This window comes from Simochromis diagramma, unplaced genomic scaffold (genome assembly GCF_900408965.1).
Source record: "Simochromis diagramma unplaced genomic scaffold, fSimDia1.1 OVJJ01000302.1, whole genome shotgun sequence".
Lineage (NCBI taxonomy): Eukaryota > Metazoa > Chordata > Actinopteri > Cichliformes > Cichlidae > Simochromis > Simochromis diagramma.
The window spans coordinates 2759068-2830055 of record NW_024386792.1 but is presented as its reverse complement, the minus strand read 5'-3'; the positions used below and the strand labels follow the sequence as shown (position 1 = coordinate 2830055).

General features: G+C 41.1%; 4 protein-coding genes and 1 long non-coding RNA gene across 14 annotated transcripts in view; 1 reads left to right on the top strand and 4 right to left on the bottom strand.

The window, feature by feature from the left end:
* Positions 1-5709, bottom strand: part of march1 (membrane-associated ring finger (C3HC4) 1) — a 23155-nt gene extending 17446 nt beyond the window's left edge. Inside the window, exon 1 of the mRNA XM_040023815.1 lies at positions 4841-5709. The gene's annotated coding sequence lies outside the window, so the exon portion shown is untranslated. The remainder of the gene's footprint in view (positions 1-4840) is intronic.
* On the top strand, positions 2390-4842 carry LOC120728735. The gene is made up of 3 exons (XR_005694775.1): positions 2390-3256; positions 3336-3469; positions 4409-4842. It is a non-coding gene; the product is annotated as an uncharacterized LOC120728735 (long non-coding RNA).
* A 13432-nt stretch (positions 5710-19141) lies between the features above and the next one.
* tmem192 (transmembrane protein 192) lies at positions 19142-29710 on the bottom strand. 4 transcript variants are annotated; one of them, XM_040023818.1, is made up of 6 exons: positions 29563-29710; positions 28660-28815; positions 28306-28567; positions 28069-28191; positions 21066-21171; positions 19142-19849 (listed from the first exon to the last, which is right to left on the bottom strand). In XM_040023818.1, exons 1-6 carry the CDS (start codon positions 29590-29592, stop codon positions 19735-19737), a joined length of 792 nt encoding a protein of 263 aa, XP_039879752.1. In that variant the 5' UTR covers positions 29593-29710; the 3' UTR covers positions 19142-19734. The 4 variants fall into 4 exon arrangements, with proteins under 4 accessions (XP_039879752.1, XP_039879753.1, XP_039879755.1 ...); XM_040023819.1 differs by having other exon boundaries at positions 28660-28812; XM_040023821.1 differs by lacking the exon at positions 29563-29710 and adding an exon at positions 29378-29531 and having other exon boundaries at positions 28660-28812.
* Positions 29711-30441: 731 nt separating this feature from the next.
* LOC120728726 (LIM and calponin homology domains-containing protein 1-like) lies at positions 30442-62761 on the bottom strand. Of its 7 annotated transcripts, XM_040023808.1 has the most exons (32): positions 61178-62761; positions 51819-51889; positions 51638-51707; positions 51442-51548; positions 51322-51352; positions 51115-51225; positions 50520-50647; positions 49854-49924; positions 48200-48401; positions 47843-48043; positions 47076-47384; positions 46638-46907; positions 44361-44618; positions 42863-43225; positions 42419-42727; positions 40296-40664; positions 39993-40031; positions 38551-38680; positions 38317-38474; positions 37981-38203; positions 37507-37932; positions 35882-36205; positions 35337-35436; positions 35222-35247; positions 34916-35029; positions 34663-34755; positions 34350-34551; positions 34086-34185; positions 33709-33783; positions 33464-33572; positions 32080-32182; positions 30442-31752 (listed from the first exon to the last, which is right to left on the bottom strand). In XM_040023808.1, the coding sequence occupies exons 1-32, from the start codon at positions 61277-61279 to the stop codon at positions 31727-31729; spliced, it is 5220 nt and encodes a 1739-aa protein (XP_039879742.1). In that variant the 5' UTR covers positions 61280-62761; the 3' UTR covers positions 30442-31726. The 7 variants fall into 7 exon arrangements, with proteins under 7 accessions (XP_039879742.1, XP_039879740.1, XP_039879741.1 ...); XM_040023806.1 differs by having other exon boundaries at positions 37507-38203; positions 61178-61730; XM_040023807.1 differs by having other exon boundaries at positions 37507-38203; positions 40296-40661; positions 61178-61730.
* Positions 62762-63060: 299 nt separating this feature from the next.
* Positions 63061-68930, bottom strand: uchl1 (ubiquitin carboxyl-terminal esterase L1 (ubiquitin thiolesterase)). The gene is made up of 9 exons (XM_040023805.1): positions 68806-68930; positions 68697-68708; positions 68136-68264; positions 67570-67711; positions 67238-67323; positions 65832-65879; positions 65480-65549; positions 65331-65389; positions 63061-64040 (listed from the first exon to the last, which is right to left on the bottom strand). Exons 1-9 carry the CDS (start codon positions 68836-68838, stop codon positions 63957-63959), a joined length of 663 nt encoding a protein of 220 aa, XP_039879739.1. The 5' UTR covers positions 68839-68930; the 3' UTR covers positions 63061-63956.
* Positions 68931-70988: the final 2058 nt, after the last annotated feature.

Below are 70988 nucleotides of genomic sequence, written 5' to 3'. Positions count from 1 at the left end.
AAAGAACATGGCAGCATGGCTTAGCTTAGCTTATCCTAGCAAAGCTGCATCTGAAGAAAACTGCAAGACTTCTGGAACAATGTACTTTATTCAGATGAAACCAAACCAAACTGGCCTAAAAACCAAACTCAGCATTTCAGCACCAACAGCTCACACCAGCTGTCGAGTAAGGTGGTGGAGAGATGATCATTTGGGTTTGTTTTCCACCCACAAAAGCTGGGTACCGGGCAGTCATTGAGTTGACCATGAACTCTTCTGAACACCAAAGTATTGTAGAGTCAAATACGAGGTCATCTCTGTGACAGGAATAAAGAGTACAATGATGCCAAACACAGCAGCAAATCTACAACAAAATGTCTATAAACGGAAACTAGCGGTGTTGCAGTGGCCCACTGAAAGTCCTGACCGCAAACTGACAGCACATAAACAAATGTCCACAAACCTCAATGCACTGAATTTTAGAGAAGAGTAGGTCAAAATCTCTCCACAAATTCAAGTTATATCAGCTCAAGCTGGCTTTACAACCTACTGAATCATGGGGTGTGACAAAGTGGCTAGGACTGAATTCATTTACCATTTGTCACTTGCATATATTGTTATTTTGTGTTCTGTTATGTTTTAGTCAATCATAATGCTTTAATGTAAACACAGCACATGTAACCTTGGCTCTGCATATTATCCCGGCTCTGTTTGTGGTAGCATTGGTTACATTCAGTACATCTGTGTTCCTAAAGCTAAATGTCACTTAATCATTAGTCGATTTGAATCTTTCATTTATGTAGTTTGGTTATATTTACCACTGTGTGTTCCTTTGTGCAGGTCCTATATGTGAAACAGGTATATGGGAAGATGCTGTTTTCCTATCACTTTCCATGCTGCTTATGTTATGCTACCTTCAAAGGATTGCACAGAGCTGTATAAAAACATATTTTTACACATGGATGCATGTGCGTGAAGGTATTTTGAAATAGCTGTAAAATTACGAGACACTCGCTTTTATAAGGATTTTAGTTTAACACAATATAGCTGCAATCAAGTATAATGTTACGTGCGTGTGTTGGTGGGTTATTTGTTTCTTAATGTGTGTATGCAAATTCACCTGTGCAGGGGCTTGGCTGTGATTGGTGGACCAAAGGAACAGCCTGATGTAACTGGTTCCTGCTGTGGACATGGACTATAAAAGGGCGACCGAACAGCTGCGGTGCGGGGGGTGTGGCAGACTTCCCGTGCACTTGCCTCAGGTCCAGACGGAGCGGCCGTAGCTATTTGGTTAAAAGGTCGGGCATGTGTGTGAAGTGCGGAGCAAATAGGGGTGAGCTGCCGATTATTTTGGGAAGCCTTCTTTTCTCCTGTGTTTTTAGACCAGGGAGGTCAGACTGTGTTATTTCTTTCTTTTCTTTTCCTTGAACAGGTCAGAGGGGAACCGAAGCCTAGGTTGAGTTTTGTTTGTTGTGTTGGCCTTAGCTCACCCCGAAATTATACACTCCCACTACCATTGTTGTGAATAAACTATTGTTAAAAGTCCGATGCTGTGACTGTGTCTGTTTGGGCGTGGGAAGTCACGGGACACCCCGCACCTGTTACGGTCATTTCGAGCCGGGTCGTAACATATAAGATATAAAATAAGATTTATTTTTAAATACATTGTTTTTGCATTGTTTCTAACCAAATACAGGGTTTTTAAGACTTGCAGAATCACTGCATGCCACCATTTTTTCAACAGAGTTAGTGTGGAGTTCACAAACTGCCTACATGGACGATAAAATTCAGAAGATTACAAATAGCAGCATTCAAGCTGCACATCTCAAGAGACATAGAAATAGTTCTATGTTTGGCTTTTTACAGATGATCAGCAAGCATTTATTCTCAAAAGAAGGTGTTTTTGTGTTTTGTTTTTTTAATTAAAGCATTCAAAACTATATCCTGTACTGTACATCCAAACTACATTGGGATGTACAGTACTTTATTTATTATTATTATTATTATAGGTTATAAGTTAAGTGGTTTGAATCTTTTAAAATCCTTCTTTTTTTAATGAACATGCTCTTGTGCTTTGGTTGAATTGAACTTAAACTTTCTGTCTCCAGTTTATTAGTTTCTCACTTCTCCAGACTGCAAGATTTCCTGTGTGGAATGATTTTCATGAGCAGTGACCCATAGTTTGACAAGCAGCAAGTGTCAGCATTCAGAAGCTTCTCAAAACCACTCCAGACACTTATTTGTGGATTTATTTTAAAGCACCATCTAAATTAACTTTAATTTTAAGAGATTAAAACTGAATGCACAAAGTCAACAGTTACATTTGCTTTGATTTTGATGACTATGACCCTGGGATACAATCTTAAAACCTCTATTTTCATTCTCCTGTTCTGCTTCTACCACCATCTTTGCTGTTCCAAAAGTACCCTAAAAGCTTTAAATTCAAGATTATTGCTCCTATAATATCTCTGCTCAAACTATCTGTTCTTATGCTTTTATTTCCTGATTCTTTTGCAGAACGCACATGAGCTGTACCACAAGAACATCGACTGCATGCTAAGAGCAGTGACAGCCTTGGTTTTAAAGAAGTGGTGGTCAAAGAAATGCCCTAGATAAGCCCACCCACATCCTTTTTACTGACACATACATACTAAAATAAACATCACCACAAAAACATATAATGGCAATGGTAATCAGAATTAATACTTTTTTGTGGTTCCACATTTTCCAAACACTATTCCTTTATCAGTTACAGTCTGCAAAGCTTCAGTTTGTCAGTGTACATTTAAAAGAATACAAGCATGTGTTTACTGGATGCTCGCACTGAAGTTGGGCATGGTTTCAGCATACAATTTTACCACATCACAAGCCTTGAGAAAAAACATTTTCTTCCACAGAGAGGTTCAGTTACTGAGGAAACACAAAGCTCTTCATCTCACTGTTTAAGACCCAAACCCAGGAAAAGCAACATGCTTGAAAACAAAATGCATGCTTTTGGAGTTAGAACTTTCTGTGTAAAACACACAGAGACACAGACACACACATTCAGGGGAGGCTCAGGGCACCATTAATAATTACGGTTAATATGATCTCACTTAAACTTGAGAGGGGACGTGTAAGTCAGCTCTTCACAGCTCTTGCAAGTGCATGACACAGAGAGAGAGAAAGAGAGAGAGAGTGTGTGAGAGAGGACATAAAGTGTATGTGTGTGTGTGTGTGTTGTGTAATGCAGCTGCTGCGTGATGATCAACATCCACAAGCTTCTTTACTTCGCTAAGTAAGTGTTTCTCCCTCATTTTCAATTGCTGTGTCATATGATGTTGGATGATCTCACTGATGAAACTATCACTGTACAGCTGTGGGAGCAGGCGTAAATAGATGGCCTCTTCATTAGCTGAGCTGGAGATGCTGACCATCATGTTTTCTCTCCTGGTTTTTGCCCTCTTCACACTTGGAGGGATGCTCAATGAGGAATGTGGACAGTCAAATGGTACAACTAAGACACACACACACACACACACATACACAAATGTCTGGACTGTGACTTAGCGTCTGCACTCACACTTAGGTAAAATAGCAAAATATTAGAGCACCAAAGTACTTCAAAAATGATTACACATTTCAAATAATAATAATATATAAATACATATATACATTCATACATATAGGAAATTTTTGTCATCAACTTAGTGAAGTTTGTCAACTCTGCAAGCATTAAGCACGTGTGGCACACATGTTTAATGAGATTTGGATTTCCACATAACTGAGACAGTTATTTCCACATAACTGAACTTTCTGTATCTTCCTCCTGTTAGGAGAAACCCGTCTAATTATGAACCTCAGCTTTGAAGCGTTATCTTTAACCTTATTTTCACACAATAAGGTTCTCTTTGTATTTCATTTGTACTTCCTTTGACTGGAATTGCTGCTTTGTTTTATATATTTTATGTTTTAGTGATATTAAATTATTATTATATTAAATGTATTATATTTTTTTTCCATTGGTTCATTTATACTTCCACTTGGAGAATGCTTCAGATAAAAAAAACTACCACTAGATCACAAGGCAAACTGTCCAGGCAGGATATAAGATTCTTATATATCTATTTACGATCTACTATCATGAGTGAACCCCACACAATTTCTATCAAATGTATAAATCATATTTTATAGATTTATATACATATACATATACATACATTATTACATTTAATTCTAAGATTCGATTATGATAGGTCCATTTTTTTAAACATTTATATTTAATAGCCTACAACATGAAAGATGGTCAAATTATTTTGTTTGGCATCACATTAATTATTAAATGTTATTAATAAATCATTATTATTTTATGTGACCAGATCTGTGATAAAGTATTGCATTTTGAGGTGAAAAACCAAAGCAATTAACTTTCTGTTTCCATTTTCTGCAGCGACTAACACAAACCCACAAAACGATGTGCTGACTGTCTGACTTTGATGAGGGTTATGATTCAGATACAGAAGATTCACAGGGGAAAAGCAGCCCTCTGAGAATGTGACAGTCAAAGCCCCCTCCTGTGTGAACCTGTTGGTTACCAGACAAAAAGTTGAACTGATAACCTCTGAACATAAGTGCATGTGTACTTTGTTAAAGGATCTTGCATTAATAGCCTCCAGGATGAGCCATAGGGGAGTGGCCTACACTACACATTGTAAAAGAAAAAAAAAAGGACTGAACAAAGAAACGCCTGCTTTAACAAACAGTGTCAAGTCAGTATCTCGTGCCTGCTTTCTTTGTGAGAGTGTGAAGACAGAAGGATTTTATCTAACCTAGATCTGAAATCAGCTGCTTCTACCAGTAAGTTTTAAAAGCTTAACCATACCTGCTCTTCTTCTTATTCACTCTTTTCTTGTACCTCCTCTTTGAGTTGCTCAAGGATGTTTTCTTCTACCCACTGACGGTTACCTTTGATACTGGAAGGCAGTTGAAAAATCTAGGTCAAAAACAAAAGGTGTGTTTGGCAGGTTGTGAGCGAGCCATCTGATCACTCTATTGAAATGAGAAGTATGAATCACTTGTGCCAAGGCTCAAAGGCTATCGCTAGTGTGAATGCCTACATTTACAGAGAGAAAAATGTAGGAATCACAGGCCATCTGTGGTCGGCTACACTGATTCATTCAGCCTGTCTATGACAACATAAAAATGCTCTCTCTGTTATTCAGCACCAGCTCTTGTTTGACAGCCGTGTTTTCATAAACATGTAAATCTATAACTATTTTGCTTACCTGACACGTGATGGCTAAAGAGTTAAAACAAAAAGAATATAATAAAGGATGTTTGATTCTGAAACTCTGCTGAAGATTAAAAATGTATTCACTGATGTTAAGTTCACAGAAAGTCCCTGAAACTTCAGTGACTGTACTTTTTTCTTTGATTTTTCACACTGACTGTTTTATTCATGGGAGCCCGGCCTGGAGTTTCAGCCTGCCACTCATACTGCGATACCACTGTACATTTCTTAACTTTCTAAACCCAGCAGGTGATACTGCTGAGGTTGTGTGAATTCTCACATTTCAAGCTGAATATAAAGCAGAGAAGTCTCAAATGTAATGCCAATTCCAAGTTTATACAGCCCTCTGGTGGCAGTGCATGCAGAATATGGAGTGCCAGGACTGCCATAATGAATTAATTAAATACACCATTAAATAATTAATTAAATGTGGCAATAATTAATTAAAATTGGAATTAATTAATTAAATAAATAGTTATGACACATGTAATTAATTAATTATTGACACATCTAATTAATTATTTATGTATTTCACATTTTAATTAATTATTGACACATTTAATTAATTATTTAATGATATATTTATTTATTTCATTTTGGAAGTCCTGGCACCTGGCTCTCATCATGAAATAATTTTATCTGTCAGCCTCACCCATCAAACTCAGGGGGCGGGGTTAACACTGCCCATGCGGCTTCTCTAACATTTGATTGGTTGCCGTGCAAAGTAAGTCAAAACAGGTCGATCCTAGATAATCCAATGCTTGTGTAGACTTGGGGCAGCCAGGTATCCCAGAATGCAGATCAAATCACAGGCAGCAATGGTGGTGGTGTAGTTTTAAAATACCCCATTTTTCTGTCACCAGCTACACTTTTAAAAGTGTTTTAGCCGCGACGTATGTCTGGTCAGGTTGTCAACATAGAACATGTTTGCAAAAGTGCTCAGATGTTTTCAGAGATTTCACTAGCTCTGCTAACAGTCAGCATGCAGAGTGCACCCAGGGGGTTACGTTAACCGGTTTGTTTACATATTCCACTCTCCGTGTTCCACATGTTGCATTCGCAGATTCTCATTTTCACCGAACGATCGTCTCTTTCCGCCTGGTCTTGTGTCTCTGTGCTTCTGTAACATAAAGAACGAGCTGACATTTTTCTCACGAAACCAGCGATCAGCTCAACAGACCCTCAGTTTACCTGCATGCATCCTCCTCCTCATCTGTCAGCTGTTTAACACCTGCTGCTAATTCAAGAAACACGCCTACGTTACCTGGTGATAGTCACAGTTTAACCGGGCAGCCGGTGCTCGATATAAAGCAATGTCAGCGCATTTTTCTGCACAAGATAAGTAAATATAGTGTTTTCCCCGAGCGCAGAGCTGCTGGAGCTTGTTTCCTTACAGAGCACTTTATAGGCGAAGCAGCTTCATCAGCGGCTGATGTCCAATCACCGGCACACAGCTTTGAAACCTCAGCTGAGTTTTAGCTCTCAGTGGTTAAACGCTGGACTTCATTCACTCAGGTTCTGTCTGTCGGGTCACGTTTACTTCGCTGTTTTATTTACAACTGAGCAAATCGGTTTGGCTGAGGTTAAAGTTACGTTTCATAACTGCATAGTTTCACAGACGTTTAATGGTTCACTGGCACATGTGTTAGACTGAACTATCATCTAAATATCATCTGTTTTTTAATAGTTATTCAACTGTATTCTAAGCACCAGCTGTCTGTTAGAATGTGATTTTTTTTTCTCTCTCTGTTGGCAGAGGTATAAAAATGTGCAGGAAAATCTGATGTGCATGGCAAACTTCACCGACGATATTTAGGGAGGAATAAACACACATCAAACATAAATGAACCATTTGCCTGTCTCCATAATTGAGAGCATTTTCTCTTCTTATGTCAACACTCTCTCTCTCTCTTTTTTTTTTTTTTTTTTTTTTGCTTTTTCTGTCATGTTATGTTTACCTGTCAAAGGCTTGTTACAAACTATGAAACACATGGTGCAGACTTCTGGATGTTAGAAGAAAACTAATACTGCTCATGAAGGAGACTAAAGGCAGGAAGGTGTCCTTTAAAACTAAACATGTTAATAGGACCTCCCTATTTATATCATAGTTTATGATATAGCACATGTATTTCAGTAATAGCCTGCTGATTTCAGGTGAACAGTCGCAGCTCACGTAGGCGTTATCTGTGATACTCCTTAACTATAATTTATCCAAGTTAACTCAGTACCATTCAGACAGTTCTTTTGCAATGAAAAACATAAACACCCATGCTGGTGTAGGTTTCCTCAGTGCCAGCTGTTAACATTATAGCTGCTTATGCAGTAACCATGGTAACCACGGACTGAGCGGCTGGATCGACGGAGGTCAGACAACAATTTTACATGTATGATCTTAAAACAGGACACAGCCACTATACGTGCTGGCCTCATATCAAATGTGAAGGCAGACTGAGTCTATGTTTGACGTTTTTTATATCTAATCTTCCTTTTCAAACATTTAAACAGCAGCGAGTCTGCAGCTGAGGGAATACAAACTCAAATTGTCGGAACAGGTTTGCTCGTTTCTTGGATTCATTTGGTGATTTATTAAATGTATAACTGTTATTCTAATCTGATGCTGAGTCTCTTACACTTTTCTTTATGCTGTATATTTTCACGTCTCTGGAATAGTTGGCAGTTAGATAGTCAGCTGGGAAACTTTGTGTTAACTCATGGAGCTGAGGATATCGTGGATATCGTGGATATGCTGACCTCGCTGCGTGGTGTACAGGGCCGTTTACCCTCATGATTAATATTCGCAATAAAAATATTAGCCGAACATCATGAAGTCTGTATGTGTTTCATAGTGTCGAACAACCTTTGTACAGTTAAAGCCAGCAGTTACTACATGACAGAAACACCAACGTTATCTCTTTTATGCGTCTATACACAGGTCACACTGATTACTGAACAAAAACCCAAAGATCAGATGTTAAACAGATTTATTTGCTCTCTCTCCTCCTTAAACATGTTTTTAATGTTAGTTATAATTCAGAATTGGCGACTGAAACACGTAGGACACATAAGAACATCAGGAAATAAAACACTGATAAATATAACCTCAGTAAAAGAAGTCAGCGGGGGTCACTACAGCTGTGTACCGGGGCCTGCGCTTTGTCGGTGGGATTGCTTGCGAGGCGAGCGGGTCTATCCCACGCTTTGCCGTGAGACTGGGCAGACATCTCCGAAATCATCGAAGCACTTTTGCAAAGAGGCTGTATCTTGACAAACCGACCAGACACATGAAGATTAAACCACTACATTCTCGGCTAAAAAAATATTAAAACGGTATTTGGTGACACACAAACAGGGTTTTTCAAAGTTCAGTTCTGTTAGCTTCCACATGCCGGTTGTTGTGTGCTAGAAACAATGGCCACCAGGCCAAAGCAATGGTTTTGACTCGATCAGCGTTAACCCCGCCCCCTGAGTTTGATGGGTGAGGCTGACAGATAAAATTATTTCATGATGAGAGCCAGGCGCCATGACTGCCAAAATGAAATAAATAAATATATCATTAAATAATTAATTAAATGTGTCAATAATTAATTAAATGTGTCAATAATTAATTAAAATGTGAAATACATAAATAATTAATTAAATGTGTCAATAATTTATTAATTAAATGTGTCAATAATTAATTAAAATGTGAAATACATAAATAATTAATTAAATGTGTCAATAATTAATTAATTACATGTGTCATAACTATTTATTTAATTAATTAATTCCAATTTTAATTAATTATTTAATGGTGTATTTAATTAATGCATTATGGCAGTCCTGGCACTCCATACCTCATAAGGTACATGTTAGTATTCATTTTGCGGTACAGTGCCGCTTTAATTCAACCTGATATTGATTGATGATTTGTTCATACTGACACAATAGCATCACACAGCTGATAGTTGTCGGTTGCACATACTGATCTTCCGTTCAACCACATTCTATCGGATTCAGGTCTGGTGACTGTGGAGGCCACCTGAGTATAATGCACTCATTGTCATTTTCAAGAAAGCAGTTTGAGATGATTTGACCTTTGTGACATGGTGTGTTATCATGCTGAAAGCAGCCACCAGAAGATAGGTCCACTGTCATCATAAAAGAGTGGACATGGTCAGCAAAAATACTCAGGGAGACTGTGGCATTTAAAAACATGCTCAGTTGGTACTAATGGGGCTAAAGCATGCCAAATAAACATTTCCCACCACCAGCAGCCTAAACAGTTGATACAAGGCAAAATGGATCCATGTTTTCACACCACACCAAACTGTGACCCAAATGTTGCAGCTAAAATTGATATCCATCAGATCAGCAACATTTTTACAACGTTCTATTGTCACATTTTGGTGAGCCCGTGTGAAATATAGCCTCCTGTTCTTAGAGGACAGAAGTGGCAGAAGTCTGCTGCTGTAGCGCATCTCTTTCAAAGTTCTCACCATTCTCTGTGAACCGTAGAGATGGTTGTGTGGGAAAATCCTAGCATTTAAGCAGTTTCTGAAATACTCAGACCCCCATTTGACAACATAACACATTTGAAAAGATTAAAACCGCCTTTCTTTCTCATTCTGATGCTCACTTTGAACTTCAGCAGGTCATCTTTACCATTTCTACATTCCTAAATCCACTGAGTTGCTGCCATCTAACTGGCTGACTAGAAATTTTCTATAACAAGCAGTTGAACAGGTATACCCAGCATAGTGGTTGGTGACTGTATAATTAGAAGCAAGAAGTTTAGTGAGCTAGATTCAAGATTGTTTGTTTGTCACGTGCATGGTTATACAGGTATAACACGCACTGAAATGTGACCTGATACGCTCCTCGACTGTGCAAAGAAATAAAAAAAAGAGATCCTTTCTATGAGTAGTCTGCATGTTCCAGCTTTGCCAGTGTGGGTTTAGTAATTCCAGCTTTAGGCGTGGAAATGAGCCTGTGTGGTAGCTCTGTCTGTGCCTGAGCATAAAATTATACAGTGAAGCTACACTGTGGCAAAGAGTAATTTCTTCATTTCTCTGTATAAATGTGTCCTGTTTTGTGTTGTATAGTTGTGTAGATGGAACTGCCATTCACTGGCTTTGAGCTGACCTTCATCATCGTTGCCTTCATCATCTTCACTCTCTTCAGTTTGGCTTCAGTCTGTTTTCAACCACAGGCAGCCCGGCCAGGTACACATTTAGCCTCTGATATCACCACAGAAACCAACGTCAGCCTCTCTAACGCCGATTATCTATGCTCTATCTCAGAAAAAGATGTCTATGAAGTGAAGAAACTGCAGCCGTGTAACAGGAAGCAGAGAGTGATCATCAAAGAAGCTGGACAGAACACATAAAGCAAACATTATAAACCCCAGCTGAGTGAAAGCAAAACTGAAAACACCGCTTACTGTTCTTTTTTTTGTTTTTTGTATTAGTGTTGACGCAATGCCCATTACAGTAGGTTCCCACAATAAAGATAAGGTGGCAATAAACTTGTACCTTATTAATTATACAGCTTCGTGAGTTATGAGTATTGTTATAAGGCTGAAGGTAATCATTTAGAAGTGTAAAACAAATTGCTAACAGCATAACGTGATCTCAGCGTATTTGTTTAGGTATCTGGAGAGGACGATTAGCTAAACCTGTAGAGCAAAGATCCTGTTTGTACAGTTTATCCCTGTAACACCACATCTTTTCTTTCCTCTATGATAATTTGCTCTTTAGCTCCATCTACAGTTTTAAAAAAGCATCAGCTGAATTCTGAACTGAGGCCACAGAAAAATAGGTAGAGTTAAATGCCGTGGAGCTGAAGAACCAGACAGAGCCGAACACTGATGCACAGATCTCTGACAAGCCGTGATGTCTGAGTTAGGATTTAACAAACCAAGTGACTTTTGGCCCCTGCAGCCCTCGTGGGGTGACATCCCAGGGGGTTAGAGGCTGCTCCCTGTGGAGAATGCCCCTCGACCATTAAGCCCTCCGTCACTCCTCTGCAGTCAGCCGTCTAGCTGTTGACATGAAGCGGAGGAGGAGCTCCAGAATAAAGCAACTGAGGAAGATTTTTTTTTTTAAGCCAGCGTCTTTGGTGTGTAATGATGATCCTGTCTGTGTGTGTGTGTGTGTGTGTGTGTGTGCGCGTGTGTGTGTGTGTGTGTGTGTGTGTGTGTGTGTGTGTGTGTGTGTGTGTGTGTGTACTCCTGTTCATGTGTATATGCAGCCATTGAGGTTAGTATTGGGCTGTTGAAGAGATAAAGGGTCTTCAGGGTAATTAAGCTCTGGCTGGATGGCTACAGCCCTCATTAACACTGACGATATTGTGGCATGACAACAGACCCACTATCACTCTAATGATGATCAATGAACTCAACAGGCCACAATCCACACTGCTGAGTCCTTGCCCTTGTGCACACAGACACAAGGGCAAGGACACACCCCTACAAATTCAGACATCACGGCACATTTCAACTATGGCCACTCGTTTCATCACCTACACTCTGCTCCTGAATGAGAAACAGAACAACCCACACAAGCTCCGGCCATCACGTCAGCTCTTTGATTCATAAGATCTTAGACTATGGAAACATCTCACATGCAAACCATCCTATAAAGAGAGGGGTGATCATTCTTTAAAAGAAACAAACATAAACTCTTCCATATAAAGCACAAGGAGGTCATAATTATATGCAATCTTTGGACTATTTGTGAAATCGTGGTCTTATAATGCCAATATTTTTATTTTTTATTTTATTTTCAGCCCAACAGTATTTGCAACAAGGCTTATAACAACCTATATGCCTATATTAGCCTTCATTATTTTCTCATGTAATCCATTCTGTATCAAATCACCCAGAAATTTCCCAGAAATTCAGAACTCATTCACATTGTCTTTCTTGAACAACCAGCAGTGTGTACAATGGAAATGTGTTCAGCTTTCTATCATGACATGTAGCCCAACTGCTAAATATTTACATCTGAGAACCTACGATGAAAAATATTTATAATTAAATATTTCCGTTATACCAACTGGTTCTGGTATCTTTGTTTTTAGCAAAATAAATCCTTGATAAATCATAATACTGTGTTATATTGGTCATGAAATATTTCAATATCACCATTGAGCAGTCCCGCTGCTCATGATTTTTTAATATAACTGTGTTCTAATGTAAAAGGCAGTTGTGTATGAATAGTAATGTGAAATCTGGTAATAAAGATGGAAAGTGTATTGGGTTTATTTTGTTCTATCTCTAATGCAAATTAAAAACTGTGGCACAGAGAATCACCAGATCCTCAACCATCATCAAATCTACAGCTGTACTGCCACATCAGCTAAACATCAGTATCGACCTATGTGATTGATATCAAGTATAAAAAAGTGGGTGTTGATTTGCCACATTAACTGTGCGCTAGATAAATGTTTGAAAATAGTGTGTTAAGGAACTAAGAGGATGACCTGTCTTTTGTTTATGCCTCCAGCGAAGTTGAAAAGACTTTCAAGAACGGTGATCTGGAAGCTCAATGGGGAAAAAACCTCACTAAAAAGTTCTACTGGTCACCCATCTACAGCATGTACCTTATATTACCATTTCAGTGTTTTAATGATATGTGCTAATGATCACCCAAGTCTAAAAGTTACAGGGGCATTTTATGGAGCACTGTTCTTCCGAGCAAGTTTTGTCAGAGATAAAGAAAGCTCCTTATCTGCTGATCCCGGTCAGGAGATGATGACAGAGGAAAAGAAGAAAGTGAAACTTTAAGAGGAGGGGAGGAGACGCTGTAAAGTCAGTACAGCTGCTGGGAAAACCAGGACTGCTGTTAACACTCGTAATAACAGCAGCCCTGCAGTCAAACTGTTTTCTGAGCTGCACACTAATTCAGAGCACACTGCCTGCTGAGTTCAGGCACATATTGGACTAAAATGTGAGCACGCTAAGCAACGGGATTAATAACGGGGCTGGTACTTGGGAATGTTTCAAATAAATGGTCACACATAAGGCTGCAAATAATTTGCTACCAGCTATTTTTCCTCATTCAGTCACATCATGGTTCTGAAATGTCAAAAAAAAATCTTTTAATGTTTACTGCTATGCTGGACAAACTGCCCAAACTCAGACTTTTGAGTTTTACAATTTCAGTAGTCTGTCTAATTTAATTTTTTGAGACTTTTTGCTTGAAAAATACTGACAAAAAAGTATTTAATCAGCTAATAAAATTCTTGCTCTAATCCAAAAAGAGGCTGATGTTTTAGCGCAGATACAAATAGCAAGACTGCATTTTGGTTACTTTAAATCCACTTTCCAAATGGTTTCCATCACACACATGAACACATAAAGCACACATCCTGATGCTGTTTTAGCAAAGCAGAAAGAAACAATTTAGATAAATGCTCATCCTTCTCAGTCATTTCCACAGCAAAAGTGGATTTGCAGCTGTTCTGTTTTCTATCTATGTCAACTCATTATCTTCACATGTTATCTTGGGCTTTCTTGGGGATTTTGTTGTTTGTTAAACACTTTATACAATGCAAAAATGCATTGCACTGTTTAAGTAACCAAAGATGGCTCTCACGCCACAAAAGAACAAGCTTCACCTGCAGCCCTGCCAGGGTACTGCAGCAGTGTGAGAGCTCGCCCAGTCTGTGTGTGCCTCTCTCACGGGGGGGTGTTCAAGCAGGCTGGGTAATCCTCGTAAACACGAATAATCCCTTTTATAAGGGCAAATTATTACAACATGCTCTGCAGCGAAGACCTGGTGGGAGAATCTGGTATGAATCTTACTCTCTTACTCCAAAGGGCAGGTAGACAGAAAGTGAGGAACACAGAGAGGCAGAGGTCTGGCAGGAGTTAGCGGGCACTGGATACCAGGTGGCTGTGAATGACAATTGAGACCAACTAAGCATATTCAAATTGGGAAAATAAAAGTTTTTTAAATGACAAAGGCAGCTGATATGCAAAGTGCAGCTCACCACAGAAACAAACTACATACCTCAGCAGAGTGTTTGCAGCAGGATGAATGTGTGTGTGTATGTTTGTGTGTTGTTGGGGAAGAATCTCTGTCATTTCAAGGAGCATTTTTGCAAACATCATAAAGCAATAAAAGGCAACATTTCAAAATGCGACACCGACAAACAACACTAAAAAACACAAAGACCCTGGATTTATTCTTGAGAGCTGAAGGAGCTGACGGCCCAGGTGCTCGTTCAGAGACTCTCTGACTGTTTCAAGCCCTGCGGTCCATTAGTGTCCTGCTGCTCCTCTAATCCTCATTCACATGTAACGGCTGACATTTCATCTTAATGTGTTTATTCATTAGCTGGGTGCTGAATGGAGAGACTCAGTCCACAGAGACGGCCGTCAGCAGACACACTAATGAGTCCCCCCCCATGCGCAGCCAGTGACTGCAGAGCTAATGCCAAGTGAAGTGGGTTACCTGCTGCAGGAAACCCCAACGATGGGCTACCCGGATACCCACGCAGGGCTGGATATTTCTTGGAATGTGGCATAATAAAAACAGCGCTTATACAATACAGACTCTTTTTTACCAAAACCAAACAAAAGAAGCAAAGCCGAGAGAAATGCTGCTATTGTAAATGAAAAACCTGTCAGCACCACTCTTTGGGCTTTTAAATGTGCAAAGTTCTGCTTTATTTGATTTATGTATTCATTTTTAATTTCACCGTGGATCCATTGTAAAAAATATATTATTTAATGATTATTTAATCATTTTTGGCATAATAATAATAATGTATTTTATCAGTGGGAAAAGCTGTGATGCAGTTAAAAATCCAGACTTTATCCCTTCCCGCTCTAAAAATCCTTGCTGAGGTTCTGCTGCTCCCTCTCATCGGATGACGCCAGAAAAATAAGAATAACTAAACAATCTTTATATAAGTTAGCCACAGAATGCTTTGTTTACTTCTCTGGTTATCCTTGTGCTATAAGATATTTATCAAGTTCACCTGGATATTGTGGGGTTTTTTTTTAACTGTAATGGTTTATCCATGTGATGAGAGAAACAACCAACTAAAAGCCAACATTACAGAGGCAAGCCTTCATGCTGTCACTCAGAGACAGTACAAGATCTACACAGACAGTTAAGACGTCTTTGGCCATCATTAGTCTGCCGTCCCCTAGATTTCATTCAGAGGACCGCTGCCCCCCAAAATGCTGGATGCAAACTGCCCCCACCACCTCAACACCCAAAAGCTCCAGATGTATATATGTGTGTGTGTGTGTGTGTGTGTGTGTGTGTGTGTGTGTCTTCATCTGTTGGGGGGCAGGAGAGAGCCAGGCGGGATCTGGTTCTTGGAGGACCTGCTATTTCCAGTCACAGCTTCTTAAATCTTTGCTCTAATGTTACAGGTGATAAATCTTCCCTGCCTGCTCACTCCGCTCTCTTTGAAAATATCAGCCACTTGCGCACACAAAATACAGCATGCAGCATAAGAGTGTGTGTTCAAGGGGCAGTTCAGGGTGCACGGAGGGGGCTTCCTGTCATTTGAATTACCCCTCTACATGTGGGGTCAATATGTGCCGAAATGTGTGTTTGTGTGTGTGTGTTTGAGGGAAAGAGAGTTTGTGTGTGTATGGGGGGGGGGCTGTTGTGGGAACTACCCACCCAGTCCCCCTCCCTCTAAAAAAGGCTGTATAAAGGAGGAAGGGGGAGAAGCACCTTTGTCACTTCGCTCTCAGACACAGAGACAATCACTCTGGACACACACATTCCTTCAGGGACATAGCGATTATCCTCAGAAGAGATCTACTTGTTCGTACTGGATTCTCCCAGAGGAGGATTTCCTGACTGAAAAGAGAAGAGGGGCAAATCTGAAAGACACTCAGCATCTCCAGTCCAGTCCGGATTTGAGCTACAGGGACTCTCCGGAATTATTTGTGAAAATTATCATAAGTTTCAGCTCCTGAAACCAGCTGCCACCTAACTATGAGGATATTCAACCTGCTCTACCTTCTCATGCTGCTCGCAGTCATGGCAGCATCGGTCTCCTCTGCCAAGCCAGGTAAGCATCCTCAGACTTCACCACCCAGAGGTGTCCATTTAAAGGGGGACGCCTATAAATCTGAACGTTAACGTTAGTAATGTCTGCTAGGTACAATAAAACTTTTTTTTTTTTTTTTTTTAAAGAAAGAAAAAGAAAAATAAATACATAAATAAAGCTTTACAACCAGTTACATGGACCAAAACATAGTCCCGGTTAGCAGCGTTCTGAATCACTGCGCACTGACCCTTAAACTCGCATCCATAGCAACAAGCTTGGACTATGTTAGCTATAGTTAACTGTCACTAATAAAACAGATTAGCTTAACCCTATGAGTTAAACAGACTTAAAACTTTTAATAGAAAAGTTTAGTTTATTTTTCTGTTTTAACCTAAGCAATGTTAAAAGTGCGCGAGATAATTTGACGGCCAATTATTGACGGGATGTTGGACGTTACTTCTTTATAACAGTGGTGATGCATTCACTGCTTGTTGTGAAAATTGTTGTGAAAAAGTTAAATAGTCAATATTTACAGTTATTATCTCAAAGATTTTCACCCGGTAACTTGAAATTATTTTTCTCAGTTTTGAGTTATTAGGTCAAACTTTTTTTTTTTGACTATTTGGAAATAAATAAATGAAACTTTTAGTGGTGGAATCAAGCTTCCTCAGCTCAAAGGCTCCAGTCTCATAAACAAATTACAGCTGAGTGACACTGATAATTAAGTGTCGATTTTTATTGATTTCGCATAATGCAGGAAAAGCACTTTTTAAAGCCTCCTTTTAGCCTGACCACAAATAAGTACCCCCATCTGTAATAAGGAAAAAAACGTTTCAGTGGTCCTGCCTCGTAGCAGGTGCGCTTTCCCCCGCAAATTCTCGACTTCTTTTGCGGTTATCTTTGCGCAGATGCAAAAAAAAGAAAAGAAAAGAAAAGAAAAAACAGGGGGGGGGGGGCTGCTGTTAAAGGGGGAGGTTTTGTGCCTCGGGTCGTCATATAGGTTCATGTGCTGATGGTGAGGACACGATGATGAGAGGATAAAAGGAGGAGTGGAGGACAGCGGAGCGCCGCCGGGGTATCCGCAAAGCGGACCGGTGGGCCCTTTGTCCCGGCTGGAAGGCGCTCCGGAGCGCTTTTGTTAATTACAGTGTTAAAACTTCATGCAAATACCCGCGCTTTATTTACATGACATGGAGTAGCAGTGGCAAGTATAAAGCAGGCTACCTTCAGGGTGGGGTGGGGGGCAGCTTCTTTCAGAGGTACAGGCAGAGGGGGTGGGAGGGGAGTCATAAAGTCATCTGGCGGTTTATCTCTTCCTGGGCTTGGCTGGCAGTCTGGATTTATTAGGGACGTATAAAAATAATCACGTGTTAGGTGAGTGTGTCCCAGCTGTTTGTAAATGGGTTGCAATAAAGAAAAGAAACTCTTAAAGTGGTCAGGAGAGGTTATAGAGTTGCAGAAGGTTCAAAATTATATATGCCAGGCATCCACCTGCAGACCGCATGAATGAGCAGCTTTTTGCCTGATAGCAGTCTAATTTAATTAAATATCTGTTTACATCTACAATCAAACCATCTCTTTTACTTCAGATTTCTTGAACCTGAGGAAAAAATACCACAGACACCACTGCCCACACAGACGCTGCCTGCCTCTGCACTCCAGAGTACCCTTCCCTTGAGGTAAGAGACATTCACTCATGCATGTGTTCATATATAGCAGGAGGTTATGAGCCGAGCCTAACAAAAACAGGCTACGTGGCCGGCAGGTTGGCAGTCAGGAAAAGCGTGTGTGTGATTAGTATTTACGAAGAACAGAAGACATAAATCTCACAAACTGAACTGGGAGGAGGTGAAAGAGGGGACTCAAGGTGACTTTATGTCTAAATGCTGTTTTTATCCATTACAGGTCAGAAGAACTGCAATGGGGAAGACTCGAGGAGAGAAATGTGAATATGGACCGCAGTTTGTGGCAGAAACATCACGGCTGGAGCCCATGAAAGAAGGGGAGATATGGGACTCCACAAAGATGCCACCCACAGACTTTAATGTACATGTATCTGCTTCTGCAGCAAGAATCTGAATATTCATTAAACCATGAAAAGCTACAACAGCTGGGCGACCACAGAGCTGGGTGACCACAGAGCTGGGTGACCACAGAGCTGGGCTCGGCCAGTTTTGAGCTCCTTACAAATGATAAAACGGGGAAAATAGGATGAGAGCGTTTAATCAATATCATCAAGTATATTCAATAATCGATTTAAAAAGCTGCGGACCAAAGAGCTGTAAATACCCCTAGTATAGCTACAAATTGTTTATATTGTATGCACTTCAGATGTTTATTGAATGACTTTGTAATAAAAACAAAACAAAAAAGAAAACTGTTTTGTGTTTGTGGTAAAGATGCAATGCACTACATCCAGATTACACTAACTCTTGACAAAACAGGTTTTAGAAAAGAAAATTGTCCGATCTCTCTCTCTATATCTATCTATCTCAATGTTAAATGCCCCGGATCAAACGGGGGATCCTGCTACCTGAAGGCCTCCTATTAAATCTGCACTCTCATCTGAAGCCACACGGGAAAGCCCTTGTAAATATTGCGCTCCCTGTGGAGTTACGGATGCCGGAGCATAAAGGACACACAATGGGGAACAAACACCAAGGCTTCAAATGACAATCTCCACATTTCATTAGTGTGGAGTCCCATGACTGTTGGGAGTTTTAAGCGAAGAGGGAGAAGGCATTTACTCCAGCTGATGTTGACACTGCTGTGTTTCTATTGTTTCGTGCTCTTGCACCACATCACACAAGATAAACACTCGCCGACAAAAACAAAGCAGTTGCCACATACTTGGATACCGTCTCAACTCTCGCAGTGAAAAGGCTTTAAAAATCACAAGAATATTAAAGATTTATTGAAATCTGATCACAAACGATTCCAGTGACTGAACAAAGAAACACACTCCCCAAATAAACCACCGTCACACACATTTTTAGATACATAAAAAGCACTTACACGTTTTACAGCATGGTTTAACCGCTCTCGTTTAGTTTGATCCTGATAAGTGATAACTTCTCCCTGCTCGGTGAAGATGATCTTTAGAACAATTTCACCGCTCTGTTTCTTTCACAGCAACAAAAAGCAGCAGCACACGTGGGTCACCGGGGGTCGTGGCACAGTGATAACCCCCCCCGCCCACCTCTGATCTGTGACCCACGACTTCTCCCCTCTGCCTCTTTAACTGCCCTCCCGCTTTCAGTTCACCTCCTCCTCCATTATCTGTCCATTTCAGGTGAAGATGCCCCACAGAGGAGCCCTCTCTCTCAGTCTGTGTGTGCAGGTGCATTTGCCCACAGCTTCCCCCTTCTTTTAAAGCCTCCAATTGCTTTTTTAAAATTCCTTGTAGAGTTAAATGATCAGGCTCTTTTTCCCCAGAGTGTTGGAGGGTGTCCTCGTCTGGCATCGAGGAGGAGGCCAAACTGTGGTTAGTGCTGTGCGGTGAGGTTGAGCAGCCTCTTGCTCAGTATGGTGTTGTGCTGTTTCAGGTACTCGATCAGATCGGCCTGTTTCTCCACCACCTCCTCCAGATTAGAGCTTCCTCTGTAACAAAAATAAGAGTTTGTAAAAGATCCTCATACAAGAATACCAGCCTTGAGGGTTATCTCAAGTATTTCTCAAACTATGCAGCAATAAAAAAAAATGTCTACAAAATCTTCAAAAAGAGTGTGAGGGTCCAAAAATGCCGCCATCATCTCTGAGCCGAAGCTCATTTAAAATGGACTGAGGGAAAGTGGAAAGCTGTTCTGTAGTCAGACGAATTGAAATTTGAAATTCTTTCTGCAGACAACACCAAAGAGCAGAGGGAGCATCCAGCTTGCTTCGGCGCTCAGTTCAAAAGTAAGCATCTTTTGTGTACATTAGTGTCAATGTACATTTGGAAAGGCATCATCAATGCTGAAAGGTATACATGCAGCTTTTGGGGTGACACGCGTTCCCATCCAGGTGACGTCTTACTCGTGAAAGACGTTCCATATTTGAGCAAGACAATGCTAAACCACACACTGCATCTACTGCTACAGCATGTCTTTGTAGCAGAAGAGTCCAGGTGCTTAACTGGCCTACAGGTCAGATCTTACCCGAATAAAAAAAACATAATATAAAAAAAATTAAAATTGGCCAGTCATTAAATGGAAAATAAGAAGACCCAAGACAGAGCAGCTAGGTTCCTGTATTAGACGAGAATGAGACAACATTCCTCTCCAGCAGCTCCTCTCCTCAGTGCCCAGATGTTTACAGACTTGTTAAAAGAAGACTGGATGCTACACATGACCCTGTCTCACATGTTTTGGTATCTGATTGTATATACACAGGTTTGGAAGCAACATATGCTGCCAGCCAGGGCTTGCTTGTTTCAGTAAGAAATTAAAGTCTGCACATATTAGAGCACCTCACTGACTGAAAACATTTAATTCACTATGAAACAAAACAAACAAACAAAAAGATCACAAAGGAAGCCTGTAAAACATGCACCAAGTCTCATGTTGTGCCTCATCAGGCCCACATGACTGCATCTCCAAGCACTAACATCATAAAATTGTACTTTTTACCAAAGTTATTTTGTAATCTTTACCATCTGAATGTAAGGTAAATTGTAAACCGATCACGGGAGATGCTCTTAAACTGATCCCTTTTAAAATGGAAACTCATGCTGCTATGGCTTAAAAATCACATTCATTCAATTCACGTGTCTCCACAGAGGAAACTTAAATCTGAGCACAGCGACACTTCTGTGGGTGCCTGAGTGAAACTGCTGTACCTGAAGCCCGTCTCAGTCGGTGCGTTGGTGACGCTGTAGGTGTGTGAAAGCTCTTCCTGGCTCACATCTGGTGCAGCGCGCTCTCTGTTGAACCGCATCACTTTAACTGGAAAAGCAAACAAAAAGCTCTTAGCCTCGCAATAAAATCATCAAACCCGAGTTTTAATGCTGCCGACTGCTTGTAAAGGCACACAGACATTATTGAGCAGTGACAGGTTTCTACCCACGATAATCGCCTAGGTGAGAAACATGACACTTTTTAAAAAAAAATGTAAATTGTTTTTCATCCCTCTGACTCTCCTAAACACATAGAGACTGTTATATCCTGCAGTTAGTTCTTATGGGCTGTCATATCCTGCACTTAAACCTCTAATTCTCACACCCTAAACATGCACCTTTACTAAGGGGTGGTGCTAGCAGCAAGGTGTGTGTATGGTGGGTCCAATAGTTTACAGTAAGAGAAGCTGCAAACAAAATATGTGCTGGAGGAGTTTTTAGGGTCACAAGGCTACGGTTTGAGTACGTCTGTAAGCCTGTATGGGTGAGGCTGCGATGAAGGCCAAAGGGAGGAGCTGGCCGAGTATTGATAAGACTTGAGCGTCATTAGCCAGAGGAAACTGTCAGGGAGGTTCTAAAGAGCACTCTCTTTACTTTGCTACAGTGCAGCATCTCAACATCAACACTCACACACACAATCCAAAGAAATGCTACACATTCCTGCATAATGAGGCCCTAAATCTGTGTGTGTGTGCTCACAAGTAAATAAAGCAATAATAAGTAAGTATTTGTGGGAGAGAGACATTCCTACATTCCTCAGAAATGAGGTGGAGGAGAGAAAAGCAAAAGGTATAAAGGAAAGATGTCATGATGAGCCTTTGTTTGATGCAGAAAAATCACAAACTGCTCTGAAATATTTACAATACCAGGAGAGAGAAAAAAAATAAAAAAAACCAACCAACCAAAGTTTCATACACGAAAAATGCCTTTCAAAAATATATATTTTTTAAAAAGCAGATGTATGGACAAATGTCCCTGAAAACTTTGCAGATTTCATTTTACTTTAAATATATTTGAACATTTAGCCGTTTTAACTTACATTAATTAGAATATTTAACAACGCAAATAAATCTAAGGAAAGCATGCACTGCATGCGACAGGAAAAAAATCTTATTAACATCATAAAATGATGTATTTACATTTAGTTTTAGCAGACACACTGTCAGCGCTGCAGGCATCTGCTTCAGTAAAATTCCGACTTCAACAGACAGACACACCAGGATGGATGGATTGGGCAGTGTAAAGGAAGTGATACATTTCACATGTTCCTGTTACAGACTCTCACGGCTGGACAGACAGAGCTCAGGCCTGGTCTGCTCGCATCTGAGAAGCCTCAATGACCCATCCAGGAAGGCCCATTTCCAGGTGACAACAGCGAAGCTGCAGAAGTGCTAAGAGCGAATGCGCCCAGCATGGTAGTGCGCCGGAAGTGTCGGTGCGGCGCGGCTTTGCAGACCCACGTCTACATTGTTGTAGCTATGCACCATCAGCAGGGGGCAGTGTCAAAAATATGTCCCACAACCAGTTATGTGGGTTACTCTTCTTAAAGTTTGTGGTGTTACAACTTCTACCACGAAAAGACAAGCGTTACCACAAGAGTCTTTCTAGTGAAGCAAAGCAAAACAATGAAAACTACTGACTGAAGCCATACTTGATGCTTTTCAACAAAGCTTTGAGATTCTTAATGTTTTTGAAGGACCACATGCAAGTACATCTGCATAACAGCTTTGGTAAAGTTCCCACAATCCTCCTTCTCTTAGCCAAAGAGCATCAATGCAGCACCATGACCTAGCCACATAACAGAGAGGAACCAGCAAGAACACACTTTTGAACAGAAAGCATAAAGATAACAGAGAGAAGCAGCGGTGAAGCCTTCTAGGTGTAGTATATGCTATGAAAAAACATCAAAGTCGGGCACAGAGTAGCAAAAAGTGGTTGAGAACAGCAGAGCCGAGACCCTGTGGAACTTCAAGTTCCAGACACACGAGCAGCTGCTGACTAACCGGCCAGACACAGCGGTGGCTGACGAGAAGCAGAGGAGGCCAGCTGTGACAGATGTGGTAATCCCAGCTGACAATAACATCAGAAAGAAGGAGCACGAGAAGACGGAGAAGTAGCAGGGCCTGAAGGAACCAGTGGAACAGATGGTGGACAGAGTGGAGGAATTTGGTATATTAGGCTAGGAGAACACACAACAGGTTCAACATCTGAGATGATGAGCAGTGCAGTCCTGGGAACAGCTAAGATACTGCTCTGAATCCTAAAACTCCCAGGCTTCCGGTGTAGCAATCAGTGGGTAGAAAGAAGAACGCCAGTGCTCAGTTTCCAATAACTATAGATCTTTTGCAAGTAGGTCAGCCGAGAGCATGTTTTCCCTTATGAGTAATGTTGTCTAAGAGTCTTTTCTATCAGTAAATAGATAAAGTAAGCCACAGTATTGCAAACAATGAGCACAGGGTAATTTTTCATGCAAACCGACCCACATTTACTATATATAGCGAGGTGTGTTGAATGAGGCGCATTAAAAAGGCACATTAACATTTATCATTTACCTGCAGGGAAAAATATTCCAAGCATTAAACATCGATGATTATTTATCATTCATGGTGTGAGAGATTAAATATTCACTTTTAGTCTGCACTGACGGGCATCAAACAAATATATTCTAAAATAATAATAAAAATATTAATAATGATAAAATAATGGAGGACCTCCTGATCAAAAATGTGGTTTGAATCTTTTAAAAGTGATTCAGTCTTGTTTTACTTCTCCCCATCATGCAGTATATGGGGTTGGTGTGTGATCAGGTTATACTGCAGCTATCAGCATCAGTGTGTGTGTGTCTCTGTTGTGCCCTGCAGTGCTTACACTAAGTTCTTGGCCAGCCAGAAGAGAGAGATGTAAGGTAGGCCTTTGAAGGCCGGGGCATGGCTTTGATGTGCAAAAAGGTCTATAGAGGAGAGGGTATTCATGTTAAAATGAGAGAGGTCGAAACATACAGAAAACCTTCAAAGACACACACACACACACACACGAGCACAGACACATACCCACACACGCAATCACAATCAGGCACGCACTTCAAAGACAAGTTGAACGAGGCCTTCCTGCATGGACTTTATGGCTGCAGGCATTACATCTCTCTCTGAGAAAAAGAAGAAAAAGAGTTTGCTTTTTTCATTTTCTTTTTCACGACCTCACTGGTGCCACCTTGACTCTCTCCGATCTGTCAGGGTGCCTGTTTGTGCTCGGTTCGTGCTGTGAGGCATCGTTCTGATTGTGCTATGCCTGACTGCACTGATCTGAGCAGGAATGCAACCGGTGACCAGGGACACCCCCCACCACACACAAACACACTGAAAAACCAGCACTGTAAACACAGAGACAATGTGCCTGGGTCTCCCATGGGTGAAGAGGGTGAAGGGGGTGAGGGCTACCCTTTGGCTAGGTTAAATCCCAATGCCTCTAATCTTTTCTCTGTGGCTCTTCGGTATCTTCATCTCACATCTGTGCCCCTCAGCTGCCAAACACAACTTTAATATGGATTTCCTTTCATCACATGATTCTTCAATATCAGCATCCTCTGATTTAGCATCTTTAACAGTTTTCCTTTATGCACTCAGAGGGAGGCAGGACTTCAAGCACACAGACACACACACACACACACCATGGGCAAAATACTGTTAACTGCCGATTACGACAATATCGCATCGTGGTATTTTTGAAGGCAACAAATTGCAATTCACACAATTGATTAAAAAACAGATCTTTGTCATATGTTGCTGCAATCTTCACCCTCTGACACTTTGGATAAGCCTTAGTTCCTCTAAGCTGGATAAGCAGTTAAAAGAAACGGGTGGATGGATGTAGCGGTTGCGTTTGTTAGGGGTTAAGATGCCAACCATGAGCCACAACGTCTCCAGATCACTAGCACCTGGGGGGGCTTTAGTCACATCTCTCTCATTCATTTCCTGTGGTTCCTCCCAGTTCTTCAACAAAGGCAGAAAAACAAATCTGTATAACCCCGATAACTTGCCAAATGAAACCAGATACCTTTTTAGTGCCTTATTTACTAAAAACAAAACAAACAAAAAATTTCTTTCCTTCTTTAAAACTTCTATTCTTCTCAGACACATCATAAATGAGTGAACCACATAAGAAGATTTTAAATCAGTGAACTACTTCATAAAATCAAAAAATTAAGAATTGCTTTGGGTGCGTCTGCTTTTGATTCCTTTCCCCTGAACTAAAGTTTGACTTCCTGCTACCACACAGTTTAGTTTGATGTGCCTCAGATGGAAAACTGGGAAGAATTTCAAGAATTTCTAGAGATTTATATTAAAATAAGGCGTTGACTTAATTTACAGCTGTGCATAGCTTCATCTTATAAAATACTTACGTACAATTAAATGAAGTAAATCTGAGTCTCTGCCCTGTAAAACCATCTGAACACAGCAGTGTCTTCTACTATACCCGGTCCTCCTGTATGAAAACTGATTTGGTTTTAGGCATGCAGGGCATCACCTGCTTATTTCACTGCATGTGTGGAAAGCATGCATTTAATGCATTTCATGGCTAGATTATAGTTCTGTGCTTTTTATTTTTTGCCTTTTTAAAAATGCATCACACTGTTTGCAAGTCTGATTCTAAAGGCTGTTTCTACATAAAAAGCAAACTTTTAGCTAACCTGACATTAAAAAACAAACAAAAAAAACAGATGATAAAAAATGTTGTAGATTATAGTTTGGTTTCACCATCCTAATCAACAATTAGTTTTATACTACAAAAAGCAGCGTCACAGTGAGGGACCTTTCCGTTAATAGCCGCTGCTTCAAGCCAACAAGCTACCAAAGCTACTTAATCTGAAATGTGTATCACAGGGTTAAATAACAATAGCTAAATTTAACCAGTTTGTTCTTGAGGGTTAAGGCAAAGGAAACACACACAGTGGACACACAGACAGTGTTCAAAGTCTGCAAACACCGTGCTGAATCTGAAGCAAAGAATCAGCAGATCAGCAGAGAGAAGGAGGGTGGACAGAGAGTTGAATGGTTGATTGTCATGCTGTCGAGTCTGAAAAGGGCAGGGCAGGTATTGTAATGCAAACGCACTAAGACACAGTGTGGGGGTAGTGTGTGTGTAATGTAATCTACAGGGTGTGCCTCTCAATATAAAAAACAGCTGATGTTAGAGCTGCTATCTAATAAGTGATGCTGCAGCACAAAAAACACACTCTTATTATGAACTAGTGATTGAGAACCAACAGTAAAAAAATGTTATTACATTAAACTCTACAAGCTGTATGGAAGCCAGTGAATGTGGTAGAGATAAAGTCCCAAACGTCTCTGGAGGTCTTATATCAGCTGTTTTTTTTAAATCTGAGAAAAAACATGAAAAAAAACCAAAACAAAATAAACTGATATTCGGTATTTAGTCAAGAGTTGTTTTCACAATGAAACTCTGGAAAATATCTGGAAAAACCTGGTCTGTGCATTATCTTACATGTGGCAGACACAGGACACCCACTTGCTCGCTCGCTATGAACTCTCTGGACAATTACTTGCTCTATTCCCACAAGGATTCAGTCAAACATTACACAGACTTTACTAGAAAGCAGGCAGGTTAAAGACTGTTTAATGTCTGCCCCGACTGATTAGGGCAAAAAATGTCTTAAAAAAAATAAAATAAAAAAGGTTTAGGGGCTGTAGTGCATGAGTGAAAACAGCTTTTGTTCACTGCCAGGCAGCTTTTTAGGAAAGAGAAGAAAATGTCTTTAACAGTTAAAAAAAAAAAAATAAAATAAAACTAAAAAAAAAAAAAAAAAAGGAATGATTAAGCTAAGCATGGACTTCCTGTTTATTTTTCCATGTGCTGCCTTTTTGCAGCTAATATACAATACGGGATGCTGTGTAATAATAATAATAATAATAATAATAATAATAATAATAATAATGACGACGATGATGAATGTAATAACAGAATTCACTGGTATTGTATATCCGTTTTTAATGCAGTGCTGACTAAGGGCCTGAAGCTCACAGGCATCCAGTAGTGACCCTAAGTCTTGTTCCTTTCTACAGAGAGATTTCCCCAGATTCTTAATGTACTCCAGATGAGATATAGCCATTCAGGGAACATTATTTTTTAAATTTTTCCACAATTTATAGATGCTGTTTTTGTGCAGATCAGTGAAACTCTGCTTTTCCAGTATGCTCATTTTTATACTAAAGTCACTGACCTGTTGCCAGTTAACCTGATTAGTTGAAAATGTTTTTGCAGCTGTTTCATTTTAGCACCACTTACTTTTCCAACCTTTTGCTCTCCCCGTCCCAACTTTTTTGAGACGTGTTGCCGCTGAAGAAATTCAAAGTGAGCTGAGATTTTTTTAAGAATATTAAAACATCTCATTTTAAACATTTCATTCATCTTCAGTGTTCTATTGTGAATAAAATATTGGTGTATGAAGTTGAAAATGATTGCATTCTGTCTTTATTCACACACGTCCCAAACCACACCCAGACTTAAGTTTGACCACAACGAGTTTATCTGATCTGTACGTAAAGGAAATTATATTTCAGTTTCTTCTTCCTAAAGAATTTTAAAACTGTATATTTTGTCTATACCTACCCTTTTTCAAATGTATATTTGATTTTTAAAATGGTTTATTACTCTACAACTTCAAGGTTAAACTATTTAGATGTGACAGGGAAGGTAGGAAAAAACAAGTACATGTGCGGACTAATTGGTTAGCAACAAGGAGCTCGAGTTTCATATTTCAAAAAAATAATTGTCTTGGTGTTTCAGAATGTAAGCCTGAGTATTTGATGTTAAAGGTCTATATACATTATTTTAGAAACCTTAAATTTGTCTGCAGTCCTACAAAAGGGTCAATCTTAAATCCCCGATTGAGATTCTTTTACTCAACATTAAAATAAGATCACTTTACCTATGTAATACAGCAGGTATGGCAATGTCAACAAGACCTCAAATCCCAGAATACTGAGCAGCACGTAGACGTGTACAGTCTGTGGTAATCTCGCAGCCAGAAGAGTCATAAGCAGAGCGTTTCCTGTTCACACACACAGAAATATAAACACTTACTTGTGTTTTAGGATTACTGCCACCTTGTGGATAACACTGCCCATTACAGATTCATTCACTGTATCCTCATGAAAAGTTGTACCTGCAGAGTGTATGATGAACGGCACCTGTTTCAGCCTCTGCGTTTGTCTGTAAAACCGCAGGTATCCTCTGCTCCGAGCACGACTGTGGTGGTGATGCACGCAGCCCGTGAACATCAGCACCAGAATCCATAAACACGACTTTGCAAACACGATGACGCTGTCGCCTTGGACTCTCCCCAAAATACTCTTACACACTTCCTCTTGGCCGAATTTTAATACACACAGCACTGCCACGCAGACAGACAACACAACATAAACAACCTGAAAAGAACAAGAGAGTAGAGGATTTGAGACTTACTGGTATTTAATGACTTGGTGAACACTGCGTATGTGCAAATGTGTGCATATCATACATTCAGCAGAGTCAGCAGGATGGCATGGCAGTGTGTTGGCACAGTCTGAAACTCTCTCCTGATGGCAGAGTGGAGGGCATCAGCAGAGATCAGGGGCCCATCCACCAAAGGCTCTTCCTCTATGCTTCGTGTCATATCTGCGGAGGAGCCTGCCTGCTAAAACAAACACATACATGCTTTATTCAACTGCCGCCAGGTCGCTTAAAAGTACCTTAAATTCATTAAGTGTGATCAGATCCTTGAGTTTGAGTTGATTTAGCAGCTGTTTACAGGAAGAAGCAGCAAATTTAAACGGTTTTTATCTCAAATTCACTATGGGCTTTTGGGTCTGATAGAAGTAATAAGTGGTGACTGAAAACAATGACTTCCCAAACTTACCCAGAAGCAGGTCTGCAATTAATTTGAGAGCAGACCAAGCAGGTCTGGCTTTAAGGTTTGTGTGCACTTCGAAAATGTATGCAAAACTAACGAGTATTTAAGGCTAGTCAGTCAAGGTTTAGGCACTTAGAAGCGTAAAGACAACTTATGGTGTGCTTACTCCACACCACTTGTGCTGGCTACTAAAAGAAAAAAAGAAGCTAATATAGGGTTTCAGTTCTTAATCTCGGTTAAATATCGGCACTGAAAATAAGGGAAATGAGCACATATTCATGAGTTAAAGAACTCGGTAGAGATATATAGAGCAAACATTTACTAATTAATTATTTCCAAAACAAACCTGCTGCGGAACAAGAGAAGCAGAGTCGCAGCTAATTCACGTCCCATCGTGTTGTTTTTAGCCGACAGCTTCAACCAGCCAGCTAGCTCACAAGCTAACTTCCGCGTGCAGTTAAACATCAGTATAAGGAAACAAGCGCGCTGTTGACGTGGCAATCAATTTAATGTGCATTGAAAGGTACGTACTGCATAAAGCGAGGGTCCCTTTGGGTCCATCTGTCCGGACGTTCAGCGTTTTTAAAATAACAACAACAAACTACATTGGCTTACAATTTATTTGCCAGACAGGTCAGGTGAATATTAGTAAACTTCCGGTCCTTCCTTTTTTGGCGCCGTTTTCTGGCTACTTGCTCAATAGTTCCGTTTTTTTTTTTAAATTTTAAAACCGAAAAATAATTACATCAAAACGACTTCAGATTGCGGTAAAGCCAAAAACCGGACCGGACATGAAAAAAGTTTACTGATGTAAAAACCAGTTAGTTTTTTAAAGGCTCATTGAAAAGAGTTTTAAGCCTCAAACAAACTCATCCATCTACGAGGTGAACTATGAACAAAAAACTTGTGATCTGAATTAATAAAGTGGGAAATGAAAAAAGGCGAAGGTTTTAAGGGTGAAGAAATGACTCATCCTTCTCACACTACACTACTCATAATGTACTGCAAATCCCGGATTACAATGCCAAGAGCTTCCGTAGTGCTGTCTCAGAACATTTTATATATATTTTGTTATTTTTGTTTGTTTCTGTGTGTGTAATAAAATATAATACGACCTTCCTGAAACATTTGAACATTTCCATGGTAACAGCGAACAGCACCAATCAGAGACCTCGCTGGAATTTAGGCTTCTGGGTAAAGTAGTTTTCCCGCGATATCGAAAAACAAAACTGTTATTTGCTAAAACAACGCTGAGATCGCAGAGTTTCGAAGGGAGCACATACCGTCGCTTAACAGCGTCGAAGCTCGTAGTAAGCGTACTTGGCATGGCTATAACATTACAGCTCATAATCAAAATCGTTTATGTTGATGTCAGCATGAAAGTAAATCCAAATAAAGAAACAGATAGCATCCCATTTAAAACATTTTATTGATAAACATACAGTTACTATAAAAGACAATGAACTGTGCTCTATTCCTCTGAGAGATGAAGAAGCTGTCAGGTTTCCAGATTGAGGCGAGACAAGAGAGGATAGGACAGTTCAGATTATTCTCTGGGGAGGCAACGCTTGTGATACAGAGGCAAATGAGGAGAGATTTTAGGACACTGTGGATTACCTTAAGAAGATATTAAAACAGGGAAGCAGCAAGTAACATTATGTCATTGGTTTAGTTCACTGGAGGCGATGGAAGAGGACAGCAGGTGATTAGGAGAGGCTGATCCATTTAACATTTCTTTTTTGCTGGTATGGAACTGTGCATTAAGTCAAATCACACACTGCATTCATACACACACACACACACACACACACACTCACACACTATGTGCCAAGACCTTTAGGTCTGTATGAGTGTGAAATACTCCTGCACACTCCACTCGCCTTCGCATTCATTACATAAGGCACTGATTCAGGTGCAGTCTGTGAGAAGAAACAATGGCTAAAACATCCTAAAGGGAAATTATTTAAAATTCAAAGAACAAGTATTATTACTTAACAACATGCATTCTCATTCCTGTAAAATGACTTATAGAGGAAAATCAAAAACAAAATCATCAGAATGATGTACGACAAACACAAGGATAGGTAAGAAAATAACAACTCACTATCCATCTGAGCAATACTCACAAAAACTTATATATATATATGTTACTTTTATCCATGCAAAACTGTAAACACAAAACCCAAAAATAAAGGAGAAGGTATGAGTAAGGCATTATAATGGTCAAGCTACTTCAGGTTATCCAACCTGAACCCCTTTTGCATCACACTCAAGAGAGTGGAGTCACATGATCAATGCAGAAGCAGGAGTTAATGAGTCAAGATTTGGGAGGCCGATGTGTTACAGACAGTAGTGTTCAGCTCTTGGCGTAAGATCCCTATTGAATGTCTTGTATGGATGTGCAAACGCCTAAACAAACTGGTTTTTTGATTACATCCATGCTACACATACTAAAAACAAGTGTATACACGTGTACGGTTAAGAAGTATAGCGATAGTCCTGCAAGTCCATGTAGTTGAGACTTTTGACCCATGTGGATTCAGACTCCTCGTTGTGAACATCCACGTGAGCTGTTGTGCATTCAAGGAGGAAAAAAGATGATGACTTGTAGCGTCAAGACTGTTTCAGTGTGATTCAGGGTTTTAGAAGAGCTCTCCACCCAATCACAGAGGGTCCAGCTCCAAAACAGTGGTCATCATAGTGTGGTGGGCTGACCTCGGCCTGCAAACAGAAACAGACATTAACAGTCATATAATAAGTTTACACTGAAATGGTTTGTACTATCTAAAATGTTTGGTATGTGAGATAAAGACAGAAACGATGTCTGTATATACTCATACTATAGAAGTTACTCAGACACCACAGACATTACAAAAATCCGATAAACAAAAAAAAGATGTTAGCAGTCAAAAAGCTGAAGTCAAAATGGAGCCCACAAACCAACGGGTGACATCACACAGGCTAGGTATGTGTTTTGTATGCCATCTGTGTGGAGGACAGGATGCAGTCCCTCTGTGCTGGTTTGTGTGGGTGTGCGTGTCTTCTCACCCCGAGATGCAATGTAGCACTCGTGGCAGCTCAGCATTCCCTTACGAATCCGTACGTCAGTCCCTGCAGTGGCGTCACCAAGCTGTACACCACACAGTCCACACTGCGTTTGGAAATACGGCAATTAACATTATGTACACACAGGACTGTCTTCATGTTGAAAAATTTCATTTTTACTCCTGTTGTGCATCAATTTTTTATGTGTTCTCTTCCTTGGACATAATTGTGATATAAACTCACCCACTTTATTATGTATACCTAACAGATCGGACCCCCTTGCCCACCCCTTATTTTTCCTTTCAGAAATGCTTCTTAAGCCATCAGTTGTCATAGATTCAACAAGGTGCTGGAAACATTCATCAGAGTATCACACAGTTGCTGCAGATTTTTCAGCTGTACAAATTTTGCAAATGTTTCTCTCTTTGAAATTGTCCCACCACTTTGGCAAGGTGCTCTGTTGTATTGAGATCTGGTGGCTGTGGAGGCCACTTGAGTACAGTGAACTCACTGTCGTGTTAAATGACCAGTATGAGAGTATTTGAGCTTTGTGATTCGGTGTGTGATCCTGCTGGAAGTAGCCAACAGAAGATGGGTACACTGTGGCCATAAAAGAATGGAGATGGTCAGCAAAAATTGTCAGGTAGGCAGTGAAGATGAGATGATGCTCAGTTTGAGGTTATCTCAGCTTTGGGATATGGTGTGCTACTCTAGTCATTAAAGACTGGTACACTGTGGTCATAAAGAGATGGACATAGTCAGCAACAATACTGAGCAACAATATTTAGATAGTTTGTGATGTTGAAATGATACTCAGTTGGCACTAAGGGGCTCAAAGTGTGCCAAGAAAATATCCCCCGCATCACTACACAGCCCAGCAGGATAGATCCATGCTTTCATGTCTTAATGTTGCAGCAGATATCGAGACTCATAAAACCAGGAAATGTTTTTCCAGTTTTCTAATGTCCAATTATGACTAAAAGAGCAAATTGTGTCTAAGGTTTCTTAGCTGACAGCAGTGGCTCTGGAGTGGTCTTTTTCTTCCAATCAGACATGTTGTGCGTTCAGACATGCTCTTTTTCATACTTGGTTGTAACAAGTGGTTATTTGAGTTAGTGTTGGCTACCAGGCCACCTTCAAAGCCACTCAAACTACATTCTTCCACATTCTGATGCTCACTTTGAACATAAGCAGGCCATCTTGACCATGTCTACACTGAGCGGCTGCATGTGACTGGTTGAATAGGTATTCGTTTTTAGAAGCAGGTGAACAGGTGTACCTAATAAAGTGGCTGGTGGGTGTAGATGTGCTCAGGTGATCTCTGCGTATCTGCTTCGATATGGAGGAAAAATAAAATCATCTAATTATTCTGCATGAGCGTGCTAACCTTGAAACAGTGCATGTGGAAAAACAGTCCCAGCGTATCTATGATCATAGCAGCGCCTTTTCCCAGAGGCTGAGAACAACCAGTGCACAGTCTCTTTCCACTAACACACCTACACAAAAAAGAGAGCAGGGGAACAGTTAGTCAGATACAAACTCTGCTTTCCCCACATTAATGGATCTTCAATCTGCTGATCTGTGGTAATATTTCAGGTATTCATTGGTGCATATGTGTGCTAGCATCATCACCTGCTGGGTGAGGGAGGCTGAGGCTTTGGAGAGGAGGACTGTTGTTCACTTGTAACACCATCATGAGATCCAGATCTGAGGTTAAAAAAAGAAAAATATTCACATACACAGCTGAAAGATATGTGCCATGCTAGCACCCCCCCCCCCAAAAAACAACAACAACAAACAAACAAACAAACAAACAAAAGAAACAACTTAAATCTTCTGACAATTGAATATTAACACCAGACAGGAGAGGTTGCCATTTTATCACAGGGCTCTCCAGAGAGAGCGAAAGTGCGAACTGCTGCTGCCAGAATTCAATCCAATAAGTAAAACAACTGTAATTAAAATAACACAAGGGTGTAGATACAGGCATATACAGCCACCTGGTGTACCTTTTAACAACCTGTCCCTGGTTCAGCTGAGTATTGCGGTCCAGAGAGGCTGTTTTCCACAATTCCTGTTTCTTTGAAGGTTCAACATCAGCCCCAGAATCTATAAAAATGAATAACATAGTATGATAAACTCTAAAGAATGCTTTACTGTTCTCATTATAAACTTTGTTCTTTGGAGGCTAAAGCTTCTTTGATCCAACTTCTTCAGATGTTTGTTTTTTCCCTCGCTTTGTCGGTCCAGAAATGTAAGTACTTCATGCTCACCCTGGAAGAAATGCAGCTTTGATGCATGCTGATCTTCATTCCCTGTAGAGATTTTTTGGCCATTGTGCTGCAGAGGAACATTTTTTCCCTTTGTGTTGTCGTTTTCTGTACCAGGTGAGGTTGTCGCTGTCTGTCCTGACACCTGGTTTAACAGGCCGGTAGGATTGAGGGGTGTGACGGTCTCCTCTAGAATCCGTCTTTCCTGGAAGAAGCACAGAGAAAACGAAAAATCAAAGATGAAAAATAGGACGTGCAGAACCAGCACACATAGTTTTTTTTTTAGCTTAAAGTGAGTCTGTCTAGATGTTTGCACCTCTTCATTGTGCTTCCTCTCCTCCTCTTCGACCTCGAGCTGTGCTTTCTCCCATTCCTTCATCAGCTTCTCTTGTTCTCGCTGGTATTGCTCCTGAAGTGAAACACGTTCATGTTAATTTCTGAATGCTCAGAAAACACATGTGACACACACACACACACACACACAACATTTACACACGTGTCCATTACATCGCGTGCAGTCTGTTTTCTGCAAGGCATTCGTGCACATACACATCATTACACTGCAGTACCTTTAGGAGGCGCTCCTGCTCCTGTTGCCACCTTTCCAAGCGCTTACGCTCCTCATTGGGGTCCCAGACCCAGTGATTAACACGTTTAGCCAAGTTCAACATGGGGGTCTCAATCTACCCAGACCCGACCAACAACCCCAGACACACACATGTATACCCACCAAAAGGACAGAAAGAGAGGAAAGGTGAGAGGACAAGTCTACAGCGACTACAGTGACCACTGGAGACGAAGGGTCAGGACAGGATCATATTAAAGAATGAAGGAGAAACAGAAAGGAGGAGCTGGAGCTGCTCAGAGATACTCACGGTCACACTGCTCTCCTCAAGTCCTTCTGTGGAATGAGACAGACGCAAGCAGAATATTAGAGAAATGAAACAGGACGGCTACGCTATGAAGGATTTGTTTGAAATGCAGTTTTACCCGAGACGGTGGGAGAATATTCTTCCATGCTGCTGGGTGTGGAAGATGGTTGAGTATTTTTTTCATCCTCTGGTTTCTCAAACAAGCCAGTGGTCTCAACCTGTGGATATGTGGGGTGAATATTCAACTATATTTATAAAATATCCAGGGGTAATAAAAAGGCAGGAAAAATAATTAATGAAAACTTAATTAACCCTGCTTGAGTGGCTTTGCATGATTCATAGTTCTAAATACTTATTTCTCTCATACTGGGCCTTGTGCAACTTTCTATAATGGCCAATAAAAATTTTTTAAAAGACCTTCAGAAACCGTGGAGAACTATTGCTCAAGACTCTGATGAATTTTCTCTTTACACCCTATGCAGCTGCTGTTTTACGTTAATGTAATTGTTCAATAATGTGATCTTCTTTAAACTATACTTTTGCTTTACAAGGGAGATCCATCACTGGAAGAAATGACTGTAGCAGAATGAAAGATTTTGTGTGGTATTTTTGCTAAATAGGACAAATAGGAAGCATCTTTTAATATGTCACTTGTAGCATTACCTCTCCGTCGTTTTGGGTGTCTGTGTGAAGCGGCTCCACAACCTTCTGCATAAGCTCTGTCACAATAGTTGTTGTGATGATACAGTTTCGACCTTCGATCAGGGAGCTGATGGCAGAGCCTGAAGACGGCGTTGACTTCTCTGTCTCCGTAGGCTGCTGCTCTGCAGTCTCTGCACTTTTAACAGCCTCCACAGGTGGAGCATCTTTCTCCGCCTCTTTGGATAAAACATCTTTGGTCTCCTGTAGTGAGTGCTGAGGGGAGGTAGGTGGAGTGGAAACAGTTAGCTCCTCCGTCTCCTCTCCATTCACTCGTACCAACCCGTCCTTGTGAGAGGAAAGCAGAGAAAGGCGATGAATAACTATAGCCAACCTATTTGGCATTTACTAAAACTGTACAAACTTTAACCCTGTAAAGCCTAAACCATGTTCACCAACTGTCAGAAAGTTAAAATTTTTAACTGGAGTGCTTATTGAACCTTCTGACAAGTTTCAATTTGTATCATTTTTGCAACTTTTGATTTAGGGCTCAAAAACCCATGTATTAATAATAAAAAATTGCTGCTTATAATGATCTGTTTTTACACAAGACTCCAATTATTGTATGACAGGAAAAGTCATGCAGTTGTTGACATTGATGGGGCTTTTGTGTTGTTTCTCAGTTTTGGATTCTTGTTCAATATTATTGAGATTTGTTTCTGTTTTGTTATCAATGCTGTTCTGCTGCTTGTGAAGTTTTTGATTCTTGTGTTTATCGAGCTTTTGGTCCTTGTCTTGCTTCTGTTATTAACGTCTCCTCAGTGTTCTCCTGCCTTTGACTCCCTCAGCCATGTCTACGCGTGCAAACACTTTCATCTACTTGTTTTTTGTTATGTGTCTCTTGTGTTTACCTCCTGTTTTCACATGTTGTTTCTGCCTGCTTTCTGCACACACCTGTGTCCCATTCCCTCCTGTCATTTCCCTCTGTTCACCTGTTTGTCTCTGTAGTCTGACTGCCTGCTGCCTCCGTTCCCTTTCCTTACTTTTCAATTATTTTGGGGGGCTTGTACATTTTTCATTTCACCTTTTCTTTCTTAATAAAAAATGTATAAAGCTCAGCTTTAGTTTTCACATTTTGCTTCCCATGTCTGCTGCTGGGTCCACTTTTGTTTTCATTCTTACCGAAACTGATATTTGCTTACACTTGCATTGCAATGTCTAATCTAAGCATTAACCATTTAGCCATGTGAAGGCTTTAATTACTAATGGCAAAATTTAGTGTTATTTACATGTAAACAAACATCAGGACTACAGGGATATTTTACCTAGACTATATGGATGGGAAAATACATACAGTTTTACATTTTTATTAGTGTTTAAATCTTCATAATGAATACTTTAAAAAACAATACTAATAAAAAAGTCGCCCATGATATTTTCAGAAAATTAAGGTTAAAGATTAATTAATTAATGATTATTCTAAAAGTTCTTCTCCAGTGAGAAGCTGAGATGTTATAATTTTTTTCATGAAAAGTATTACAAAAGGTTTTGATGAGCAAGAGGAAAATAATAAAACTTTAAAAACATTAAAAGCTACAAACAACACAGGCACCAGCTATCAGACAATCCTGATGGATCTGAGTCATTACCTTAATAGGTTTGTGCCCAGGGAGGACGGCCCCAGGCTGGCAGTAGGGTTTGGCTGCCAGCAGGGGGATGGGCCTGGAGGACACAGATGGCGGGGAGGGGAGAGCGTTTGCCGACTGTGTGGGGTGAGGCTGCCCTTGCGCATTCTGAGGTGAAGTGTGTTTTGTCTGAGGCTGTGGATCTCCTGTGATCGCAGCCTGTTGCGCAGTCAGAGACTCCATTAGTTGGGTCTGGGGTTCATTAAACTCCAGAGACTGAGGTGACACACTCTGTGAGTCTGTGACTGTGGACAGAGGACTGGTTGGACTGTTTGGTGTTAGAGGGCTGGTGGCTAATTTTTCTTGCTGATCTGATGTGTCTGTCTCTATCTCTTCAGGTTTCATGTGCTCCTGATTTGTAACTACATGTGATTCTGGTTGGCGCAGAGCCTCTGACATCTCAGCGTTATTAACAGGTGATTCTGGTTGGCGCAGAGCCTCTGACATCTCAGCGTTATTAACAGGTGATTCTGGCTTCTGCTCTTTGTCCAGCTCATTTAGTTCGTTTTTGGGTGTGGAGGTGGATCTGGGTAGTTTTAGGCTGTCCAGTACTGCATCACTGATGGTGAAGCGGAGAGCATAGCGCTGCAAAACCAAGGCTGCCTCCTCTGGAGTCGCTGCGCTTCTGTAGGCTTCACACAGATCTGCTTCTCTGCGCTCCCTAAAAAGAGCAGCAACACAAAGCATTTGTCCAAAGGTAGAAATACTGTCACGACACTAAATAAAGTATGTTTGTAAGGAAAGCAAGAAAAATGGTCTCTGTATAATCCTTACTTCTCCTCCACGATCTCTTTATAAGTCTTAATGCTCTTCCTCTTATTGCCGTCACGTCCCTCCCCCTTCATCCTCTTTTCTATTCTCTTCCTCTCCTCCTCCTTTCTGATTAGATCCTGTGACGCGCTGCGGCGGCGATTCTTCCAGCGAGCCAGGTCCTGTCACAAGTTCACATCATTAATATGTGGTTCTTATTTTCCCAATGCACCCTAAATGCTTCCTCACATCACTCACATCTTGCCAGTGGTCCTCATCCTCCAGAAAGTTGTTGTACTGCTCGTGCATGTGTTCATGTCGCGATTGGCTCAGCGACGGTAAGTGTCCCACCTCCTCCTCGTTAAGCATGTCACCCATACTCACACTCCTAGAAAAACAAAGGCTATAGTGTTACTTGAGATAAATCCCTTAAACGCCACAGTTAATCATTTTGCCTGATTTGGCTCTGGAAAACCCCTCCAGCAAATTTAATCTATTATTTGCATTTAGTGACATCAACGTGTGTATAACACAGAGCCTAAAACGACACCCAAGCACTAGTCTAAAACAACACATAGTCCATGATAAAAAAAAAGCAGCAAAAACAGGAAAAAAAGTCTTGAAAATAAATGCAACTGCGATTTTTTTCTATAAATATACACAAACCCAGAGAAAGACATGCACAACCAACAACTGTCCACTAAGAATACAAACTGCCCTCCTTAACTTTCTTTGCTACTTTGACAGAAGTTAGAAATAAATGGGGTTTTTTTGGGGTTTTTTTTTAAATATTGTTCACAAGGTAACAACCTTTCTTTTTAAAGTCTGGATAATGTCCATATGTCCTATTCTGGATCTGGGTTCTTTTGGTTCAAGGATGAATATATTATTTATACATGAAAAAAAAAACAAATACAGCATGATAGAAAAAATGTAAGAAAATCAATCTTTCTCTATATTAGTTGTGTATGTGTTGCCCGTGTCTCAACACAGTAACACTAGCAAAGACATGTTACTGCTTCTGCAAACTAATCACGAACCAGCTAATAAACTGAGCAAAGACTGTATATAAAAGATGGTCATGGCTTCTAGGTTAAAAACCTGGACTCCTGTTAACACCAGCAGGGGGCGACTCCTGTGGATGGAAAAAGAGGCTTCCAGTTGTACGCGGTAAAATAGAAAACGGCTGTGCTTCGTTTCTTCGTGACCTTTCCTGATGAATTTATGGGCTCACTTCCTGGTTTCAAGTGTGTTATGGTCCTCGGTAGACTGAGAAGCTGGGTTTATACCAGATCCACTTCTTCCTCATTGAGTACAGTTTTGAAACATCAAGATAGTGTTTGACAAAAATGCTCATCTCCAAGCATATGGGACTTACTAACTAACCATACTAACCAGTGAGTGTGGCACAGTGGCTGTGTCCATCTTTTATATACAGTCTATGAACATAAGCTAAGAAACACAGTCATTCAACTTTGCAATGTGGTACAATCGGATGAAGGAGTCTATGTTGATGTGTAGTTTCATATGTAAAAGCAATCAATGGAAACCAAAAGCCTGACGCTATTGATGAATTAAAATGTATCAAAGCACATTATTGTGAGCATATTTTTGGATTCTACTCATGAATTGTGGCATGTGTAGTGTGTCCATATTGTTATCATGCAGGTGCTCATCCAGATTCACAGATAAACACTTACTCGGTGTCCTCAGACATAAAAGCAACACGTCGGCTCATCCTAAAACAGCAAGTAAATGAGAGGAAAGAGCAGGTGAGGGTATGGGTAAGAGAGGGGTTTGCAGGCGCCCTAAATGCACACAATATTTTTCAAAGCTAGCAATTTAACGTGTGAATCGCTAACAGAGGGAAATGTTTTGCTTTGCACATCTGAACAAAATCATAACAAATAAAACCTGCTAGAAAAGCAGAGCAACGATCCCATTCATCAAATCTGGGAGGGGGAGTGATAACACATGCACAAAAAGCTTAACAGTTATCTCACATCATTGGAGGAAGCTCGTCGTCCTCCAGCCAGAAGGGTTTCTTTCGAGGTTTCTCATTTACATCCTTCTTTCTCTCCTCCACCTCAGCTTTTTCCTCAACTCTCTCCTCCACTTTCTGCTTTTCCAGCCCTGACTTTACACTACAGACTTGTGCAGGACCAGGACTGGGTGCAGGCACAAGTGAAGGAGAAAAGAGGGGTTCAGCAGTAACTGTGGCAGAGGTATTAGGGACCATCGCACCTTCGCTTTCTTGCTTTTCCTCCTTTTCCTCCTTTTCCTCACGCCTTTCTCTCAGCACTGCAAACGTGGGACTGGTTGGAGCTTTGGAGGGCAGGGCCTGTGGCTCTGCTGCCACAGCAACAATACTGCTGGAACAGCAACCCAGTGACAAGGCCAATATTAACAGAAAATATGCTTATAGGGGAAATTAAAACTGCATCACTGAAGACTGAAAGCTGATCCACTCTGGGTCTGTTACAGTCTGCTATGAGATCACTGAGCGGGGATGGTTAGACAGTGCTTAAAGAGTCGGGTCACCCAAACGACATAATAATGCTTTTCTTGTCAACTTTTCATCTGATCTACTGTAAGTTCAACTTTGCTGTTGAACCAAGAAGGTGGAGTGTGAGTTTTTAGACTGTTTCATCAGGGGGCGATGAACTAACTAAAACAGCTCACGGATTCATTTTAAAGTCACACTGTATTACACTAGATGCTCTCTGTAGTAGCTACCAAGTCTCTTGCTGCTGAAGAGGTGTTCTTCCTTCATACGGTTGCCAAGTGCTTGCTTATAGAGGAGTGTTGCAGTTCTCTGCAGTTGAAAAACTGAACTGAGCAGATTATAGTGGCTCCATAATGATGTGGCTTAGTTTACATATTAACCTAAGAAGAAAAAGATCCCTGGTTTCATTCTGGAAGACACAAATCCCTTTGGGGTTGTGTTCAGAAAGGCATTACGCCATTGGTGTAAAAATCTGCCAGATCAAATATGCGGCGCTACCTGCTGTAGAGACCCCCTAAGGAACACCTGATAGCATCTTTCTTTATTGGAAATTGTACAATGATACAAATGTCATTATCAACAAAACAACCAGACTACCAGAACAATATATTTAGAGGGTGATTCAGACTATTTAGGTAATTATTTGTAATGATGGTAATTTAACTGGATATTGAACATGGCACACAGGTAAATCTTGCTACTACATGTTATATCATCTTGTAAAATGATACTTTTGCATCATTTCACTTTATTAAGATTCTATTTATGTTCACAAAACATGAACATGACATATTATGAGATATATGATATATTATAATGCCATCATGTTGCATGGCAACCACCTAACAATGGACTAGAAGGATCTGAGCATTACTGGGGACCCAAAAATGGACTAATTACTTTAAGTAATCACACTCTCTTAGAGTGATGAAGTATATTGGTTTGCCAACAGCATGAAAATACTACACAGCACTGCAGCATGGGTAAGTACTAGTTTACATAAATAGGCAAAGCTTTCTGTCAGTTTTATAGATTTGGAGAATTTTTATAATTTGCATAAATGTGTTTCTCATCCCTAAAGCCAGATCTCTGCCAAAGACAGATTAAGTATTTATAGACTTTTTCAAGTTTACCTTTTCACATAATTAGGGTGACCCAACCTTTAAGAGTTTAAACCTCTTCAGACTGAAACAGCAGCCATTTAAGTGATTCAGCCGTGATTCATATCAACAGTCCTTTACACAACAACGACAAAAGTCACGCCAAACAAAGCCTACGTTAGATGTCATGACAAAACATTCAACCACATTAGTTCAACCAAAGCACAAATGAGCCAAACCACGTGGGAAACAGAGCTTCGAGAATCCGACCACAGCAGCAAATCAAAGTCAACCAATCCTTTCATATGAATGAATGAACATCACACTCCGCGCTGCAGGCATTCAGAAACACTCACAGCAACAACGCAGGCAAGTCGGGACTGTAATTCACCCAGGACACATGCTAATGTTAGTACTTGAAGATGTAAAGTAAACATCATTAAACCTTAATCCTTGCCAATAAACACTCTTTGTTAGTTGCAGTAGTTCACAAGTGCCACGATTTCTTTTCATTAAATACCTTTCACCCTCCTTCTTTTCTGTCAGCTTAGGCCTGCTGTGGAGCTGCTTCATAGCAGACACTGGACTGATGTTATACTTCACTGATCCAGGTACAGGCAGGAACTGATTTCTTTTAGCTGTGCTCGCTTTTTGGAACGACCCCGTCCTTCGAGCCATCATATCATCTTTCTCCGGGTCAGGCGCAGGCACATTTTCACCACACTCATCCTCATTATCACCGTATTCCCACTCTCCCTGAGACGCTGATCGGATCACTGTTGTCTCGACCTGCTGTTGAGGTGCTTCCATGGGCTGCTGGTGCTCCACTCTGTGACAAAAAGTCTTTTAACTGAAAGAACTAAACACCAAGTTTTAGAACCTCTTTTATGATGCAAACAAAACCCGAGCTTGTTAGTTGCATCTGCACCCTGTTAGACACACGCCAGATCACAGCTCAGCCCACCTGACGTCCAGTTTCTTGCTCCTGTCTGCCTGCACTTTCTTCTTGTTCTGCGGAGCAGCGTCTGTGGTTACCGCTCCCTGTGTGCAGCGTTTGGAGGCAGGCAGAGGTAGGAAGCGGTTGTAAGTCACTGTAGAGGTGCTTTGTTTATGGAAAACTCCCGTCCTCCTTGCCATCATGTCGTCTTTCTGAAGATCTGGGACTCTCCCCTCTTCTTCTTCCTCCTCCTCCTCTTCCTCTGATCTCCCCTCATATTGAGCCAGGCGGGCATCGATCTCAGCGGGAGTGGGAGCGGCCTTGGTGGTCCAGGGTGGGAGGTCATCAGAGGGAGAGGTAGTTTGATTGGGGTCGGCTCCAACTACCTGGCTGTTGGAGTATTGCATAAAGGCTCAAACTACAGCAGCAAAAAACAGGTCACGTGCACCTGCAGATGACCCAGATATGGCCACAAAGCCCAGGCATCGACATGCAGAAAAGCACAGCAGCAAGAGTACAGACCAGAGAAGAAAATATCAACATTCAAGATTTAGGGGGGGAAAAAGCACAAACGTGACAAAGGTACAAAACTAAGATATTCAAGAAGAGTTTTAGTTATTATTATTATCATCATCTTGTACATTTGTATGTTCATGGCTGACGTATTGTGACAATCTCCCCCTCGGATATTAATGGCCAGAAAAGTACACAACATCAACAGATGTTCACTTGATGATGAAAAATGAAACACTTTGTTTCATATTTTCATTTTCTATTTTATTATACATCTGTATAATAATATAATTAATTGGGACAAAAATAGACTGAGCATCAAATTCTAGTCCTTGAATGTGAGCGAATGTTTGTTCCAGGTTCGAAGTGACCATCTCAACGTGTTCGAGAAACATGATGAGACATCGCTGAGTCAACACCCTGACAAAACTGCTCATTAAGTAAGTGAGGCCATGACTTTTCTTAATAACTAAATCATTTGGCTTTCATAAATCAGATTTAAGGATAAATCTGCAACAGGGTTTTTCCTGCATATAACAAATTCTGACAGCCTCTTAGAGAGAATGTAGTCAGAGCCAAAGGAAAATCGTTTTTGTGACTGCATTTAATTAAGCACATTTCTATTCATCACATACTCATAAGCAACAGGAACTTTACTACATGTATGTGATAGTGCTTGTGTACATGGTCTTCTATTAAAGGCTCATTCTGAACCAGGAAAAACCCCTACAGCTGACGTATGAGCTGCCCGGCAGATTTATCAAGCTCCGTTTGCTGCAGTATTTACTACATGCATGTGTGTGTGTCAGTGTGTAGGTTTTGCTTGCCCATTAAAACTACAAGCAAATCAGGACATTGCAGGAAAGACCATTCAAACTACCTATTATACAAATTCAAGTAGGAGCAATGCAACAAGTGATGCAGCACAAAAGCTTCCCTGGTGCGATCCATACTAATGCAAGCGACTTGGAATTCAAACCACTAAGCTGCCTCTGTTTGGCCGCGTCCATACCTGCGTTCCCGCTCTGAAAGCTGGGAGCCCAGGCCAATGGTAGGCATGGCTACGGTTGCCTTGGAAAGGAGTCGTCTAAGTAACTCCGTCTCCTCGCCTTCACTCGACATGACTGTGTCTATTGGCTGCTCGATCTCAGTCACGCCCCCAAAGGTCACAACTTTGCCTTGACCTCGTCCAGCCTTTGCTGATCCGCTGAAGGGACCTCCATAATTTTTCACCAGGCAGGCCTGACACACGGGGCCTGGGCTAGTATCACTGTACATACAGTCTCACAAATTAAGACCCACAGCCACAAACACACACACACACACACACAACACCAGCAACACCACAAGCAGGGGGAAAAGAAATAATGAGCAACTACAGACGGAGGATGAGACTGTGAAAACAAAAGAAGGATTACATGGAAATGTTGAGTCAGATAGTGAGGATGGATGCACAAAAGAGGACAAAGCATGGAATTTTATATCCAAATTACTCAAACACTCATGTTCGCACACAGACACACATACACACACAGTAAGGATTTGATCTATTCTAGGTGGTCACATTTTCTGCTCACTGCTGCTCCTCTGGGAACACAAAAAAGTCTTTATCCTATCTAATGACATCAGCACAGGCGGAGAAAAACAAAGCCAAGCAGTGCTCGCAGCCAACAGTCGCCTCTTTTTTGGTCTCACACACGGTCTCATACACACCGGCCAATTCCCTGCTCCCTTTCAAGTCCTGTCAAAGAAGACTGAAGAGGACTGAAGTGCACAATGATGAGGAGAACAAACAGCAGGCGAGAACACAGGGGGACAACAGAGACGAGGGAAGAAGGGAAAGTCCAGAGAGACGCAATTTAAAATTACTCTAAATATCTAACAGTAAGAGACTGTTGGGAGGGCTATAAACGTTATTTAATTTAAAGGCTTAACTAGTGACAGCTCACGTTGTTGATGATTATTTAATTGTTCGTAAATGTAATAAATGTGACTATGATACGCAAACGTCTGTCTGTTTGCTTGTTTGCCCGCAAACTCCTCCTAGACCATTAGGAGTTGAGCCACTAAACTTGGTACACAGATACATTTAGGCCCCTGAAGGTTTTTATCTATATCAGATACTATGATGTCATCGTGTTGTCTAGCAACCACCTAGCAAAAGGCTAAAGGGACCCTTTTTTTCCCCTTGCATAAACACTGAAAAACACTACTACGCCTAATGTTTTTAAACTTTTATTAATGTGATTAAATATGTCACTTTGCCAACAGCACGAATGAGCCAAATAGTGCCGTGGCACAGGTGTGTAGTAAAATTAGTGTTTGACATTTTGAGAACTATGCTCACTTGCCAGGAACAAGATCCAAAAACTGATACCACTGTATTGTAAGGTTATTGTTGTTGACCAAAACTTAAAACTTAGTGTGAATTTTTTAAAAACCTAAATCAAAATAAACAAAAACATGCTTTAAAAAATGAAAACAAACAGAAATGCTATTGTGCCAAAAAAATAATATTATAGAAATATGTCTTCAGAGGAGGCTTTGTTAGATATGTTTATTGAGACTATGACGTCTACAACACAAGGTTTGTACTACAATACCTGTTCTTATCCTTATCAACTAAAATAATCAAAGTGACACTGAAACTAATAAAAGATAAACTGTAACAAAACATTTTATACAATAAAAAGCTGAAGTGAAACAAAGCTACTCTGAAACTTTTTAAAACTCACACCTATCTCATTTATTATCATTTATTATCTCATTTAACAATCAAGTCTGAAAGAAAATCTCTGAATTTTCCTCTGGCTGTTTACGTGTTGGTTTTTTTTACAACAATTATTTATTCTAAAATTATAATTTCACTTATGTTTTTGTTATTTGGGTTTTAGATAGCTGAATATTCAATTTTCTGCCTTTTTAAATTCTATAGAAAGCATCTCATTTTCAGTTTCATTATCCTCCACCTTTTTGATAACATTTCCAATTAAAACACCAGACGTGATACTCTTCTGTGTCACACCCTGCTGGGGGGTTTAAAGTGGCTGACACAAACTGAATCTATATTGCTTCAGCTAAAAAATGAATCAAACACTTCTTTATGTGAGAACTGCTTACCAATAAATAGTTTGCTGATCTGATGAAGACTAAAATAAAACAAGAAACACACCCACCCACACCACCCATTCTCTTGTCACTTCTTAAAGATCACACACTTTGCATACAGCAGCATTTACATGCATTGTCTTGCGTGTTTGCTGAAACAGACTGTGTGTGTTTTGGGCACCTTGGTTCACTCATCCTGAGTCTCTCCCACTTCTGCATATCTGCCTGGCTCATGGAGGAAGACACAAAGCTGACCGGGCCATCCCTGTGAGGGAGGGGCCTACTCTGAGCCCGTCTACGAGCCAGGTCGTCCTTCTGCTTATTAGGCATCACTTTAACCTTCCCCTCGTGTCCCTCGTCCTCCTCATCCTCCTCTTCCTCGTGGCAAGAGGGAGAGTTTAGGAAGGGGTTGTCTTTGCGTGTAATGATGTCAGCAACCGCCTCCTTCTCACTGTCCAACCACAGAGCCAGTACAGCAGCATCACACGGCACACATCAAAGTGGAGCGCAACACATCAAACCACAAGTGACCGCAACAGGCAAAGAAACAAAGAGTGAGAAGAACGTTTAGAGGTGAGCGAGAGGAAATGGAGTCAAAACAACACCACGCTTTGCTAACCTGATCTCCTTCTCCTGAAGCATTTGCTGCGAGGCTCGTCTGATGCCCTCCCAGCGCTCTCTGTCTTTATCGGTACATAAAGGAGGAGGGATGAACTGGTGCACTTTGGGTGCGACTGTGCCACGATGAGCTCGCCTGGACGCCAAGTCATCCTTCCGGACATCTGGAACTTTCCGCACCGCTGCTTCCTCTTCCCCGTCAGAGGGGGAATCCCACGCAGACTTCTGGGAGCTCAAAAAGTCGTTATCACGGCGGAGGATGATGTTCGGAGATGGTGACCTCGGTTCCTTTTCCTCCGTTTCGGGAGGGCTGGGGTTAGAGACGGGGTAGTGCAGCGAGGCAGTTTCAGAGGATAGTAATGTGCGGGTTTTGATTGACATGCGCCCAAACGGTTGTTAGTCCAGGTCAGTAGTCAGATGTGTCTTTATGTGTTTTAGAAACACAATGACACAACCACACAGAATTCCCGTCAGCTGAAACCTCTATCACAACACAAAGTGACATGGCTTAACTGCTCCTATATGTCTCTTCTCCATAAAACCAGCAATGACAAATCAGTTAGTTCACAGTCACAACAGACATCAGTGGGCTATCACACAAACATTCTCCTTAAAGCAGCAAGACAGTTACAGGCAGACAGCATCACTAAGCCAAAGGTTCATCCAGAGCACCTGTTTCTACCATCAGAAGTTCATGTTAGTGCATGTAAACAAAACCGTTTCTCCACCACAGCAGAGGCAGGAGTTCTCATGCCCATCCTCCCTGACCTGCTGTAGCGAACGACAGCAGGAAGAACTTTAATTCCCGCCTTCTCCAGCTTCTGCATCCTCCTCTGCTCCAACACTTCCTGGGTGACCACTTCTTCTTCCCGTTTTTCCCCATTGTTCTCAGGTGCCCAAGTGACAGTCTTGGAGGTTTTGTGGAGGAGTGTAAATTTTTTGCATTGATCTGCAGTAGCTTGTGGCTGACTGAGGAATTGCAGGAAGATTAAAAAAAGCACATTTGTGTTTTTTGTGTTTTTACCTCTTTTTTCACCTCGGTTTTTGTTTTTCCACTGTGACACTTGTATTGCTTTGGAAATCATTTAAAGCCAAATAATTTATTTTTAATATGTTGCTCATTACCTCCGCTGCTCTCTCTCTTCCGTATGTGGTTTTCGCCGTGGAGTTGGGACGTAGGAGGTGGCGTTGGTTCGGTTAGGAAGAAACTGGTTAAAGGGGACAGAACTTCTTGCTTCTTTGCTGGAAGTCCTTCTGGCCAACATGTCGTCCTTCCGCACATCTGGCTTCCTGTTGGGGGCATCGGCCTCTGAGTCGCTGCCTCGCCCTGGGCAACAAAGAGCAACAGAGCATTACAGAGAAAATAATGCTGAAGGTCGTGCAGTTACTTCAAATTAGGCCTTCGATATAACACATAGAGACATACAGGACCCAGTTTTCACTGACACTGAGATGCAATCTGTAGTTGACTCTTATCAGGAGAAGAGAAACGACATTTAAATGCAGCCAATACATTTTAAAGGCCACTTCAGTTCCTCCTGGTAGCTTAAAAAAGACTCATCAGATTCTTACATAGCAGGAGTTTGCCTCCCAGACTGCAATCTAAGATGTGGTTAATGTTGTTAAAAGGGTGTATTTCAACGCAAACCATCTTTTCCTAAACTTGCCCGAGCAGAGCTATTTCTCAAATCTAACCAAACTGCAACTGAAAACTGAAAATAACATCAAAGAAAGGAATGCCTTCTGCCTCAAAGCCCTGACAGCAAATATCTCCCACTAGCCCAACCATCCTTCATTCACAAAAAGTGACTGAAGGCAGTGACAATCCCCTTTGGCATGAATCCTGTTTGTCAACAAGTTCGACAGGCTCCAGATAACTAATTTGCACATTAACAACCACAATAAGTGCAGGATCAAGATAATGAGATTAGTACCAATTATTTATACCAGGTGCGAACACCCACGGATGAGATGTCATTACCCAGCTGAAGCACTCAGACACAGATCACATGGTAATCTTTTGTGTAAATGTTCTTTCTAAATGTTGCCAAAGAAACAGTAACACCGTATTTTTTTATTACTTGTGACATGATGATTCTAGATACTTTTAAGCATTTTATCAATTTATAGCAACATCACAAAGTCCTTTCTACTCCTACCTCCGTGACCTAAAGGAAATGTAGGGAATAAGGCTATTTGTGGTTTGGGGGTAGTGTTTTTCTTGTAACCCTGCTGAGCATACGGTACATTATAGTGTCGACATAAAAGACACAAACAGGATGTCTGCGATACCCCCTCCCTCCATCACACACACACACACACACACATGGCGTGTGACAGGCAGGATGTTAACCTCAGTCTGTGTCTTTTCACAGGTCCAAACCTCTAGAGACTGCTACTGAGACCAACAGCTGCTGCATCTGGGATCCAAAACACACACATACATGCATGCACACACACACACACACACACACTGTGATATTCAGCTGTTGCCTTCAGCCAGTCTGACCAGTTGCACTATATGAAGGTTAAACAACCAACATGCTGTCGAACAGCAGTGAGTCTAATTCTGGACGAGCAGATTTGTATTTAAAGGAATGCTGTAGTTGAGTATTTGGGTATCTACACTTTTGCAGTTTTCCTTTGAGAGTCATTTGGGAGCTATGCAGGCCATCAGCTTAGCAACAAAGGCTTGACACAGTAGAAGTGGTGAGAAGCAAACAGCTCTCTGAAAATATAAAAACAGGATCCACTTCAGAGGCATTTCATCAGAACTGACCGTCGCCGTTTCCTCGATTCACGACGTCGGGAGAAGGGCTGTGCTGCGAGCGTGAGCCAAAGGAATCCAGACTGTCAAGAACAAAAGGACACATACCAGAATACATTAGACATGATGTAACTGAAGTCACTGATGGGACACTTGTTTGAACACAAATGGAGGTCAAAAGCTGTGCAATTCAGGGTAGACCAGGGGTGTCAAACATAAGGCTTGGGGCCCAGAGTTGGCCTGGCAAAGATAAAAGCAGAACAAAAACTGTGTGCCGGATGCTTCATGGCATGGGTTTCTGCGGGCTGAGCAGCTCTTGTAGGTGTGATGTGTAGATGGACCATTACTTTTGTCCATATTTAGATCCATGCCCCCCACCTCCATTTAAAAATAAGGTGTGAACACCTGGTGGGAAGGGAACCCGTTCTTTCTCTGTGACATCATACAGAACAAAACTCTGTATGAATGTCGACAGCAGTCTGAAACCTGAGCAACAGCCTCGCAGGGATTACTTATACATACACTGACCTTTGTATTATAAACTTTGGCCATGCCTAATATAAGCATCTGCCATCGTTAGGAAATTAGGAATAGCATAATAGGTCCATTTTAAATACCCTTGTGCCTGCAACAGCAAATTATACAGCATGTTCAGGAGTGTTGACAGATGTGTCTCACCTGTCTAGGGAGTTGTCTCGAGTGTGCCGTGGTGGAGAAAGGGACTCACTCCTCTCAGAGTCCCAGCAGTCATAACCACTGTCTCTAACACTGCGCTTCTGTGAACTGTCCCCTCCTTCCTCGCTCTCCTGCACACACATCAGGTTAAGTAAATTAAGTAAGTAAAATTGTATTTGTATTTGTAAAGCTAAAACATAAAAACAAAAATCAACCAAAAGCATGTTTAAAAAGATGAGTTTTTAGCTGTTTTTAAAAGACACCACTGAGTCCACAGATCTCAAGTTAATGGTATCTCAGGTTAATATGCAGTCGACTGTGTGAAGCAGGAGCAGTGCATGATGAAGCTCAGTTATGGGTCGTCAAGTCTAAGAAGCAAAAACTAGAAAAGGGTATTTTATTTAAACAGACTTGATTCAATGGAGTCCACAGATCCAGTCTGAACAATTTTTCATATCCTGTCTGCAGGTGTTGTTGTGTAACAAAAACAAACCCGTCTCCTGTTTCCCATCTCGGACACCCCAACAAAGACAGGAAACTAACAGGTCCATCCCCCACACCATCTGCCATTTCTGTACCTCGCTGTGATTTCACTCACCAACTTCATCTGAGCAAGAAGCCCCTCGAACTCCTTGAGGTTTAGAGTAGGCCCACTATAGGAAGCACAGCCACTGGCAGCTTTCCCCAACCAGTACACTGTGTTCAGCACCTGAGAGACACAGCCACGGGGGTTTAGTGTATATTTATAAATGCCAAACAGACTAATACTCAAGCTAATGAAAGAAAAAAAATGATAACAACTCACATTCTTTAGTTTGCGGTTGCAGTCTGAGTCCCTAACAAGAGAGAAGAATATTACTATTGCATGTTACTCTGCTACTGTAAAAAAAACACAAACCACACATTTGCACATTCACTCATTTACTTGAGGTTAGCTCGTATGGAAGTGTCCTGCAGGTCCCCTGGGTCAAACAGCTGGGCGCCCTTCAGGCCCAACTCCTCGCAGCCACGCAGAAAGACTGACAGGTTATCCTGGAGGAGACAGCAACAGCTGGTCAGTTCATCACTTGAACAGGGGTGATTTACAGAGATCAGTGTCACACTGGAGAGTGTCTCCTTACCAGCCCGGCGATGGGGGTGGGCAGCCTGTTGATCTTCTTGACGAGTCCTGGTTTGATCGCACTTAGGAGCCTGTGTAGAGGAGGAGGAGAGGCCGAGATTTATTGAGTCTTATGGGAGTTTGTGCATGTTGGTGATGCTTGAGACATCAAAAAGTGATATGAAGTGAGGTCACAGGCTTACTCGCATAACAGGATGCCGTTCTCCAACGCACTGCGGAAGTCCTTGTCTCCAAAGCTCTTCCCGGTTACAGCCTGTGGAAGAAGGACAGGAAAACACAGATGTAAAGGTGGTGGATGGGGACACAGAGAGTGCAGCTCTTTGCATAAAATGGGTGAATATTTCTTTAAAATATCACAGAATAAATAAAACACCTGTGGATTGCTCTGTATGATCAGTTAAAACAGGCCAAAACTCATCAACATGTTCTATTTACAACATTATATAACACAGAAAAAAGAGACTGGTATTCTATTACTGTTGGTAGAATTAATCAGCAAATATTTTTCAGCTCTTTAGTTAGAATAAACAAGCACTGATTAGTATTAAGATGCTAATGTGAATGATATCTCTGCTTTACCACCACTTGTCAGATCAGATCACAATCTGGTCTTTCTTCAGCCCACACATAAACCCTGTGTAATGGGGCGGCCTGTTACCACCCGCTCATTCAAGAAATTGTCTCTGGAGGCTAACGGGTGTCTTAGGGAGTGTTTCAAGTGCACAGACTGGAGTGTGCTGCTGGAGTCACAGGATAACAACATAGATGTGGACAATGACAGCAGGATGGACACCATCAGGGACTACATTAGCTTTTGTAGGCATGCTGTGGCTCCAGTTAGAAACATGTGGCTGCTTTCCCAATAAATAAATAAATCCTGGATCATGAAAAAGCTCCTTAACTAGAAAAAAAGCAGGCATTCGAAGAGGAGGACAAGGAGAAGCTCAGGTGTCTGGGGTGGGAACTGAAGAGAAGCCTGAAGCAGCCAAAGGAAAGTGGTCCTGTAATAGTGGAAAACATCCTCTCTCAAACCGGCGCTCAGAGTATATTGACCGGTTGAGAAAAATATATGACCTTAACCTACCAAATTATAAAGACCCTGGAGTGTCTGGCCCTCCCCCTCATGAGTCTAGGCTTCATGTCCAGGACCCCTCCAGTTTTTGTCACCAGGACCACATTGTATACAGTCCTTTACATGCTGCACAGGACCTACACACACCTAGAGAGCCAGGATGCATGTGAGAATCTAGTGTATTGATTTCTCTAGTGTTTTGGACAAACTCCAGCCTCTCATGTTGGAGGGGTTGGGTGTGGATCCCTTCCTGATGTCCTGGGGAACAAACTGTTAGTATGACCTCAGTTCGTCAGGCTGGTGAACTTTGTCTCTGGGACGGTGAGGTGTGATACAGCGGGCGCACAGTGGCCTGTTTTAGCACCATTCATGTTAACGCTATAAACAGCGGACTTTAAATAGATGCAAAAATACTGTGATGACACAGTTATTGTGACATGAATCAGTAGTGGACAAGAGCACTAATACAGGAACCTTGGTGAGGCCTTCAGGGACTGATGCAGTAGGAGCTGCCTCCCACTTAACACAACTAAAACCAAGGAGATGGTGATTGATTTCAGTAGAGCTAGAGCATCCCATCTGCCAGTCTCCATACAAGGCAAGGACAGGTCCTATTGGATGGCAAGTTGGACTGGTTGCTGAACACCAATGCTCTCTACAGGAAGAGACAGAGCCGCCTCTTCTTCCCACTGAGACGGCTGGATAAGCTGGTGGAAAAAGCCAACTCTCTGCTTGGCAGAAGGCTGGACTCACTTTTTTACAAGTGCTCTTTAAATGATCATAACTCTCATTCAAATGGTTTCATAAAGAAGAGAACACAAGCTTTACATGAATATTTGGTTTATCGTGGTAGCACAAGGCATTCATGAGATAACGCTATCTGAACACAGACAGAAAAAAATCAGCTCCACGTAGATTTTATCATGCACGAGTCACAATACCATGTCCTTCAACTGTTTTGGGCTAGAGAGAAAATTTAAATGGCTCCCGAATGATGAGAATTTTTTTGTAAATTTACAGCAAAAATCGATAAAATATGTCCATTAGGCCTGTATGAAACTGTGGTGAAGAAACTGAAACCTATAATGGACAACAGTGGACACTCTGGGAAGTGAAGCCACCTAAAACATCATCTCACACTTGTACACATTCTGCCTCCTGCATCAACCTGGATGGACTGCACCTCCTGTTTTTACCACAATTTCTTAAATTATTTTACACATCTAATCCTTTTATGGTTATGACTGGAAGGATGATTGTTTCTTTAAAATGAGCTCCTAGGTATTTGAATTTCCCCTTGGCGATAAATAACATAGTTCTCTGTCTGAGAAAGATGTCACCTGGCGGTTCTTCCATCATTATTTGCAGCCCATATGTGAAGCATTTACTCACAGGACACATGCTTACACAGGCCCTGGATTTATGCCTTTCTGTTTTCCTGACAGAGGAACCTGCTCCTTCCCTGCTCACCCTTCCCCCAGCATTTTTTCATCAGCTGAAACCAAATTAGAATGACGCCACGTCGCTGACACACTGCTCAGTGTCCTCTTTCAATTTTATCCAAAATGTTCCCATATGCCGCAGCGATAACCTCAATCCTCTAACCTAGGCTTTGATTTGGACTCTATCCTGTAGGAGAGGAGAGAATCAGGAAAACCAGAGGTGATTTACCGCCTTCACACCAATGCACCCGCACGCCATGCTTTCAGGAGCAGTTGTGTAACCAGAGGCCAAAGATGAATGAAAGAGAAGAGACCAATGCTGTTTAGACATTTAATCCAGATTAGCAGAGATTACAGTTAGCACCCAAACCATTAAATGCAGGCCCACACTCTCTGATTCTGCTTTTCACATATACAGACTGGTGGCAAATTACAGGATACATACCAGATTAAAGTTGATCACTGAGAATACATTTGAATTTATTGGCCGGCACCACTAATTAACCTAACCCCACAAAGTACATATACAAGTACGTTGGGTTGTGGGAGTATGCTAGAGTACCCACGCAGACATAGAGAGAACATACAAACTCCATTTACAATGTATTATATTAAAAAAGAGAGAAATTGAAATAAAATACAACATATTTTATTTCAATTTCTCTTTTTTAGTTCCACTGCACATATTGTTCTTGAAGAAGAGCACACACAAGCACAGTGCATCTGTAGCTATGAAAACAATATCACTTTTCTTTATTGTTACATAAGTGATGAACAGATGTTTCCCACTGGCATCCACTTCTTTTTCTTGTCTTTCATCACTCTGTGTGTCACTCTCTTACACTCACCCACCCACAGAGAAACACATACATAAAGCTTATATTTCTATCTTTGTGAGGCCCCTCATTCACACACAACATCTCCTAGCTAAGTCCTAAACTCTAATTCTAAACTGACCCTTGAAGAAAAAAGTGTTAACATGAAAGCAGCTCTTTGAAGATACATCAGGAAGAGAGGAGCAGTCTCTCCTCAGTACAGGGTTTTAAATGCAGGCTGGTATTCGTTAGGTGTTTTAAAGACTGTAAAACATTTAGAGCACAGCCATGTATAATTTACTCTCAGAGTAGAGTACTGTATTTAGGGGAGAGCAGGACTACTGTTTGTGTTTTGTATAGTTCATGTGTGCGTGTGTGTGTGTGTGTTTGTGGAGGAGACAGCAAACAGACAGTGGGTGGGAGGTGGAGGTGGTTAACGATTGGTTATGTGAGCTGAAACTGAAATAAATGCAGCGATTAAACACAGTGACTAATGTAAGTGTGCATGTTTTTGATAGAGAGCTCAAAAATATTGAAGCAGAAGAGAAAAGAGAAGATGCCAAAAGAAGAACTGGGGCTTTATGTATTGTATGAATTCATGTCAGCTACAAAAACCCAAGCCAAAGGCCTCGGAGGTATTTCAGCGCCAGTAACAGTAATTCGACCCTCGCTCATAGTGGATCGCTCTGCTCACCCTGCGTGAATGGCAGCAGCAGCTACCACTTAAACCCTGAGGTGTGTGTGTGTGTATGCGCAGATGGGTAGGGGAGATGCAGAAGTAGGCCAAAGTACCCTTTATTTTAACAACTGAAAAGATGGAAAGAATGAGAGAGCAGACACATAGGAAGCAGAGGAGGAGAAAAATATCATGTGCTGTAATCCATTTAGGTGGTAAAAGACAGGGTTTCACAGGTCAAGACTAAACATGATGATAATTTGGGGCCACTTTGCTAAAGATGCAATTGTCAGGAAACCTCCTGAGTTAAATCTACATATTATTTTCTTTCCAAATATAAATGTTCTGCAATCTTGTGAACCCCCCCCCCTCCCAATTTATGTTAAATACAAATTCAGAGGCACTTCATTATGTAATTCCAGCTCACTTGTTACACAAGTATTACTTAATAAATGATTAGGAAGTGTCAGACCAATATTACACCCAAGCTTCCGTGTTTAACGTCCATCCATCCAACCATCCATATTTTAATGAGGTGATGCTTTTCTTTGTGAAAATAGACCCAATACAAATTGAACATATCAACTTATAATGAAAGAATTTTCAATTTTCCCACAAGATCCAAACCATGTAGCCAGTAATGAGAAATCAGGGTCATAGAGGAGCTGGAGTCTATCCTAGCTGCCATAGGGCCCCTGGACAGATCCCCAGTCTGTCACAGGAACAGAGAGACAGCCAATTTAGAATCACCAATTAACCTACTAAACTCCACTCAGAAAGGCCAGATGGTGGATTTAAACCCAGGACCTTGTTGCTATGAGGCAACAGAGTTAACCATAGCACCACCATGCTGCCCCTCTTTGTTCTTTGGTTAATTATACTAAGTACTATACCAATGAAAAAAAGAAATCTATGTAGATTCCTTTGCCCTTCAGCCTCCTAGCAGATATACCTGTGGCATCAATTTCAAAATCCTACGTCACCTCATTCATGAGTTCACAAGATTTTCAGAAAATTTGACCTCTGACCTTGAGGTCAGCAGGATTAGAATACATCTGAGATTTCTAGAAGATATCCCTATGTTATCAATTTGAAACTCCAACACAACTCATTCTGAAGTTATCGTATTCACAAACTTAGGTGTCCATACTGGTTACCCACCCACCCAGCAGGGTAACAACAATAAAAAAACGTTATCCATCTGTTTTTTTAAGTATGCAAACCAAGAGATAAATCGGCCATTGACATTAGCAAATGTCATCTTATTTGCCGGCTGATCTCTGTCAACCACACTGGTGCCATCCAGTATTGAAGCTTCCAAAAATATATTTAGACATTTTTGATAACTTAATTTACATTTTACTGTACTTTGTAGATAAACAATAGCTGTGTTCACTACATAGACCCACATCTTAAAATTTAATCACATGCTCAACAAGAATAATACTTGTTTAAATATTTCACTAAAAATATGGCTGTGTATAGATTTCCATGTGCTTTGAATCTTAAACTGTAGTACTGTTTCATGCACAAGAGACTAATACCACATTACCACATCCAGTCGATCTATTGTCACAATTTGGTTTTTGTGCGTGTTGTGTAAAACATGAGAGTGACTTTCCACAAACCAAAGAAACCTCTGCTAACAACGAGCCTGTGCGAGTGTTTTGAAATTCTTTCATTCCCCATCTGATGCATGGAAAATCCATGAATCCATGCTCTCACACTCTCCCGTGCAGGCCCGGCTGGCTGTCTGAGACTATCAGCGTTAATCTGACTTGGACAGCTGTGACATCTGGCGCACACACGCGCACACACACTTATTCAGGCATACACATTCTTCAGTTTATTCCCCATGCATCTGACTCTATCTCTTGCTATGTGGTGTATGCTGATGAAAGCAGAGGCTCACGTTTGTCTCTGAGGTTCAAGTTGAGTTTAACCTGCTCAGCAGCTGAGACTGTGTGTATGAGCCCTGTGACACTCCTGCCTTGTCTTGTCTATAAACAGATAGAAAGGCCCTGTCGGCGCCAGCTGAATTTCCTGCTCGGGTCATTTGATGATATATAGCCTACTGCCCCCACTGGAAAGAGTGACACCTGAGAGCCTGCCCGTGTTATGTTCCCATAGTGACTGGTGTCACCCGACCGGGGCGTGTCCGAGGAGTGTGCAAGGCTGTCAGGAGTATCATGCATAGCTGATTGGCATGCGTGAGTGTGCATACACTTTGCATAGTTTACAGACATGGCAGACAGGCACTGAACAAGTTGCAGGGAGTGTTTGGTGGCATGGTCATCTCTGAATCCCCATCCCCACCTGTGACAGTGTAAAAATACCCCACCAGAAATAGGTTGAGCCCGAGCAGCCTGAAAATAACTGGAGTATTAGGAGGCAGGAAGACGACAAAGCGAGAGGAACATGGAGCAAAGACGCAGGAGAGATTAAGATTAAGAGGTGGGCATTAACCTAGACTAGACTGTGCCTGCTGCTGAGGGAAAAGCTAACACAGTCCACAGTGGAGGGTCAAAAACTATCAGGTGCTGAAGCTGTATATGTAGTTATGAAAGTGACAGATGGTCCCAAAAAAACCAAGAGGACTCAGCCAACTGCAGAAGGGCTTAAAAATGACTGTTATTTCCAAGATTTAGAGTGTTAGATAAATCTGAAAGTTGAAGACCTATTTTCTTGAATGAAGACACAGTACTGTGTTTTAAATTCTCATCTCAGTACTTTGAATATACTGCTGTCTTTACAAGTTTGGAGGCAACACAACAATGCATATGTAAAGTTATTTATCTAATGCTTATTAAATGATGATACAAGTCACAATAAATGGGGTGCATATAAATAAAGCACACACAGCCTGAAATACAATGATGAATACTCCAAGTTATGGATAAAGCTTTCAAACTTTATAAACATGAACAAGTAACAAATCTGCAACTCAACAAATCTGAGCTCATCTATGAATTATCTTTAAAACAAATCCATTATTCTCATGTTGACAACAACCAGAAGTACCCCAGTATCACTAATGCAGCTAACGGACCGTCAGTCCTTTTACTCTTCTATCCTGTTAATCATTATGCAACCCAGTGGGGTCCTGACCTCCAGATTAGGAGCCACTGTTACACTGAGTGCACTGGCTGGTTGTTTAATCTCTGATTGGATTTCAGTCTTATCTGTATGCACTCATTAAAGGCCTGTTCACTTAACTGTTTGGCTATGAAGCTTTCCTGAATCCAGCTTCTCCTCGACAAAAACACGAGTATTATTCAGTATTAGGTGTGCTTTCTTGTATAGATGTAACCCTTTGTAGCCTCGACGTCAGGACTGTCATTAAAAGAGGACAAGTACTACTGAGGACAAAATAGATGTAGAGCTTGCTGTGCTTCAAATTTGGTCGAGCTTCAGCTTTTCTGCAGTTTTTCACATCTCATTGATGACAGGACACTGAGACTTACTCTATATTAAAATTCAACCAAGTGTGAGCTCCAGTGCTGTGAAAAAGTAATTGCTGCTGTCCAACTGCAAAAGGGTGACTCGAGTAAATACAAAATGCAGTTTTTAAATGATGATTGAGGGAAAACAGCTATCCTAATTGCCCCCTCAGCCTAATAACTGGTTCTGTCACCCTTGGATGCAAGAACTGCAATCAAGCACTTGTGATAACTGGCTGCGAGTCTTTCACACCACCGTGGAGGAATTTTGGCTCACTGTTCTTTGCAGAATTGTTTTAATTCACCTACACTGGATGGTTTTCAAGCATACCTAAGTCCTGACTTTGATGAAGCTTCCTCCAAAAACCTTCATTTAATTTATTTTTTTATTTTTTTGAAGCCACTCAGAGAAGGACTTGCTGGTGCATTTGGTTATTACCTATCATGTTCTTTTCATGAAATACTGTTAGTTTAATGCAGATGTAACAGGACTTAAAGCTTCCCAAAACTTTTGTGTTAGACTACAGAATATTTTTTGTCTCTGGGTTCATCAACATGTTTTGTTTTGGGGTTTTTTTAAATAAATGGGAGCCTTTGTGTTCTTTATGGTCAGTAGTGGGTTTCTCCTTTTTTTTCTCCATTTTTGTCCTGACTCTTTCTTATTGTTGAATCGTGAACTCTGACCTTAACTGAGGCAAGTGAGGCCAGCAGTTCTTTAGATGTTGTTGAGGGTTCTTTGTGACCTCCTGAATGAATCATCAATACGCTCTTGGAGTAATGTTGTGAGCCTGGTCACTCCTGGGAGGGGTTCACCACTGTTCCAAGTTTTCTCCATTTGTGAATAATGGATCTCACTGTGCTTCACCGGAGTCCCAAAGCCTAAATGGCTTTGTAACTCTTTCCAGACTGATATATGTCAATGACTTTGTTTCACAGCTGTTCTTGGGTTTCTTTAAATCGTGAGTTTGTTGAGATCCTTCAGTTCCTTTAGTTTGCTACCTGTCTTTATTAGACAGGTTCTATCTAAGTGATTCAACAGGTGTGACAGTAATCAGGCCTGGCAGTGACTAGTGAAATTGTACTCAGCTTTCAAAAAAATGTGATTAATTACAGTTAATTCTTGATTTAACAAGAGGGACAGTTATGATTTCATATAGAGGTATCTCATAGATTTTTCTTTTCCCCTAAAAAATTAAATCATAATTTTAAAGATGCATTTTGTATTTACATCTCTTCTAAGTAGGACCAGATAGGAAACAAAGTTAAACATTTTAAGGGGCTTTATCCATAACAGCATCCTGTTCTCTCTCTACCAGAGCCTGTGGCAAACTGGCTAATGTACAGGACAGCCAGCACAGTCTGTGGGAGTCTTGTGAAAACACAGCATGGTGTGAGGCTAAAGCCAAAACTTAACATTAAAAAAATAAAAATAGTCATTTTGAAGCAGCTCCAGTCCTTTATCTCCTCTATCTGAAATGCTGGCTGGCAGGTAGCTGAGCCGCTCTGGAGGTATAAAATAGGTCATAAGGCAGCAGCTCCGCGGGCAAGCCGTGATTCACCGCTCAGGCTGATGGAAGGAGGCACTATATCCGAGCAGATGATGGTGGAAGCGATGCAGCAAATGATAATCTCATCCGATGCGATCAACCGTGGGTACAGTGAAGCATCTCGTGCGTGAACACTGGCCCGGTTTCATAACCATGGCAACCGGAATCCCCTCGCGCCTCAAAAAGGGGGGCGTTTCTCCTCCTAGCAAGTAGAAATCAGGCTCTCCATCGTCCCTACACAAACAGACACTCTGCGAGCTTTTACTTCATGATGACGGTTTATTTTCGAGCCCGAGCGGCGTTTAAAGTCCCTACAGAGCAGGTGTTGGCGTTCAGTGTCATTAAGACGATGGCACAGGTGAAAACTTTTCACACGCACAGTGGCTGTTGTCCCGCACGGACACCGCATCGTCCCCCTCCTCCCAAACAGGTGACGATGCGCCTGGGGTGATTATTTATATCCCCGCTCACAGCGTGTGGCTATATGACCCGTTTATGTCCCCGGTGTGCAATAGAAGCAGGCCTCTGAGCCCCCCTCTCCTCACTTACCTCTATCCATTTCTGAGCCTCCCGACAGGCTGGTTCGGGATGGTGCTGCTCCTGCTCCCGCGGGGCATTCGGTGAATCTCCAGAGGCAGCGGGGCTAGCCATCTCCGGACAGGCCGAGACCAAAGCCGGACGATACGGTGATACGTGATATGCCTCCCTTCAGATGGTCTGTGTCCGGAGCCCGTTATGTTCGTCCTCGCGCGCTTCCCCCGCAACTCCGCGCTCTGTCACGGCGGGTCCTCTCGTGCTCCGCGCGAGCTCTGCGCAGACTGTGGCGCAGAGACAGAGAAGCGGCTCCTCGCGAAACGCGAACCAGGCGCTAAAAATAATGACTCTTTTTCCGCCGAACTGCGCGAGGCTTCTGTCCTCGGCCCCCGCCGCGCGTTTCGAGAAACGTGAACGCGCAGGCAGGAATCTCTGCGGGGGAGGTCGAGATAGATAGGAGAGATGCAGAGAGAGAGAGTGATGAGGGAGGTGGGGGCTGTTCGAAGGTGACCCATAATGTGTTTGAAGGGGACTGGTCATACCTGAGCACAGGTAGGCTGTAGGCTTTAAAATGTGAAGCAAAGAGCACCATAGAAATGTATTTAAATGCAGTATTTAAATCACAGGCAGCTAAAGTCAGCGTGTTTTTTATTCACAAAATCAGATTTGTTTGGTATGAATCTCCAAAGCATGGTATAATCAAGATACAATACCTATATCACAGCTGATAACAGTCTTTAGTTTAATAATGTGACAATACTGAAGTCTCTCCCATAATTAATGACATGACATCATGTATACATTTTTAAAAAAACAAAACAAAAAAACAAACAAACACTAAAACGATTGGGGGGGGGGGGGGGGGGGGGGTAACAGGCTCCTGCCCCCCACATCAGGTTGATCAGGTCCTGCTTCAGACTAAAAAAAAAAAGTCAAGAACCTGTGAGCTCCAGTCCCAGCACCACCAGGTTAGTCAATTTAAGTTATAGCTCAATTTAAGTTGCATGTGTTGGAGTTTAACACACACAGACTAAAAAGAATGGATTGGTCATGTGTAACTATCAGCACTGGTGATAACAGCGGTTTCAGATCACTGAGCTTAAAGGTGGCTTTTTCAGCTGGCAGGTCAAACCAGTTATGTTGGATCCAGTGACCTGTTCAGAAAGACATTCTCGGAGTAAGAAATAAATGCAATATTTCCGCTCTAACTGCCTGAGTGTACTATCATGCTCCTTTGTTTCTTATCAAAACATGAAGTGTTGCTCGTGCCAGTATGCTGCCTGCTCACCTGAAGCACAGACTGTCTTATGTAAGCACAATGATGAGGTGCTATAGACTGCTCTTTCCTCCTGTAGTTTCACCCTTTTAAAGTTGGACAGCCGCCAAGTGCAGTCCAGGATGAGCCTGAGGTCGTTTAACCACATCACAAGACAAAAGTTTCACTTTGTGTGTCAGCTAAAAGCCTGTAATGTTAGAGTAATGGCAGGGATAGAAAAGTTCTCAGCAGTAAAATGGTAAATGGCCTGTATTTGTATAGCGCTTTTCTAGTCCCCAAGGACCCCAAAGTGCTTTACACAACCAGTCATCCACCCATTCACACACTGGTGATGGCAAGCTACATTGTAGCCACAGCCACAGCCACCCTGGGGCGCACTGACAAAGGTGAGGCTGCCGGACACTGGCGCCACCGGGCCCTCTGACCACCACCAGTAGGCAATGGGTGAAGTGTCTTGCCCAAGGACACAACGACCGAGACTGTCTGAGCCGGGGCTCGAACCGGCAACCTTCCGATTACGAGGCGAACTCCCAACTCTTGAGCCACAATCGCCCAGTAGTTGATTTCCCTGTACTGTTTACTTAAATATACCCAATGGATATTAGGAGACAGGACAACAGGACAAGGAGACAACAGTTGCTTTATTATATTCCCACAGCTGTATTAACAGTATAACGACAGCAACATAGGATTTGAAAGTGCAGAAAGGTAAACAATTCAAACACAGCCAGACACCCAGCACTGCACAACAACCAACATACAGTAGCACTTCAGATGTTCCCTACTTTACTTTGGAAGTTGTATTATCTGTTAAACTGGCAGTAAGGGTATATGCGTTTGATCATTTGTGGATCCTTAGGTTTTTAAATAAGGTGCCTGTTCATTTTTTGAACACTGCAATGAACTGAACTGATTTGCGATCACACTAAACATAAGCTTATCAGAAAAAAACTCAGTTTTCCAGAGACGTTTCAAAACAGTGAGTAGGTTACTTCCTTGCTCTAAACAATGGTTGATTATTCCTACAGATACATTTGGGCTATTCAGCAGAACATCAGATTAAGAACTCAACCACACAGAAACTAAAGGGCTTCAGAAACAGAACTTCCCTCAACATCTTTTGTCTCATCTGTCACACTTGTTGGCACAAAAGGTATTTTAACATCAGTCTTCTGAGTTTTACACAGATGCAGTGGAAAAAACTTGCAGACATGTGCACACAAGCAGTGGTAATGACCACATGCTGTACAGATTCACAGCTAAACCACATTAAACTGTATGGACAGGCTTGTACTGTTGGTGTCTGCAGAACAAAGGGCTCTGATTGTGTTTGTGTACATGTGTTAATGCTAAACAAGACTTTGTTCATGAAATAAGAGAAATGTGGAAACAATGTGCTTTAGTGCATAGTGTCTGCAGATGTATGCGCACACAGGTTGCCTGTTGATTGTTTGTCATGTGAACGCTCTAGGACATATTTGTTTACAATTTGCTCAATTTTGTATCCTACTGAACATCTTAATTCTGACAGAGAGCCACTGCAGAGAAGCGCACTTCACCTTTCTCCCTCTCCATAAATCCACGGCACATTTTGGCTGCATCCTAGATATGATCAAAAGATGACATGTCAACTAATTATTCAAAACTATCCACTATATTTAAACAATACATCAACTAATTTTAAAATGGGAGTGCACTATTCAGAATATGAGGAGAGACTGTCCTAAAGTGCATTTGTATTAACGCTTATTTTACTGCTGATATTTTCATATTTTAGTAGGTCTGGGCAATATCACTGATGTAAATGCCCTGATAATGAGGTCTAGTGCTGCCAGTTAACACAGATCCATGTTAAGTTAAATTGAAACAGTTTAGGGAAATTCATCCTCTAAATCAGCGGTCCCCAACCCCCGGGCCTCGGACCGTGAGTCGTTTAGTACCGGGCCGCGAGAGTTGAGGTTCAGGTTTGAAATGTATGGTTTTCAGGGTTTTTATCGGTTTTCAGCGTTATTTTGTTATCGTTTTTATCATTTACTCTGTTTGCCTTGGTCTTTTCACGCGTGTTATGAATAAATTTTTTTTGGTACCGGTACTAGTTTTATTTTGTTGTATTTATCCGCGACACCTTAAAGGCTGGTCCATGAAAATATTGTCGGGCATAAACCGGTCCGTGGCGCAAAAAAGGTTGGGGACCGCTGCTCTAAATGTTTCAACAGCATTACATGCTGTGCACATAGGTAGCTCTGAAAGCAGCAGTCTAGCAAGTTCCACTTCAGTGCAAGTCTATCATAGTGGAATGAAGGTATTCAACTTCCTAGTAGCTGGGTGATTTTAAAACAATACTGTGGTATTAACTGGGAACTTGTTGAGCATTCGACACCATTGCCAGGTGCAATACTGCCATCCTCTGGTAGTAGTAATGCATTACAAGCAGATGTTCATAAAAACAAACCAGCTTGTTGCACTTCAATTAAATTGAATACTAATTCTTACTTTAGAGGCAAGTCTTTTACCATCACTAGTTCTCAATAAATTACCACATTTAATGATGCGGTTTTATCTCACATACACGTGGGTTTGCCTTGTGATCATTTGCTGCAATCATAAATAGTCCAATTAAAATTTAAGAAGCAAATGAATAATTGCAAAACTCTCACACATTTTTGCATTTCCTTGCCAGGTTATGTAATAATTTAACCTCATTTTAAATGACTGCAATTATATATCAGATATACAAATTGACTAAGCCCAGTTTGGCAGACTCTCATTCACACTCCCTCTCCAGTTTAATACGACTAGTTGATATGCAAAGAACAATGACTGTTATTTTCAGTTTGTAAATGTTCAAAAACTGAAAATAAACTGAAAAGTTCAATAACTGGATATACATACCATTACAAAGGACTCCTCTTTGGTAGGACCGTGGTTCACTGGTCCATTTATTTTCCCATCTTAAGATATAAATAAGATATTAGAATCCACAATGTAAAACAAATACAGGGACAGTAACTACAGGATTGTGCATGGGGCCAAATTCTTACCAAATTCATACAGCTGTCCATTTACATTGACGAAGGCAATAAAGTGGAAGTTGACTTTATCGGCTTCTGGCTGTGAAGGTTGAGACAAAATGAATAACTTTGGAAAAAAAAAGCAAAGATACCATAACAACTACTTCTGTTTAAATATATAGTCTAATCTCTTTAATAACCCGCACCCCATCTCACATGTGGTCCATAACAATGTAACTGCCTGGAGGCTAATGAAATAAAACTCTGCTCATAACAGCAATCTCATATGAAGTTGTCCTACACAGGTCTAACATTGACCTGCATCACATGTGTTTGGTCTGAATGTGGTACAGTGTGTTGATGTTGTGGTAAAATGCCTTACCCGACACTGGCCCTGTGCAGCAATCTCATTGTGAGCATCAAAGATTGCCTAAAAGGGGGAAAGATGTAACTAATGAAACATAATACTTCCATTAAAAAAAAAAGAAAAAAAAAAGAAAAGGGAATGAAAAGCAGCAGGGCAGTCAAACAAGTTTGAAAGGTTTTTATAGTGTTTTGTATACAAGTGAACCCACCTACTACATCTAAAGAAAATTTGGCAGTATGTGGCGCCCCCAAGTGGCCTTAAAAACTAATTCCATTATGCAACATTCTAGAAATTCTAGGCCATTATATTCACTCATTTTCACTTTACTACAACTTTGCTAGCAGACACTAGTCTCAGATATGACACTGAAATATAAAGACACATACACCTATGTGACATTAAAAATGTTTGCACAATATAGCATTTTTTTATATACACAAAGGAGGACAAGTCTTTTCAAACTGAAGTTTAAAGCATCCATTTTAAAATCGATTGTTGCAAGTTTCCCTGTACAATTGATCTGATTTCAGGTCAGATGAGCCCCTTATACACTAATACTTTGCCATTACATTTATTTGGTTGGTCGACACAAGTATACTACAGACAGACTATTGTACAAGTTATCTAATATTCCTAGATGTGAAGACTTTAGGATAAAAGGATTAGTTTGTTTTAATTTTTAGTTTGTCCAGCAATTAGACTTTGGTGTCAATGTCTCTCAGCAGTCCTAATAATGTCCATTACTTGCTGGACTCCAGTTATCTAGGTTGATTGTGGACTTTAGGTGGGCCAGGAAACCCTTGACCCGTTTCAATCCATGGTCAATGTGGACATTGTGGAGGACCATAAATACCTTGGAGTACACAGTAAATAAACTGGAATGGGTTAAAAACACCACTGAATTCTAAAGCAAGGGCCAAAGTAGTCTCCATTTTCTGAGGTGGCAGCAGAGGTCTTTTAATATCTTTTCGACAATGCTCAGGATTGTTGCATGCAGGGGCAGCAGGTCAAGAGTCGCAGATGCCAACAGACTCAAACTGATCCGCAAAACCAGTAATGTTGTGGGAACGGAGCTGGAGTCCCTTAGGGTGGTGTCTGAGAGGCAGATGTTGCCCAAGATAAGGACAATGCTGGATAATGCCTCTCACTCACTCCATGATGTGCTGGCTAGTCACAGGAGCACATTCAGTGAGACACTGAGATTACCAAAAAGCACCACTGAATGACAGAAAATCATTCCTGCCCATCTCCCTCTACAACTGTGTGTAAACTATGTAATGTATCATATTATTTAATTAGTTCAGTATGTTACTGTCTTGGAGCAACCATAATCCTAATTTCCTTAGGGATTATTAAAGTATTCAGGTTCTCATCTACCAAATCAGATTTATTACAGACTAAATAATTTAACTGCACTTTACTTTGTTTTTCTCCAGATGTTTGGCACGGTCATCAGGAGACATATTTGCTGTCTCATCCAGAAATTTCTTCAAGGCAGAGGCACCATCTGAAAATGTCAACATTAGCTTAGATACCAGGAAGATTGATTATGCACATCAAGCTGAAATATGGAGTAACAGCGCTCTTTGTTGTTTAACCTTTCATTTAGTACACTTCCTCCATGCATTTTATAGAAACAGATTTGGAAAGTCCAGTAGGAAAATTTCCACAGGCAGAATTATTTTAGTCACCAATTTAAATATTTATTCACACAACATGTTCAGTTGGTGCGCCAGATCCCTCTTGTACTCACCAAAAGTCATTTTGTCTTTGTTGTTGGCCACAGCATGGAGCAGGGCAATGGTGCCACAGGAATTGACTGCTGTCTGCTTCAAGAAATAAGCCTCAGAACCTCCTGAAACCTTATCAGCTTGCTGAGATCTGAAAGACTCATGCTGCCATACAGGGGGGGGAAAAAAGAAAAGAAAAAAAGCATGTCATCATCAGTCTGATAATACTGTGTAGTGGGTCTACCACTTAAAATGAGCCGAGTCAGGAAATCTCAACCATCAAAAAAAAAAAAAAAAAAAATCCCATTGTTTTATTAACTGCAGTATGTTTAAACTGTTTTATTATGTGAAAAAATATTGAACATTAAGAATTTGCATTCAAAATTATAGTAGTGATAGCATCTGCTGATTCATTTCCTCGTCGCCATCTCTCTCGCTCTCACTTCTCTACCCATCTAAATAACATTAAGAGTTCTTTCTCTATCCATGCCCTCCCTGCATCTCCGCGTCACCCCACTCGATACGGCCAATATTCACTTGCTCGACCCACCCTTCCAGGAAGTAGTCAGCGCCACCACCCTGGCGTTACCTGTTGCGTTAAGGGGAAGAGCAGCATCAAGGCACAGCACGGCTTCGGCACGGAGGAGAGCTGCTCACCCTCCAGCCCCAGCACGTCGACGAAGCGCCAGCTTTCACCAACGCCCAGCTTTCCCATCATCTGAAAGGCACAACGATGACGGAACAAAGAATAAGCCCCCAACAGTTGCACACTGGCAGACGATGCTCTCAGAAGCTGCTCAGAGATGCTGCGTTATGCTGGTTCACTCAGGCCACACCCTTTAGCCCAGACACTGGGACAGCCGCGGATGCTACTGCCCGTTAATATGGGATAACGGTCAAACTCTTGTTAACCCCGATAATTTCATTTTTAGTATCAATTAACGCTGTTACCTGGATAGTTGGCGATGCAACTACACCTCTACTGGTATACTGGTGCTTCGTAGTGGTCTGATGGCGTTTCAATGTTGGAAACACGTTAACAGCCCTCTAAACTAATTAGCCTCCGTGAAACTTACCTCGCGGTTGGGTCAATCAGTGGTTACTAACATGTCGCCATTACTCGGCGGCTAACGTTTAATTTCATACGCACCTTGTTCAGCATCTGAAACAACAAAAACAAACGAAAAAAGAAAGCGGTAAGACAAAAATCTGCTGTCTTTGAAAGCATTACTGTTGTAATTAAGCACACATTTCCTTACCTCCGGATTGATTTCCATCGGGGTCCACTCCATTGTTGCTAAAGTTGCGCTATCACTTCTCTAATTCAATCTGCTATCTCGACTACAGCGAACAGCCGCGCGTGTACCCCTATTTATCGCTGCTGATCATACCACTTACCCACAGACGCGGGGGTGGGCCCAGAGCAAATAACCCTCGGTGCACAGATTTAGCAAACTACCGGACAAATATCAGACAGACTTAAACGCCAGATTTAACGTTTTACACGCCCGAATACCAAAGTACATCTCAGAAAGACCTTTACGTTTATAAAAGTAGATATTCATGAAATGACACCTCTAAATACAAGATCATTCCGAGTAAATCGCGTTCTTTCTAGAAAGTAGGTGTGACGTATTGATGACTCCCTATCAAAAATACTTGTGCAGCCTCTAACACTTAAATAAGATTTAAACTGCAGCCTTCTTATACCTGTTCAACGTTTTTGCTACTTACGCTCCTGTTCACTGCACATACAACAAGCTAACAGTCACAGCAATATTAATTATATTTATTTGTAGTGCACAGACTACGTTTATTCCCCTATTGTAGTCCTTGTTTCCACAGACCACTTAAGAGAAAACTAGAAACAGATTATTTTTTCTGTAATTCGCTATGTTATATGACAATTATAATCAACGTGGAAAAAGTCAGTATGAAGAAATAATACTTTTTCAAATAACCACATTTTAAAAAAATAAATAACCAAAGCTAATAATAATAAATGATCAAATGTATTCCCATACCTAAATACTATTATTCTGGTCTCTCTACCACAGAGAGTTATTATTATTTAGCCTTTCTCCTTTAAAAACAACCACTTATTAGTAACTAAACAGCATATTTACATATGAAATGAGGCTAGGAGTTTATAGCTTGTAGTAAGTAAAACCCGAATTGATAAAACTTGTAATCACATGTTGTGCCACACCTAGAACTGGATGGTTAGTCTGAAGAGTGTTTTTCTTACAACAACAATCTCAGTGTTTTTACTTGTATGAAACCTTTGTGTGCAATGTCTTTGAAAATCTGATTTTTTTATTTCTTTTTTTTCCCCCAAACATGGGGTTTTCTGCTTCAGGATAATGTATTTAACTATTCATCTGCTTGTGTTGTTGTTCTTTAAATAATATTAAATTATTATAATTGTTATTATAATAATAAAGAAGAAAAACTCTACAGACTTTAGTTGCTAAATATGACCTTAGCCCAGGGTTCCAGTGGGATTGTTTCCTTGTGTCTTATATTCCCTGCTTTTCTGCATCTGTTTGCTTCCTTTGGTGTGATTCTGGCCTATATGCCTGTGTTAGCACCTGATTATTTATGCAGGTACTTGTCTCTTTAGGTGAGACTAACCTGCTGAGTAAATTGTATGTGCAATAGAGTCATTTTCTCCTGCCTTCCACCTGATGGCACAATAACATAAGAGATGAATGTAATGTCAACATTACATTACATACATTACGAGTACACTTGTGCATATGAAAACTTTACTTGATGAAAATATGTTGTTTCCTTCATACTGCATAGCTCATGAATCATCTGACTCTGACATCTGATGTGTAGCTAAACTTCTTCACACTGATAGAAAGACAGAAAGACTGCCTCTGTCTGTGTGCCTTTTGTGTTTCATTTGCAGTAACTTCCTGTTGTATTTTGGTAACTGCTGTTCCTTGTGGGTCTTCCCATATTTTACTTGCTCTGTGTTTGTTTTCCTTCGCTATCAACTCCACCTTCACTGGATTCACCTGTAGTTATGGTCCTTATTTGTAGTCCTATTTTCTCCTCTGCAAGTTGTTGGCTAACCAATTTTACTGACTGTGTTGTCTTTCTGGTTCCTTCTGTTTCGGTTTTGTTGATTTCAGTTACGTTTTCCATGAAAGCTCAGCTTGTGTTCATCAATGTGCTGCCTAGTGTGTCCTGAAACTGGGTTCTTTAAGGTACTTGCATGTACGAATGCACTGTGGTTACAGCATGCATGTTTTATTCATGGAGAATGGACTTTAAAATACACCCACTGGCCACACCATGAGGTGCACCTGTTCAGCTGTTTGCTAATGCAAATATCTAATCAGTCATTAAAATAATATGCATAGAATGTTCAGACTCCTTTGGGCTGAGAGTAAGAAAAAGGTAACTTAAATAACCACCCATCTCAACCAAA

Excerpts from the sequence above, each read along its gene's own strand:
- tmem192 (XM_040023818.1), bottom strand. The coding sequence starts at position 29,592 with ATGGACCCAAAGGGACCCTCGCTTTATGCA. Across the intron at positions 28,816-29,562 it reads AGGGACCCTCGCTTTATGCA|CAGGCAGGCTCCTCCGCAGA; the intron begins GTACGTACCTTT and ends TGTTTGTTTTAG. Across the intron at positions 19,850-21,065 it reads CCGACTGAGACGGGCTTCAG|AGGAAGCTCTAATCTGGAGG; the intron begins GTACAGCAGTTT and ends TTTTTGTTACAG.
- LOC120728726 (XM_040023806.1), bottom strand. The coding sequence starts at position 61,279 with ATGGCTAGCCCCGCTGCCTCTGGAGATTCACCGAATGCCCCGCGGGAG. Across the intron at positions 51,549-51,637 it reads CCACCCCCATCGCCGGGCTG|GATAACCTGTCAGTCTTTCT; the intron begins GTAAGGAGACAC and ends TGTCTCCTCCAG. Across the intron at positions 34,756-34,915 it reads AGCAGGAGCGCCTCCTAAAG|GAGCAATACCAGCGAGAACA; the intron begins GTACTGCAGTGT and ends GTTTCACTTCAG.
- uchl1 (XM_040023805.1), bottom strand. The coding sequence starts at position 68,838 with ATGGAGTGGACCCCGATGGAAATCAATCCGGAG. Across the intron at positions 65,390-65,479 it reads TGGACAGCTGTATGAATTTG|ATGGGAAAATAAATGGACCA; the intron begins GTAAGAATTTGG and ends TTATATCTTAAG. Across the intron at positions 64,041-65,330 it reads AAGAGGAGTCCTTTGTAATG|GATGCAGCCAAAATGTGCCG; the intron begins GTATGTATATCC and ends GATCATATCTAG.